At 34.5% G+C, this 72089-nt stretch overlaps 6 protein-coding genes across 10 annotated transcripts; 4 read left to right on the top strand and 2 right to left on the bottom strand.

Annotated features, from left to right (window-relative positions):
• Positions 1–38129: 38129 nt before the first annotated feature.
• On the top strand, positions 38130–39648 carry LOC139872234 (uncharacterized). 5 transcript variants are annotated; one of them, XR_011766960.1, is made up of 5 exons: positions 38130–38487; positions 38917–38967; positions 39072–39158; positions 39246–39372; positions 39463–39648. XR_011766960.1 is itself a non-coding variant. In XM_071860077.1 (4 exons), exons 1-4 carry the CDS (start codon positions 38902–38904, stop codon positions 39551–39553), a joined length of 324 nt encoding a protein of 107 aa, XP_071716178.1. In that variant the 5' UTR covers positions 38130–38901; the 3' UTR covers positions 39554–39648. The 5 variants fall into 5 exon arrangements, 1 of the variants encoding a protein (XP_071716178.1); XR_011766958.1 differs by having other exon boundaries at positions 38130–38967; XR_011766957.1 differs by having other exon boundaries at positions 38130–38967; positions 39064–39158.
• Positions 39649–39659: 11 nt separating this feature from the next.
• Positions 39660–41424, top strand: LOC139872235 (DUF21 domain-containing protein At1g55930, chloroplastic-like). Its single transcript, XM_071860078.1, has 5 exons — positions 39660–39670; positions 39764–39810; positions 39926–39991; positions 40081–40197; positions 40543–41424. The coding sequence occupies exons 2-5, from the start codon at positions 39769–39771 to the stop codon at positions 40588–40590; spliced, it is 273 nt and encodes a 90-aa protein (XP_071716179.1). The 5' UTR covers positions 39660–39670; positions 39764–39768; the 3' UTR covers positions 40591–41424.
• Positions 40985–45184, top strand: LOC139871311 (auxin efflux carrier component 5-like). The gene is made up of 6 exons (XM_071859038.1): positions 40985–41030; positions 41872–41888; positions 43393–43703; positions 44666–44748; positions 44895–45052; positions 45170–45184. Exons 1-6 carry the CDS (start codon positions 40985–40987, stop codon positions 45182–45184), a joined length of 630 nt encoding a protein of 209 aa, XP_071715139.1.
• Positions 45185–46971: 1787 nt separating this feature from the next.
• On the bottom strand, positions 46972–51839 carry LOC139873036 (alpha N-terminal protein methyltransferase 1). Its single transcript, XM_071860970.1, has 8 exons — positions 51568–51839; positions 51088–51232; positions 50393–50451; positions 50164–50283; positions 49460–49561; positions 48333–48387; positions 48093–48190; positions 46972–47202 (listed from the first exon to the last, which is right to left on the bottom strand). The coding sequence occupies exons 1-8, from the start codon at positions 51796–51798 to the stop codon at positions 47077–47079; spliced, it is 936 nt and encodes a 311-aa protein (XP_071717071.1). The 5' UTR covers positions 51799–51839; the 3' UTR covers positions 46972–47076.
• Positions 51840–53604: 1765 nt separating this feature from the next.
• On the bottom strand, positions 53605–56084 carry LOC139872496 (peroxisomal adenine nucleotide carrier 1-like). Its single transcript, XM_071860386.1, has 5 exons — positions 55780–56084; positions 55342–55573; positions 54656–54802; positions 54256–54395; positions 53605–53969 (listed from the first exon to the last, which is right to left on the bottom strand). Exons 1-5 carry the CDS (start codon positions 55923–55925, stop codon positions 53690–53692), a joined length of 945 nt encoding a protein of 314 aa, XP_071716487.1. The 5' UTR covers positions 55926–56084; the 3' UTR covers positions 53605–53689.
• Positions 56085–64327: 8243 nt separating this feature from the next.
• On the top strand, positions 64328–70177 carry LOC139872435 (mitogen-activated protein kinase kinase kinase NPK1). The gene is made up of 17 exons (XM_071860308.1): positions 64328–64681; positions 64814–64855; positions 65327–65392; positions 65508–65618; positions 65778–65858; positions 65957–66034; positions 66133–66215; positions 66741–66822; positions 67302–67402; positions 67581–67620; positions 67779–67838; positions 67950–67999; positions 68390–68585; positions 68663–68899; positions 69106–69392; positions 69475–69542; positions 69868–70177. Exons 1-17 carry the CDS (start codon positions 64328–64330, stop codon positions 69960–69962), a joined length of 2031 nt encoding a protein of 676 aa, XP_071716409.1. The 3' UTR covers positions 69963–70177.
• The last annotated feature ends 1912 nt before the right edge of the window (positions 70178–72089 follow it).

The following is a 72089-nucleotide window of genomic DNA, read 5'->3' as shown; positions in this document are numbered from 1 at the left end:
ATGCGTCTACGTGCTTTCCTGCAATATTGTATATCAATATTAAACAGTGAGTTTCATAAGATCCCTTTTACTCTCTACATTTTTGGGCTGAGAATACATGCAATTGCTTTATTAACCGATATACAATATTTATATGCGTGAGTTTCATTTGCTTCCTTTTTAAATGCTTTTGCAATATATATTTTTGGGCTGAGAATACATGCACTTTATTTTAAATAATGGACACAAGTACATACTAAATTCTATACTGAGTTTGAACCGAAAATCCCTTAGCTTTGGTAACTAGTAACTGCCGGTTATAAGAACTGGTGGGCGCGAGTAGTAGTATATGGATCCATAGGGCTTGATATCCCCGTCCGAGCTAGAGCGCTAGCCTTTTAACGGACGTATGCTATTTGAGAAGCGTACACGTTGGTTTGCGTGTATTATTAAGATGATTATACAAAGGGTACAAATAATATAAGCATTAAAGTTTAGTTACCAGGGTGCTCAATTTTGTAGAACCGATTGATAAACGTTTCGGATGAAACAACTGAAATCTTGTGATCCACCTTTTATGTAAAACCTATTGATAAACGTTTTGAATAAAACAACTGAACTTTTGTAAATCCACAGTGATATACGGATTATGTGTAATATTAAAACTATGAACTCACCAACCTTTGTGTTGACACTTGAAGCATGTTTATTCTCAGGTTTCTAGAAGTCTTCCGCTGTTTGCTTATATGTTAGACAAGCTATGTGCATGGAGTCATACATGGCATATTTTTCAAGGAAACGTTGCATTCACCAAATCATCACCATGTATCTTATTTTGACTGTACTGTCAACGGAAGTACTATTGTAAACTATTATTTACAGTGATTGTCTATATGTAGAAATCATCAGATGTTAAAAACCTTTGATTTAAATATTCATTTATGGTGTGCCTTTTCAAAAGAATGCAATGTTTACAAAACGTATCATATAGAGGTCAAATACCTCGCAATGAAATCAATGAATGACGTATTGTCCATATGGATTTGGAGCGATCGTCACAGTTGGTATCAGAGCGTTGGTCTTAGCGAACCAGAATTTGCATTAGTGTGTCTAACCGGTTATTGTTAGGATACATTAGTGAGTCTGGACTTCGACCATGTCTGCATGATAAAAGTTGTTGCTTATAATTTTTTTTGTTAGAAATTACCTGCTTATCATTCCTTGTGTGGAAAATTACCTGCTTATCATTTGTAGTCTAGACACACCTTATTGCATGGATTGCATGACTAGTGTATAGACAAAATGAATATCTTAGCGTATCTGTTACTGTTACCTTTACTTGACAGTTTCCGAAAGTTTCTCCATAATTTACGGATCCTTTGTACTATATAAAGGTATTCTATGTAATTAAAATATCATCCGATATCCAAAAATCATTTCACATCGAAAATTATTTATCTAACCGTGTAAGATGAATTCTGCAAGTAATTCGAGTTCTTCGGATTCCGATATGAATTTCCACCTAAGTTCCGAAAGCAGTGTAACCGGAATGAATCAACCAATCAGTCATCACCAATTCTGGATGAATTGGGGATGGGTTCGTAATCAACTTAATCAATGGAGACAAGAGGAAGGCGATCCTTTCCACCAACCGAATTCACCTCTTGGTGAGGAACCTGAGGCACTTACCGGCGAACCCGTTCGAAACACTATCTTTACCCTCATTTCCAGGATATTTCGCAACGATTATATGATAACTAGAATTTTAAACTTTATTCATCCTCTCGTACCAACCGCCAATCATCCCGGAATAATAGAAGAAGTTAACGAGCTTCGCGCTCGAGTTGTGGCTTTGGAGAATATGATGCACAATTTGCAGGCATCACAGGCAGCACCGGTAGCACCACCAGAACCAGCAGCACAACCAACAACAGTACCAGTACCACCAACAATAACATCCGCACCGTAAACCTTAACCTCACAATCTGTCCCACGAGTATCAACCTCATACGCACTGTAGGCACCGAAGAATACTAATAACCATAAACGATGAAGTATTAATTCATAACTTCATTGGATAAATATCCTGCGACGATTATGTAATCTTTAATATAGAAGAGATTATTCGTTTCTAGTTCCAACCGAAAATCAAATGAGTTTAATAACTCATTAAATCTATATTACATCTGAAGGAAATATACATACATATATTTTCATAAAGATTGTAATTGAAAATCCTTTTGTACAAACTGTTAATGATGAGAATATTTTAACGGGTAGGTAATACCCTAGAGATATATAAATTCACAATTAACATGTTACATTTTTCGATTCTGATTCAACCAATCATCAACTACTTTCATAACGAGAAACATTCTTTCATAGAAATCAAAACAACCATACTCATTCAAAATCAATTACATATTCTGATTTTAACATATCAGAATCCAAGTCGAGATATACCCGATATCATCACTTTTAGATCCCTACATCTTTCAAAGCTATACTTTGATTTCAAAACTGTGCTAGAACATCATATGTATATTAACGATTACAATATGTATTCAAACCGTCCGAAATTTCTGAAAAACACTTCAAACAATGAACCATCGAGATGATGATCCAACCACATGTTACTCACAGTTATGCACCTGAAAAACTCTCGAAACCAAAGTCACAGTTTAACACGTAATCGTGTCAGACCATTTGACATTTATTAGCAAAAATAACTTTTCAAACCCTTTTCAACATAGACAGTTTTGTCACAGCTCCAACAAATCAACTTCAATTATTCATTCGAATAAGCCTTATTATAACTTTGATATATAAGTTCGCAATTAATATGTTACACTATACATTCTTCAATTCTGATTCAGCAATCATTAACTATACTGCTCAAACCTATAGATATACGTATCTGTTCATCGCAGAATAACCATTTTCATTCAATTTCATATTCTGATTTCGATAGATCAGAATCCAAGTCAAGATTAAACGAAAAACATCACTCTTAGATTCCTACATATTTCAAAACCATGCTTCGAAAACCATGCTTTGAATTCAGAACAGTACTAGAACATCATATGATTACATTTTGCGTTCAAACCCATCGAAATTCTTGGAAACACTTCAACTAATGAACAAACGAGAAGACAAACCAACTACACGATATCTACGAGAAGAAAGATTTGTACTTATAATCATACATCTGGAAAGCTCTCGAAACCTAAGTAAAACTTTAACACGTATCTGTGATAAATCCTTCGGCATTATTATTACTGAAAATAATCTTACAATTCCTTTTCAAGTATCCAGTTTTGTCACAACTTCAGCAAGTCAACTTCATTTGGATAAGCCTTAATTAAACCTTGACATATAGGATTACCCTTTCTATTGTTGTTACCGGGGAACCTTTTATATCCCATCATATTAGCAGTAAATGTACCAGCGACTCCGTCACTCTGCTATTTAAATCTCTCCGGAAATTCACTATATATACATTGAAACCCTATCATGTACTCATCCACATCTTGTAACAATAGTTGCCATTCCAACTATCGGGAATTTGCAATCAGTATTTTGAAATCTTGCAGCACGTCTACGCCAACAGTTATATGTGTACATATAACGTCTACATCCTTGAATTACATACTTCGAATGTGAAGTTTTTGAAAAACACCCCAAACTATGAAACTAGTTCTCTGAAATTGGAACAATGCTGATGAAGCAGCAAAAACTGTAAACGACCTTAACAGTCAAAAGTTTGATGATAAAGAATAATATGGTGGTAAAGCTGAGAAAAAGAGAAGGTTTGAAACTGGAAAACGGATTGAGCAAAGTATGAAGGAGGGTTGTGGATAAATCACAAAGACTAAACCTGCCTTCAAAGAATATAAATGATTCAGTATCTGCTGAAGTCATTAACGAATACCTTGCTCCTGATACTAAACCCCTACGGACAATATTCTTCATCATCCTCTGATATTAGAAATTCTAAAATATCATCGTATCTTTCATTATAAATATCCTCCATATTTCTGGAGATAATTTCATAATCATTCGTATCGAAAATCAATTTTCTCCTTGCGATATCTGTGTTACATCATAAAAGAAACTATTTTAGTTTCTAAATTCTGAAACTTTCAAGTTTAAAATATGAATATTTTGGAAGTGGTGTTGGGAGCTGAAGCATGAGTTAGTATAATATAATGACACTTGATCAACGTGATTATATTACAGTAAGTCATGCTGAGTTTCTAATGGAACGTGATAAAGGTTCACAGATCCCACCCTCATAATGAACCATGTTACATAACTCTTTTATTCTATTTAACCTCTAAACATATCAAGAAAATATTTTCTTAATGATTCGGTCTTTTCCGGATATTCTGGTAATTTGACAAATCAAGATCGTGCCATTACGATTACCTTCTTAGAACATTAACTATGTTCATTCTGAAATGTATAGCTACGAATTCTGGACCATTATTCGCTTGACTTAAAGTCGGGAAGAGAACGAAAGCATGAAGCTCCAAAATATAATGGAAAATATGAAGCCCGAAAACAACCCCGAAATTACAAACCGTGTATATCAATGCGTATAGCAATATAAAGACACGGGAGAATGAAAAACAATATAACCCCAAGGTAATAGTAGAAGAAGATAACCTCCTCTGGTGGCAGATGAAAAAGAAGAATGAATGATATGATAGCCAAGAAAATATCAAGAATCAGAACTGGATGAAGCATTTTCACAAATCTTTTGTAAGTATGAAATAAGGAAGAAGATTATAGGAATGGTGAAAACAAATGAAACGGAAGTGGTCAATTTATAAGCGAAATATCAGACATAGCAATCGAGGCAGATTACGCATTTAATCAAAGAAAATCCTAATTTTCGCAAATTTTGAAGAATCAAATCTTATTTAGATTATGAAGATTTTCTATTCCTTAAAATCCGGAAATCAATTGTTACTACATCAAGAGATAAGACGCATCTCTATTCTTCATTTCACTTGATTACGATAACTTCTCTTATACGCTTCGAGTAATTGGATTGTTTTATCCATATTACTCAACGGTAATAAAATTCTATTTATCAACTCATATTCGTCATGAAAACATTTTTATTGTTAGCCATGACGACCTCACTCAAATTTCGGGACGAAATTTCTTTAACGGGTAGGACCTGTGATGACCCAGAAATTTCGACTAAATTTAAACTTAATCTTTGTATGATTAATATTTCCGACACGATAAGCAAAGTCTGTAAAACTGAATCTCAAAATTTTTGAATTACTTTTATATATTTAAATACCTTCGGTTGTTTTCGACGATTCGCGAACAATTATATGTAAAAAGATACATATATACTATAACATGAAAAGGTAACAATGTATTAATTGTTTGATACCGTACATTAAACTTATTGGTTTAAATATCTATTTTAATGTATATGATAAATTTAAATATTTATTATTAAAATTTATTTATAAATAACGTCCAATGTATATTTAAAAACTGATTTATGTATATTAAAAAGATATATACATATATATAATAAACGATAGTAACATTCGTTTATTGATTCAATTGATATTTAGATAAGTTAACTAAAGCGTTTAAGATGAACCAGTTAAACACTAATTTGCTACAGTGTTTTCAAATTGCCACATTACTCAAAATGCTACAGTGTTTTCGAAAATCACTATTTGCTACAGTGAATTGCTACAGTAAAATTTGACTTTGCTACAGTAACTTTGCTACAGTAAAACACTATTTTAAAATGTATTTTTAGCAAATAACGAGATGATGATTTATAGAAGTAAATGACCAAAATACTCGAAAGTTTAAGATATACTATGAGTGGTATAGTTTATGGATAACTTAAGGCTATATTTTGACAAAGGTACGTGTCACGAAACGTAAAATGCAAGTTTTCTCAGCGTACGAAAGGACATTCGAAAAACCAGAACCGGGACATAAGTCGAGTGATGACGTACGACTTATCGGAACAAAAATTACAAGTCAACTATGCACGTGAATTTAATATAATATATAATTAATTATTTAAATTATATATATTATATTAATAATTAATTATGTCGACGAGCTAAATTACAAAACAATGTGAGCTGTCCCTGGTCCTCATGCGAGTCGCATGGCCAGAAGGCCATTTCCATGCGAGTCGCATGACTCCAGATTTCAGGCCAAGTGCTATAAATTCTCGAGTTTTGGCCAGATAAATCACACACACATATATATTATTTTTACTCCGTATTTATTTATTTTATTATTATTATTATTATTATTATTATTATTATTAATAATAATAAGATTATTATTAATCTTATTATTTTTATTATTAGTGTTATTATTTTTGCGATACAAAAATAATAATGTACATAAAATATTACGACGGAGTGCTGTCCAAGTAATTTTCAAAATGAGTTTTCGAGCAAGCTAGAGCTAAGGAAATTATGGGTTATTGCCAAGGAGGTTATGGGTAATGTTCGGGGGTATTTTTTTGTGAATCAAACCTCGTGTTTATCATCTCCGATGCGTCTACGTGCTTTCCTGCAATATTGTATATCAATATTAAACAGTGAGTTTCATAAGATCCCTTTTACTCTCTACATTTTTGGGCTGAGAATACATGCAATTGCTTTATTAACCGATATACAATATTTATATGCGTGAGTTTCATTTGCTTCCTTTTTAAATGCTTTTGCAATATATATTTTTGGGCTGAGAATACATGCACTTTATTTTAAATAATGGACACAAGTACATACTAAATTCTATACTGAGTTTGAACCGAAAATCCCTTAGCTTTGGTAACTAGTAACTGCCGGTTATAAGAACTGGTGGGCGCGAGTAGTAGTATATGGATCCATAGGGCTTGATATCCCCGTCCGAGCTAGAGCGCTAGCCTTTTAACGGACGTATGCTATTTGAGAAGCGTACACGTTGGTTTGCGTGTATTATTAAGATGATTATACAAAGGGTACAAATAATATAAGCATTAAAGTTTAGTTACCAGGGTGCTCAATTTTGTAGAACCGATTGATAAACGTTTCGGATGAAACAACTGAAATCTTGTGATCCACCTTTTATGTAAAACCTATTGATAAACGTTTTGAATAAAACAACTGAACTTTTGTAAATCCACAGTGATATACGGATTATGTGTAATATTAAAACTATGAACTCACCAACCTTTGTGTTGACACTTGAAGCATGTTTATTCTCAGGTTTCTAGAAGTCTTCCGCTGTTTGCTTATATGTTAGACAAGCTATGTGCATGGAGTCATACATGGCATATTTTTCAAGGAAACGTTGCATTCACCAAATCATCACCATGTATCTTATTTTGACTGTACTGTCAACGGAAGTACTATTGTAAACTATTATTTACAGTGATTGTCTATATGTAGAAATCATCAGATGTTAAAAACCTTTGATTTAAATATTCATTTATGGTGTGCCTTTTCAAAAGAATGCAATGTTTACAAAACGTATCATATAGAGGTCAAATACCTCGCAATGAAATCAATGAATGACGTATTGTCCATATGGATTTGGAGCGATCGTCACACTACCCGCAATTTCCACAAGGCCAAACGATATAGCCTCACGAAACCTTTCATGTAACACTAAAGAGATGCTTGAAAACACCAAGTCTTACACTCTTTCGCACATCGACACATCCACCACTACAAGGGATATTCCGTTAGAAATGTTACCCTATAACCCACAACACACTAACACAAACAACATTATACGGGTCTCACTCCCATGAGTTTAACGACCTTAAGACTCCTCGATCTTGCCAATTCCAAGGCGACTCACAACAAGAATCCTAACACGATTTTCTAACCACACACTCTACCGAGTGTAACTCAAAACTACAATCATTAGACTTATTGCATTCCATTACGGAATTCAAGTCTTCGCCGCACATACGCAAACGTAAATCGGTCATCCTAGTTACGATGGGTAACTAAATCCAATAACAATCTCAACAGTGCACCCACTACTTAGGGTGACTAAGCACGCACCAAACTCGTGAGTTGGCTCGCTCACTTAACTAATCGAATCCACCGTAACACTTCCCAACTCGTAAAGAACTCGATGTGACAACAAGCACATCACTCGAGACCACTATATCCTAGGAACCAATAAAAGATTCCTAATTTGTCCCGTTCTACCCTAACCATGCCACGTTTCCTCCGTTCGATACTTGTCATGTCATGCTTGGTGTCAAGATACACTTTCGTAATAATGGTGATCAATCACTATTACAAATGCGTACCTTACCATTTTCACATGGTCATGCAAAGTACTTTACCCGGACTGACGCAACATTCACACAAAATAACACGCGATAACTCCTAGTACCCAAATGACCCAAGTCCTTACCGTGAACTTGATCACTCAAACTGCCAAACATGCGAATCTCTCCAATAGATTCGTCCCTAGGACACCGCACCAAAAGATACTTGTATATATACACCAATATACAATAATAATAAACGTACACAAGTACACCACAACAACAAGTCAACCTACTACCTAGGTGACTATCACTAAATCAACGTCCAAGTTCGCCAGCTTACATTAGACACTAGCTATCTAAGGCACTAATTTACACGTGAAATAAGGCCCCATATAATCACACTTTGGACAAACACAAGTCCTAGTTAGTCACCTACTCTAAGGCACTAACAAATCTCAATCCGACCCGTATTCCTACAAGTCCCGCAAATAATACATAAACGCCAATAAGTCTAAGACTAGGCACCTATTCCATGGTCACCTAATTCCCTTAGACTATGCTCTGATACTACTTGTAACGACTAAACCCGTTATCCAATCGAATACGCAGCAAAAGATTTTTTTTTTTTTATTTTTATTTCAGAAGGGTGCGCGGCGCGCAACCCTTTAGGTGCGCGGCGCGCACAAGGCCTGACAGCCTCTGTCCGGATTTTCCAAATTTTGATTAAAGATCTCCCACTTATCGACACTTTTAGACGAAACGATTTTCACAACACATTATAATAAACAAGACTAACGCGTTCCAATAATAAAACGAGTTTTACGACACCAGACCCACGTCGGTCATTTTACGACTTTCGTACAAAATACAAGTTTCAATCCCAATTTACACTTAGACGAGTTAGGACTCTAAAACCAACCCGATACCAAGAGCATAATCCCGGGGACTACCAAATCCCCAATCCGCGTCCGCATATCCAAAAGCTACTCCATCGAGCCCAAACGCTCCTACGCAACTAGTCTAACAACTAGCTAGCCTCATTACAAACTACCTGAAAAAGGTAAACAACGAGAGGGGTAAGTATAAAGCTTAGTGAATGCAATAATTATACATATACATATATAATCTACTTACTTGCAAACACTTACACAAATACCGCATACATGCTAGCAATCTAATTAGCATACCATCGCAAGTATAAGGCTAATAATCTCCCATACCGTAAGCTGGCATAACAAATAGCATATATTCATCACAATATTAAATGCTAAATAAACAACGCACACAATATGGTTAACCATTCTCGCGTCATGGTGCTACCGGCTCTTTGGTTCACACCATACGCATTTGTCATGATGCTATCAGCTCTTTGGTTCACATCACAACTCGAGTCATACTCACGCTAGAGTGCTACCGGCTCTTTGGTTCACACTCTAACAACGCTAAGGTGCTACCGGCTCTTTGGTTCACACCCTAACAAATCATGCTATAGTGCTACCGGCTCTTTGGTTCACACTACAACACACGTACTATGACGCTACCGGCTCTTTGGTTCACATCATAGCACGCCCGCACATACTATGGCACTACCGGCTCTTTGGTTCATACCATAGCATATAAATAAATACATTATATACATATGCATATAATTATTCCACTCACCTTGGATTGCCCGCACAAGTCATGTATGTAATTCACATCCAAACGCAAACGAGCAAGCTTTACCTATAATACGCATATAGATATACACACAATCAACATACATTCTCTACAAGAGAATTCGATGCCAACACCCTTAACCGAGTGTTTCTATCTAACACAACGACCCGCCCATTTAGTCACCTAAAATGGACTTCACCAATTACCACTACGGGTGGTAATTCTGACCCATTCAAACAAGTACAATTTAACCAAAATTATACTTGACACCATTTAAGCCAATATAGGTCTTAACAAAATTGCTTATCAACCAATTAATTCAAAATTAAAGTCATTACCAAATTTGACCCATCTCATTTCACCCGTTTTGACATAAGTCCCGAAAACGCCCAAAATCACTAACGACTAGTGATTATAATTTCAAAACACCAATTAACACCTAAATCAAACATTTATATACTTGGTTCATCAAATCTTGACCTCATATCTTAGTTTGACTCCAAATCAAGGTTAACACTCATTTTAACCAACTAACATGTTCTTATGAACATCTAAGTCACCAATTCATATACAATCTAGTGATTAACACCCAAACTAATGACAAATACTTCCAAATTTGTCATCTAACCCTAAACCCACAATAATCGGGTTCACTTACACTAGTAATACAACAAAACCCCCAATTTCATGAGAAATGGGGTTTAGAACCCCTACAAGCTCAAACCCTAAACATAAACAAGAATCTTACAATTAAATTCGGAGTTAGGGCTTACCAAAACTACCAAAACGTAGCCAAAAACGAGATGAACAACGTTAACACCCGCGAATTTGATCGAATCAAGCTTCTTCATCTCCAAAATCCCAAATCTCTCTCTAGAATTCTATCTCTCTCTCTAAGATATATGAGAGTGTTTGTGGATGTGAAAGTGATCCAAAAGTGAATCTAAAACTGCCAATATGTCCACAGATCCGTTCTCAAGTGAAAAGACCAAAAAGCCCCTCATTTAACTCAAAAATAGAAAAGACAGAAAAACTGTCCCAGGTGGGGTGCGCGGCGCGCACCCTTGAATGTGCGCGGCGCGTACAAGGGTTTAAACCGATTCTGAAGTTCAGGGACTGACTCTGACTAATCCTGATTCTGATGTAAATTCTGAAAATGCATAAGTGTTAGGTAGACCTTTTGTGGCGCTTTCTGGTGCACACATTTTCTGACACATTCAGGAACATTTTCTGATGCACAAAATTCAGGATCTTACAGAATTGAAAGTTCATGTTCTGGAAAAATGATATTTCTTATGAATATGTTAACACATAAAAATTTCATGGTTTAACTCAAAGTGTAAGTATTTTTAGAAAAATGATCATTAAATGTTGTTTTTATGATGGAAAATGATCACTTTCATAAGTTTCACCAAAGTTTGACCTATAACCTGTGATTTCAAATACAAACTAAGGTATTTTCAGTTTATATTCTTAAAATTTGACTCGATCCAAGGAAGTGGCAAGTTGAACCAACAAAAACGGAGTTGTAATGAAGAAACTACGACTAAAACAAGATTGGGTATCCGAAGCTAGTTTAGCTACGAAAATATTTGGAGATAAAGTAAATTAATCATATCTTTTCTAATTAATATGATATTTTATATATAATTACTTATGATTTGATTTTATATATTTCAGGACCACCCGTAAACAACACGAGAAGATTAATCATAAGACCTCATGATTGTACGCAACACGTCATTTGACAACACGGTACTTTATGTACGCAACACGTCATTTGACAACATGGTACCATGGGTCGAGCTTAATTCTGATCAATACGAATACGATGGGGTCTTTATTTATTTTATTGAGCAACTAATTGTGGACCATTAACATCGGACTGCTAACTACGGACTAAGAAAATATTAAAAGTATTATAAGTATATATATATATATATATATATATATATATATATATATATATATATATATATATATATATATATATATATATATATATATATATATGTAACGATTACTTGAAAAGAAAATATGTTGATATATTATATATATGGTTAGGTTCGTGATATCTATCGGAGACCAAGTCGAGTTAAATACCTTCAAGGCAAAAGTGAGTATATAGTCCCACTTTTAAACTTTAAATATTTCGGGATGAGAATACATGCATTTAATGATTTACGTTATGGACACAAGTGATTAAAAATATATATTCTACGTTGAGTTGTACCACTGGCATACTTCCCTGTAACTTGGTAACTACTATTTACATGAGGTATTGTAAACGCGAATCCTGTTGATAGATCTATCGGGCCAGACAACCCCAACCGGACTGGACGACCAGTATTCAACGGTTGCACAGTACTTCGTTTCGGTGACTACAATTGGTACGGTGTAGTAAGATTTCATAATAAAGGGAATATGCGACGTTGATTAAATGTTAAGTATGGTTATCAAGTGCTCAACAACTTAGAATATCTTTATTAAAACGTTTATATATGAAATCTTGTGGTCTATATTTATAACGCTGCCGGCATTAAACCTATATCTCACCAACTTTATGTTGACGTTTTAAGCATGTTTATTCTCAGGTGATGACTAAAAGCTTCCGCTGCAACATGTTGAATTTAAGCAAGATCTTGAGTATGCATATTTGTGTCAAAAATAAAACTGCATATCGGAGAATTTGTAATGTAAAATACGTTGGAAATCGTGTTGTTATCATCACATGTAAAGTTTGTAAGGCTAAGATTATCGCTAAACGATAATCATTATTATGTTGTTTAAACCTTATATTTGTAATAAAAGTTATGGTTTGTATTGTAAAAACGAATGCAGTTTTTGAAAAACGTCGCATATAGAGGTCAATACCTCGCGATAAAATCATATGTTGTTGTATTCGTCCTTATGGTTAAGGTCGTGTTTTGACATGTGGTATCAGAGCGTTGGTCTTAGAGAACCAGAAAATTTGCATTAGTGTGTCTTATCGAGTTTGTTAGGATGCATTAGTGAGTTTGGACTTTGACCGTGTTTAATTTTGAAAACTATTGCTTATCCTTGTTGGTTAAAAATTAATATGTAAATATTATGTGGTACTAAATTGCTAGTTGTTATGTGATAGATGTCTGGCTTAGAACTTGTTATCACATTCAGCGACTCCGAACCAGAATCTTCAGATGGTGTTCCAGTCATTAACCTGTCCGATGATGAAAACGACACCTTTGGGGAAGACTCACAATTTTCGGATGAATCAATTGAAGAGGAATCAGAAAGTGATCCTGAGGAGGAAGAAATACAGGAAATTACGAAAGACAAGTTCGAAAGAGGAAAGAAACGAAAGGCTACTGAATTGGAAAATCCAAATCCCGAGTTTGGTAAGAATGTTGTGGCACCAACTCCACCAGACACTTCCACCCCTATTCCCGCTATTCCTATTAGTTCTATCCCGGCATCCAATTCTTCAGCCCCTCAGCCAAAACGCAGGGAGACAGTCAAGATAACCTTTAAGCGATTTCTCTGAACACAAACATTTTGGGTTAAATGATGCGCTGTTGTTTTAAACCATGGGATCATATAACGTTTTGTATAATATTACTAGTGTGGTTTGTTTAATGTTTGATGTAAGATAAGCATATGTAAAATAGTGAAGTGTGAAATGCAATAATTTTCTATGGTTGAGTATTATTTGGATGGTAGTAATTAATTTCTGTACTAAGCTATTAAGTATGAACTTTAACGGGTAGGTACTACCCTAGATATAATTATAAAACGCTAATAAGAAGAAAAGACTTTTATAATAATAACTGGTTCATATTATTAATAAGCTAAGATGTACTGTAAATACATACTACATCTATAATATTCCATGTGAATAATTATTTTTTTCATTCTTATTGAAGATTATGGAGAGATTGAACCGAATGACGGAACAAGAAATCGAGGAACTCATCAATCAGTGAGTGGACGACAGAATGTTATGGGTCAAGGCTGCGAGAGGTGCTGCAGTTAACCCAAATCCTCGTGTGGGATGTACTTACAAAACTTTTCAAGGTTGCAAGCCCTCATCATTCAGTGGAACAGAAGGACTGGTCGGTTTAACCCGGTGGATCGAAAAGATTGAGTCTGTGTTTAAAATCAGTGGTTGTATTGAGAAGGACATGACCAAGTGTGCATCGTGCACCTTACAAGATAGTGCACTCACGTGGTGGAAAAACTATGTGAAGGCCGTAGGAGGAGATGTAGCTTATGATACTCCCTGTGAAGAATTCAAAACAATGCTAATCAGCGAGTATTGTCCAAGGAACGAGGTTAGGAAGTTGGAAGCTGAATTACGAAGACTGAAAGTTGTTGGTACTGAACTTACCAACTACAATCAGCGATTCATGGAATTAGCTTTGCTATGTCCCGAATTGGTACCAACCGAAGAACGGAAGATAGAACTGTACAAAGATGGTTTGCCTAAAAATGTCAAAGCAAATGTTACAACATCGAAACCCAAGACTATTCACGAAGCCATCACCATGGTAAACGAGCTGATGGATTAGATTATTCTGGATAAGAAAACCGATGTCAAGACATCAGAAAACAAAAGAAAGTGGGAAGGTAATCAACAATCCAACAAGAAACAAGAAACCACGCAAGGTGTGGGTAGTGGTTCCAGCTCAGGTTATAAAGGACGAAATCCTTTATGTAACAGATGCCACAAACATCACTCTGGTTATTGTAATGTGGTGTGCGATAATTGTAATCGAAGGGGTCATCTTGCTGAAGATTGTAGGATTCCTGTTACAAATACCAATGGCACCAAGACTCCTGCCACCAATGCAAATAGAACTGCCTTGACCACTGCTACTTGTTATGGGTGTGGGAAACAGGGTCATTATAAGAGCCAGTGCCCAAATCCAGAGAAGAATAATGGATCTGCATGTGGAAGAGCATTTATAATTAATGCTAGAGAGGCGTGTGAAGACCCGGAGCTTGTTACGGGTACGTTTATCATTAATAACTTATCAGCATCTATTATATTTGATACTGGTGCCGATAGAAGTTACGTGTGTAGAGACTTTTACTCTAAATTGAATTGTTCATCATTACCTCTAGATGCTAAGTACATGATTGAGTTAGCTAATGGTAAACTAATTAAAGCCGATAAAATTTACCGTGATTGTAAAATAAATTTAGCCGGAGAAACATTCAAGATTGATTTGATACCCATAGAATTAGGAAGTTTTGACGTAATTATCGGCATGGACTGGATGTCCAAAGTAGGAGTTGAAGTAGTATGTGCTGAAAAGGCAATTCACATTCCCCGAAAAGATAACTCAATGATAATGATTTACGGAGATAAAGGTAACCCAAACCTAAATCTCATTAGCTGTTTGAAAGCTCGAAAGTGCTTAGAAAAGGGATGTTATGCCATCCTAGCACATGTAAAGAAAGTTGAAGAAAAGGAGAAAAATATTAACGATGTAAATGTAGTAAGAGACTTTCCCGATGTATTTCCGGAAGAATTACCGGGACTACCTCCTTTCAGGTATGTAGAATTTCAAATAGATCTTGTACCAGGAGCTGCACCGGTTGCTCGTGCTCCATATAGACTTGCACCGTCCGAGTTAAAAGAACTTCAGAGTCAGTTAAAAGAATTACTGGACCGAGGATTCATACGACCAAATACTTCACCGTGTGGAGCTCCAATTTTATTTGTTAAAAAGAAAGATGGATCTTTTAGGATGTGTATAGATTATCGTGAATTAAATAAGTTAACTATCAAGAATCGGTATCCACTACCGAGAATTGATGACTTATTTGATCAACTGCAAGGATCATGTGTTTACTCGAAAATCAACCTAAGATCGGGCAATCATCAACTACGTGTCAAAGAAGAAGACATTCCGAAAACTGCTTTTCGGACACGTTATGGTCATTACGAATTTTTGGTCATGCCGTTTGGATTGACGAATGCGCCAGCTGTATTCATGGATCTCATGAATCGAGTTTGTAGTCCATATTTAGATAAGTTTGTTATCGTTTTCATTGACAATATTCTTATCTATTCCAAAAATGAGCAAGAGCATGAGCAGCATTTAAGGTTGGTATTAGAATTGTTAAGAAAAGAACAGTTATACGCCAAATTTTCTAAGTGTGCATTTTGGTTGAAAGAAGTGCAATTTCTTGGCCACGTTGTTAGTAGCAAAGGAATTCAGGTTGATCCAGCTAAAATTGAGGCCATTGAAAAATGGGAGACTCCTAAGACACCAACGCAGATACGCCAATTTTTGAGTTTAGCCGGTTATTATAGAAGGTTTATTCAAGATTTTTCCCGAATAGCTAAACCATTAACAGCGTTAACGCAAAAAGGGAAGAAGTATGAATGGACCTCTGAGCAGGAGAGTGCATTTCAATTACTGAAGAAGAAGTTGACTAAGGCGCCTATTTTATCGTTACCTGAAGGGAACGATGATTTTGAGATATATTGTGACGCTTCGCGACAAGGTTTTGGTTGCGTCCTTATGCAACGAAAGAAAGTTATTGCATACGCATCCCGACAATTGAAGATTCACGAGCAGAATTATACGACGCATGATTTAGAATTGGGAGCAGTAGTGTTTGCATTGAAGATATGGAGACACTATTTATATGGGGTTAAATGCACTGTGTTTACTGATCATAAAAGCCTTCAACATATTTTTGATCAGAAATAGCTGAACATGAGGCAACGTAGGTGGGTCGAGCTGATAAATGACTATGATTGTGAGATTCGCTATCATCCCGGGAAAGCGAACGTGGTGGCCGATGTTCTAAGCAGAAAGGAACGGGAACCAATTCGAGTACGAGCGATGAACATAAAAATTCGCATAAATCTCAACTCACAAATCAAAGAGGCTCAACGAGAAGCTCTTACTAAAGAAAACATAGGAAATGAAATAATGAAGAAGTATGAGAAGCAACTCGTTATACGGGAAGACAAAATTCGATATTTTGCAAACCGTATTTGGGTACCGAAGTTGGGTGGATTAAGGAAGTTGATATTGAATGAGGCGCACAAGACAAGATACTCGATACATCCTGGAGTTGGAAAGATGTACCAAGATCTTAAGACGCATTATTGGTGGCCTAATTTAAAGACAGATGTTGCAACATATGTTGGGGAATGTTTAACTTGTTCCAAAGTTAAAGCAGAACACCAGAAGCCGTCAGGGTTACTTCAATAACCAGAAATCCCAGAATGGAAATGGGATGGTATTACCATGGATTTCATCACAAAGTTACCTAAGACTGCCTGGGGTTATGACACCATTTGGGTAATAGTTGATCGTCTCACCAAATCTGCACATTTCTTGTCTATAAAGGAAACGGATAGGATGGAGAAACTATTACGACTGTACATAAAGGAAATTGTTTCTAGGCATGGAATACCTATTTCCATTATATCCGATCGTGATAGTAGATTTACATTAAAGTTCTGGCAATCACTACAGGAAGCCCTGGGAACTCGTTTGGATATGAGCACCGCATATCATTCGTAAACCGATGGGCAGAGTGAAAGAACGATTCAGACTCTTGAAGACATGCTCAGAGCATGTGTGATCGATTTTGGAAACGGATGGGATAAATATCTACCATTAGCAGAATTCTCGTATAATAATAGTTATCATGCGAGCATTAAAGCTGCACCATTCGAAGCACTGTATGGAAGGAAGTGTAGATCCCCTATCTGTTGGAACGAAGTAGGAGATCGACAATTAACTGGTCCTGAGATCATCCATGAAACTACTGAGAAGATAGTGCAAATCAAGGAGAGATTGAAAACAGCCCGTAGTCGCCAAAAGAGCTACGCCGATGTCCGAAGGAAACCATTAGTGTTTCAGATCGGTGACATGGTTATGTTAAAGGTGTCACCTTGGAAAGGTGTAATACGTTTTGGAAAAAGAGGTAAACTGAACCCAAGGTATGTAGGCCCGTTCAAGATCATCGAACGCATTGGACCGGTAGCTTATCGACTCGAGTTACCACAACAAATCGCCGGAGTACATAATTCATTTCATGTCTCAAACCTCAAGAAATGTCTTGCAAAGGAAGATCTCACCATTCCTCTTGAAGAAATCCAAGTCGACGAGAAACTACAATTCATAGAAGAACCAGTCGAAATCATGGACCGTGAAGTTAAACAACTCAAGCAGAGCAACATACCAATCGTTAAGGTTCGTTGGAATGCTCGAAGGGGTCCCGAGTTTACTTGGGAATGAGAGGATCAGATGAAACAAAAGTACCCACATTTGTTTCCCGACAGCGCAAAATAGGTACAACTTTAAAATTTCGGGACGAAATTTATTTAACGGGTAGGTACTGTAACGACCCAGATTTTTCCAATCGTTTTATACTTATGAGATTAATATTTACATAAATTAAACCTTACCAACATGATAAGCAATCCAAATTGTTGAGATTGTGTTTTTGAAAAGAGTTTTACACAACGTTTGACCGTCCAATTTGACCGATGATATCACGAACTATATAACATACGATAATTATACGTTTGTGTATATATATGTATTTATATATATTTAACATGATCTAAGGATGGTTTAACATCTCATTGTGTACTAATGACAATGAGTTGTAAGTATATTTTGAAACTACTAACTTAAGTTTTCAAAACGATAACTATACGTAACATTCTTTGATATATATACTTATAACCTATAATGCTTATACATGTATCGTATATATAATGTAATTAATCACTTTTTAAGGACTTAAATACATAAAACAATATAAGTATATTCACAAAAGATAGCTATATTTGAATTCTCATTTCGTTTCCTCAAGATTTCTATACGTATATCTAGGGTATATGTACCCGTATCATACCCAGCTTCTATACGTATTTACTATTGGTATATACACATCAAATCAACATCCTAATCAACATTATTACTTCCCTAGATATGAGGTAACTAGGATTTGTCAAGTAGCATGAATTATTAGTAAGAAAACAAAATTAGGAATCATTTTCTTTCTTTATAAACTAAAAACGTTTTTATGAATGAACACCATTTCTTCACTCCATTTTCTCATACCTACACCCTCATTTCTCTCTCAAAATACTCCTAACTTCATACTTGATCATCTCCAAGCATTTTCCCCATCATTTAGCTTCAATTACAAGCCTTAAACACCATAAGAAAACTATTTCAAGAACATATCAAAATAACCACCCATTTGAAGAAGTATACTTCCAACCTTTTGATCTAACTCCACCACTCTTTGATTCCAAGATTTTTTTTATATCTTACAGTAACTTTGTCCAAGTAACTTGAGGTAGTAACCTTGTTCATAATCTTGTTCGATTCATAATTATATAGCTATCTTATTTTATGTTGTAAAATTTTAATAACAAGAACATAGTTTGAATGATTTCAAACTTGTTTGCAAACTAAATAGATCCTTCTAACTTAACTTTTAAAACACTTCAAGACCTGTAATATATCATAATGATATGCTAACTTAACAAGATATAACTTGGTTTTACAAAGAACACCTTAAAAACTGAATCTACGTCGTCGGAGTGCAACCGGGGGCTGTTTTGGGTTGGATAATTAAAAACCATCTTGAACTTTGAATTGGAAGTTAATGTTCTGGAAAAATGATATTTCTTATGAATATGTTAACACATAAAAATTTCATGATTTAACTCAAAGTGTAAGTATTTTTAGAAAAATGATCATTAAATGTTGTTTTTATGATGGAAAATGATCACTTTCATAAGTTTCACCAAAGTTTGACCTATAACCTGTGATTTCAAATACAAACTAAGGTATTTTCAATTCATATTCTTAAAATTTGACTCGATCCAAGGAAGTGGCAAGTTGAACCAACAAAAACGGAGTTGTAATGAAGAAACTACGACTAAAACAAGATTGGGTATCCGAAGCTAGTTTAGCTACGAAAATATTTGGAGTTAAAGTAAATTAATCATATCTTTTCTAATTAATATGATATTCTATATATAATTACTTATGATTTGATTTTATATATTTCAGGACCACCCGTAAACAACACGAGAAGATTAATCATAAGACCTCATGATTGTACGCAACACGTCATTTGACAACACGGTACTTTATGTACGCAACACGTCATTTGACAACATGGTACCATGGGTCGAGCTTAATTCTGATCAATACGAATACGATGGGGTCTTTATTTATTTTATTGAGCAACTAATTGTGGACCATTAACATCGGACTGCTAACTACGGACTAAGAAAATATTAAAAGTATTATAAGTGTATATATATATATATATATATATATATATATATATATATATATATGTAACGATTACTTGAAAAGAAAATATGTTGATATATTATATATATGGTTAGGTTCGTGATATCTATCGGAGACCAAGTCGAGTTAAATACCTTCAAGGCAAAAGTGAGTATATAGTCTCACTTTTAAACTTTAAATATTTCGGGATGAGAATACATTCATTTAATGATTTACGTTATGGACACAAGTGATTAAAAATATATATTCTACGTTGAGTTGTACCACTGGCATACTTCCCTGTAACTTGGTAACTACTATTTACATGAGGTATTGTAAACGCGAATCCTGTTGATAGATCTATCGGGCCAGACAACCCCAACCGGACTGGACGACCAGTATTCAACGGTTGCACAGTACTTCGTTTCGGTGACTACAGTTGGTACGGTGTAGTAAGATTTCATAATAAAGGGAATATGCGACGTTGATTAAATGTTAAGTATGGTTATCAAGTGCTCAACAACTTAGAATATCTTTATTAAAACGTTTATATATGAAATCTTGTGGTCTATATTTATAACGCTGCCGGCATTAAACCTATATCTCACCAACTTTATGTTGACGTTTTAAGCATGTTTATTCTCAGGTGATGACTAAAAGCTTCCGCTGCAACATGTTGAATTTAAGCAAGATCTTGAGTATGCATATTTGTGTCAAAAATAAAACTGCATATCGGAGAATTTGTAATGTAAAATACGTTGGAAATCGTGTTGTTATCATCACATGTAAAGTTTGTAAGGCTAAGATTATCGCTAAACGATAATCATTATTATGTTGTTTAAACCTTATATTTGTAATAAAAGTTATGGTTTGTATTGTAAAAACGAATGCAGTTTTTGAAAAACGTCGCATATAAAGGTCAATACCTCGCGATGAAATCATATGTTGTTGTATTCGCCCTTATGGTTAAGGTCGGGTTTTGACATGAGAATACATGCAAATTATTTTAAACACAATGGACACAAGTACATACTAAATTCTACACTGAGTTTGAACCAAAAATTCCTTAGCTTTGGTAACTAGTAACTGCCGATTATAAGAACTGGTGGGCGCGAGTAGTTGTATATGGATCCATAGGGCTTGACATCTGTAACACCCCGTTTTTCGTAGCACAAATGTTCCGAGAGGTGTTTAAATGATGAAGTATATTATTTTATTAATAATGTAATGTTTCAGGTGTCGGGTGTTGGAAACGAGGAGAATGGAGCGTGTAAAGAGAGTTTATGCGCACTTTCACCATTTTGGTCATAACTTCCTCATACGGACTCGGATTAAGGCGAATCAAAAGCCCAGACAACCGTAATTCGAGCCTGGACATTTTTAAATTTCAAGTTGTGAGCTGGAAGGCTCTTAGAGCACTGCTCCTGTCTTAGGAGCGCCGCTTTTGGTCATGAGTGTGTGCTGTTGGAAATTTTAAAAGAGTTAAATGATGGGTATTTAGGTCTTTTCACTTGGGGTCTGTTTTGAGCCATTAAAACTGATCCATTGATCATTCTTATCCTCATTTCACCCACACAAACACTCTCTTCAAACCCTAGTGAGAGAAACCCATTTTAGAGAGAGAGAGCTCCATTTAAGGAAGAAGAAGGGTGAATCGGGTCAAGTCTCAAGTATTAAAGTTGTTCTACCCATTCACGGCTACGTTGTGGTAGTATTGGTAATTTCAAACTCTGAATATCATTTGTTAGATTTGATATGCAAGTTAGGGTTTGAGCTTGATTGGTTGTGAAACCCTTTTAGATGATGAAGTGAGTTTATGGTGACTAGTTATTCTTGTCACTTGGCGGGTTTTGTGTTAGTTGATGATTTAACCATGTTTAAGGCTTGTAAATGGTGTATAATCACTAGTGTTAGTTATTATAGAGGTGTTGGAAACCATTTTGGGTGTATTTGGTTAACTAATTTTGAATTGGGTCAAAATTAGGGTTTAGGTGTCAAATTGGGCAAGATGGGTGTTTAACCCTTATGATTGGGTTTAATTGAGTATTAGGACCATTCTCACTTGTGTTAGTGATTATTGGTTGGTTTGGACGCGGTTTGTGCTTGGAAGTGTATTTGGGTCAAAATTGCACTAGTTGCCAAATTAGGTTGGTTTGTAAATCCACCCTAATCGTGTTGTTGGTTATGTGATAAATAGAATATGTACGTTCCATTGGCGATTGCGGATTTGTTCGGTTGCATTCATCAAGATGACAAGGTGAGTGTTAATATCCTATGTGCATATGTATGTGTAGGATGGGTGCGGGTCGGGTGAAGTGGTTCTCGGTTATAAAGCTCACTTCACATATAGGTGGATTTAATGGACTTGTGTAATAGGTCCAATTGGCACGGTTGTGCATTTTGGTTGACCACCTTTGGCGAGGTGCACACTTTGTGTGTACGTTATCACATATGCTTGTGATGTGGATTATACAACCCCAATGGCGAAGGGTTGGTATTTGAGTTGTGATTTGAGAAGTGGATCACGTGTGGATGCGGATTCACGATGAATCGTGTAGTTCGGTTTTTTTATTGAGGTAGTGGTCTCGTGTGATTGCGGATTCACTAAGGCTCGTGTAGTTCGGCCAACCTCGATGTTGTTGTGATATTGAAGATAGTAGTCTCGTGTGGTTGCGGATTTACTAAGGCTCATGTAGTTCGGCCAATATTCATTTGGTATTGGGTTAAGGGGTTGACCTTGGGTGTTCTATGCGTTGTTATATATATATATATATATATATATATATATATATATATATATATATATATATATAGACATATATATATATAGACATATATATTGTTGTATCGTTGTGTTGTAGCTAACCCTCCGGGTGTAGCTTATTGGAGTTGTTCATATCGTCGTTGGTGAACTTACTTTGTTGACTTCTTAGCTTGTTGTATAGCGCTCGTACGGTTTGCTTAGTTAGTTGCCTTATACTTGGATGCTCCGGTATGTGTTATTTGAATATTTGTGTGGCGTTTCCATTTTATGCATATATATGTATGTAGTATATTCTCACTCACTAAGCGTTAGCTTACCCTCTCGTTGTTTACATTTTTATAGATTTGCATTGATACGGTGGCTCGGGTAAGCGTGAGAACTAGTGGACTCGCGTAGGTTGCTTTAGAAGAAGTGCTTTTGGATTGATTAGGATTGGGTAGCGTATCCCCAATCGCCATGCTCGGTCTTTATTTGTGTTTAAAAGAAACGGGTCATTTTGTTACAAACTAATGAATCATTATGGTTATGGAGTATTTAAATTGTGAAAGAGTGTATTTTGAGTCATATTAAACTTGTATTTGAGTCACTAAATTGTTAGATTTGGAATTGGGTTTAACGGGTTGGTTTAACTCTTATATATTTTGAAACTGCACATGTTCCGGTTCAAGAGCGCCGCTTTTGGAGGTAAAAGCGCCGCTTTTCATCAGTAAGTTGTGGTCTTTTTGGTCAGTCGACAGGAGCACCGCTTCTGAAATAGGAGCGCCGTTCTTGTGTCCCCAAAAGCGCCGCACCTGTGGTTGGTGCGCCGCTCCTGTACAAAAAAAAAAGTTGTTGTCGTTTTTTGATAAAATGGGTTGTGGTTGTTACAAGTGGAATCAGAGCATGGTCTAAGGGATTTAGGTGACTTGAGATAGGTTCATAGACTTAGACTTTTGTGTGTGCTTATTTGTTGTGGGACTTGTAGGATTACGGGTCAGAACGGGTTATAGTTAGTGCCTTGTTTGTATGTGAACTAACTGGGATTGTGGCTTGAATTGTGTCGTAATTCTTTCGTGTGTTTGAATCGCGTAGAATTTTTGTTGTGTTGGTTTATATCATCGAGCGAGGTGGTCGTTGTTCTAACGAGTCGATACGGCGTGTGTGCATAATAAGGACTTGCAAAACTTATTACGGGTGCAAATCGTGTCTAACAAGTGATGTACGACGAGTGTTTAGCAATATGGGGCGGTGTTGTGCATGCGGTTCTATACGTTTGCGGACTAATCGTTTTGAATTCTTTAGAATGACGACGCGAAACGAGATCGAGATGAACGACGTTGAGTTTAATGCTAGAGTTGCGGCCGCAGTTGCGGAGCAAATGAGTGCGTTTCGAGAAGAAATGGATATGAAGTATTCCGAATTTCGAAGTAGTAGTGAAATGGAGCATTGTCTTAAGAGCTTCATGAGGACTAAACCCCCGATGTATGACGGGAAACCGGATCCTTTGGTAAGCACAACATGGATCTCGGATGTCGAAGGGTGTTTTCGTACTATTGAATGCCCTCCCGAGAAGAAGACAAGACTCGCTACTAGCTTGTTGCGGGGCAGGGCGAAGGATTGGTTGGATGATAAGATTTATCTTATCAGTGGTGAGCCGTTTATGGAGTTATCGTGGGATGAGCTTAAGGAGGAATTCTTTGAGGAGTTCCGGACTTCAGCTGACTTATCGAAATTGTGTAATGAGTTGCGAAATTTGCAACAGGGTTCTATGGATTTGAATACTCTCAAGACGACCTTTATGGCGAAGGCTCGTTTTTGCCCGGAGTATTTGGGGAATGATCGTTTGTTATGGAGGATTTCTATCGAACTTTGAATGATGACTTGAAGAACAAAATTAGCAGAGGTCACGCGAAATCGTTTGTGGAATTATTCGCCGTGGCTAGAGGTTTCGAGTCGTATTCGCGATCGAAGATGGGTGAACCTTCAGGTGAGAGAAGGGTTGTTTCGTATGGTGCTCCAAGTAAGAGGACTAAGGGTCCGAGTGTGAGCACGGGTGGTACACGGACGGGTATATTGGACTCTAGTTCTTCTAGGTGTTACAATTGTGGCTTGAGGGGTCAAAAGTCTTGGGAATGTTCGGTGCCAAAGGGTGACGGCACGGTGTGCTTCAATTGCCAAGAGGAAGGACATCGTAAGTCGGAATGTCCCGAGTTAGCGGGGACGGGTGCAGTAAGGAGACGTTAAGGTACGTTTAGTTTTAATAAATATGTCCTTTGATTATTTATTTTGTGCCGATGAGTTCAGGTTTGTTGAATGCATTGTGTTGTGCATATTTTGCTATGGGTGACGTTCCTAATGGAATTACCCTACGGTGGTGTTTGGATTTACGGATGAAGGGTGTAAGACTTGGTGCAACCAAGCATTCCTTAGTGTTTGGAAATTTTCCTACCAAGCCATGGGAATGGGCTTTGGTGTTCGGTTGTTAAGCGAGTGTTTGCCTTTATGTTGAAGTTGATGAACCATGAGGTTCAACTGGTGGATGAAACCCTTGAGGTCGAGCGTTTTGAATCTCGATGAACATTGGTAATGGAGTCTACGGGATGCAACGATAGGTGCCTCTTTCATACCTACTAGCGTGGTGTTTGACTCCGATTGTGTTGTGGTTACATTGTACTTAGGGTGCCGGAGGGAAACCCTTAGGTACATGAATGACTAGGTGGGAAATTTGACAAACTATAGCAATTGGATGATTGCGAGAGTAGAGTTTGTGTAATTTGTGGTACACTTTTCGTTTGAACGGTTTAAGGATGGGTTAAAATCCTTCGTATGCTCAAGATTGGAGCAAGATGTGGTGATGGGTCGTGTGAACCCAATTGTTAGTAAAGTCTACCCTTGGTAGCATTGTACGGTTGTACAAGGTGCGGTTATAGAATGTAGTTCCAAGTGGGGGATTTAAACTCCCGCACGAGAAAGTTTTAGTGTGAGATTTCAGATGATACTCTTAGTAGATCCGGGATTTGTGCCGGGACCTAGATTTGGTCGATTTGTGGTAGTGTACAATTTGGAATAAATTGTACTTATGGTTTGGATTGAGTTATCACTGAGGTAGTAATGTGGTAAATCTCGTTGAGAGATAATGGACGTGTTTGACGAGCAAGGTGAGATCCCTCGGCTAAGGGATGTGTGTGTCAGATTCTCTTTTAGAGAATTGTTATTTTGTGCCTATGCGCGATATAGGTGGTTCTTGCTCGGTGGTGTTGGCGTTGTGTACGCGTACTTATGGTGATGGTTAGTGGTATCTGTTAGGATTCACTATAGTGTAGCAGTGCGCGATGTTGCACTACTCGTTGTTCGAGGCCAAAAGAGCGTGTGTGGATGGTTAGTGTATTCTGTTAGGATTCACTATAGTGTAGCAGTGCGTGATGTTTCACTACTCGTCGATCGAGGCCAAAAGAGCGTGTGTGATTGGTGGGTTATAGCAGTGACTCGGTCTGCTAACTTCATCATGGGAGTAGTGTTATATCGGTATGGTATAACATTATCGGGAAATGCGAGTACCGATGGGGAATGGGAGTACCATTCCTGTGTTGAGATTTGGGAAGTGAATCACGTGTGGATGCAGATTCACGATGACACGTGTAGTTTGGTCATCTTATTGTGGAAGTGAGCCTCGTGTGGATGCGGATTCACAATGACACGTGTGGATGTGGTCATTATATTGAGGAAGTGAGTCTCGTGTAGTTCGGATTCACAATGACACGTGTGGATGCGGTCATTCTTTTGGGATAGTGATTCTCGTGTAGTTCGGATTCACTAGGGCGCGTGTAGTTCGGCCAATCCCGATTGTTGTTGCGGTGGAGGTAGTGAGTCACGTGTGGTGCGGATTCACTAAGGCGCGTATAGTTTTTGGCCAGCCTTCATGTTGTTGGATGTGTGATCTATTGGTTGTTTTATACGCCGATGGTGGGGTTGTAAGGACCATGTTGTGTGAACTATTGGTTGTTTTATACGCCAATGGTGGGGTCGTGATAACCATGTTGTGTGATTAGTTATGCGATAGCCGTGTTTCGCTCACATGTTGTTACGGGTGTGACAATAGTCGATTTTGTACACCTTGGGATTTGCGTTGCCATAGTCGTTTTGGGCGCTACCGGTTTTAGCCGTTTGCTTGATGTTGCGATAGTTGCGTATTGGTCGTATTGCGCACTATAAGGGATGTTAAGTAGTAAGTGTTATCCGTAAGGATTCGTTTTTATTCGGTCTTCATCGTTTTGGTTGTTGACCTTAGGTTGGAACGTGGTAGCTATTAGCATTGTACTTGGTAAGGGTACGCAAAAGGGTGGATATCTCGGTACGAGATTGGTTGAACTTTTCCCGATGTGAGGGAGTGAGCAAGTTTTAGTGCTCGAATTTGTGGATTTGATAAATTGCGGATGACGATTTAGTGTTAAAGGTGATTCGTTGGGAAGAATCGCCTAGAGAAATTGGAAGAAATGCGTGATGTTTCCATGTATGCTAAACGTTTATAGTAGTTTTCGGATGATTTGTGCATTGCATGCCTCGAAACACGTGCAAGTGTGTATTTGGTAAATGGAATGGTCTTCGGGTTAATGAGAAATGTGGTGGAAGTCAGATTGGAACGATTGCCAAAGGATCGTAGAGTGTAGGTCCGGATTGGTTAAGTGACTAGGATCGCGAGGACGCGATCCAGTTTAAGTGGGGGAGGGTTGTTACACCCCGTTTTTCGTAGCACAAATGTTCTGAGAGGTGTTTAAATGATGAATTATATTATTTTATTAATAATGCAATGTTTCAGGTGTCGGGTGTTGGAAACGAGGAGAATGGAGCGTGTAAAGAGAGGTTATGCGCACTTTCACCATTTTGGTCATAACTTCCTCATACGGACTCAGATTGAGGCGAATCAAAAGCCCAGACGACCGTAATTCGAGCCTGGACATTTTTAAATTTCAAGTTGTTAGCTGTAAGGCTCTAGGAGCACCGCTCCTGGCTTAGGAGCACCACTTTTGGTCCTGAGTGTGTGCTGTTGGAAATTTTAAAAGAGTTAAATGAGGGGTATTTGGGTCTTTTCACTTAGGGTCAGTTTTGAGCCATTAAAATTGATCCATTGATCATTCTTATCCTCATTTCACCCACACAAACACTCTCTTCAAACCCTAGTGAGATAAACCCATTTTAGAGAGAGATAGCTCCATTTAAGGAAGAAGAAGGGTGAATCTGGTCAAGTCTCAAGTATTAAAGTTGTTCTACTCTTTCACGGCTAAGCTGTGGTAGTATTGGTAAGTTCAAACTCTGAATTTCATTTGTTAGATTTGATATGCAAGTTAGGGTTTGAGCTTGATTAGTTGTGAAACCCTTTTAGATGGTGAAGTGGGTTTATGGTGACTAGGTATTCTTGTCACTTGGCGGGTTTTGGGTTGATTGATGATTTAACCATGTTTAAGGCTTGTAAATGGTGTATAATCACTAGTGTTAGTGATTATAAAGGTGTTGGAAACCATTTTGGGTGTATTTGGTTAACAAATATTGAATTGGGTCAAAATTAGGGTTTAGGTGATCCCTAGTGATGGGATGTCTTTCACTAAGGCATGTATTTGCGCAAGTGAAAGTCTAAACACTTATGCCTTAGACAAATAGTGTTTCGTGAGGTTCATCATGAATGAAGTGATGTATGTGGATTTTGTTGGGTCACAACAAAGCTTGACTAAATCACTTGACAAAAGCATTAACCAGATGCGCGCACAAGTTGGCTAATGTTGTGGGATTGAAGTCCATTTAGATCTTCTATAGTGGGGTACCCAATTACCTCCTAGTACAATTCTAGGAGCTTGAATTAAATGTGGAAAGCCTACTATTTGAAGATTAGAACACATTTAATATATGATCCCAAAGTATGTGTTCAGACCCGTGAGATAAAGAAGGTTGAAGTTAAATATTTCTTAATAGTTGTCTTGAAAAGTTGCATCGCGGGAGCAAGTTAAAAGAAACTACCTATGTGAACATGAGGTTAAGCCGCCTCAAGAAAGCTTGGACTTAGCTTTTGATATGTTCATGAGAGGATTGGGATACATGACTTATAATAGTATCAGGTTAATTGTAGAAAGTAAGAAACTAGTGTGTATGTTATCGTCAGGTTTTCAAATGAATTGAAGGGTTCAAACTATTAGAGCACCCTGATTTTCGAATTCTTGGCATGTGTAAATTCAATCCATGTGACATTTATACTTATGCATTAGTTTTTTGTTTGTTGGTATTTTAGTAATCAAGGATCATACTAAAATGGGGGGAGGGGGGATTTGTTGGTGATTTTAGCATGATCCAACGTTGTTTTAGTTGATTGAATTGCTAAGTTGGAAATAATCAAACAGTTGAAACGCTACACGAATATGGAGAGTGTGGAGTACACGTTCGTAAACGGTAATATGGTTTGAGGTAATGTAAATAAGCTTGGAAACAATGTTTGGCACATTAGAAATGTGAAACGCGACTTGCAAGACCAAACACACCAAATAACATTGCACAAAACCGCAACAGCTGACTGCGGCTAGGGAGCCCGTGGCGCGGCCTAAGGCACAAAGTGCTGATCGATCATTTTGATTGTTTTAGCTGTTTGGTTCTTTGTTAAGCCATGGCACGGGTCTTTGGGCCTCGGCGTGGCTTAACACATGGACACTGAAAAGGTGCCAATTTGACTCGAAAAGGTATGTTTGATCCCCAAAAGGTATGGGGTTGTTCCAGATCATTTATGAACGGTCTTTCCATGTATTTGGACTTGTTTAAGCACAAATACATGAGTGTAATATTCCAAGCATTATGTGGGTTCATATGAAATGTGACTATTCAAAGATACCTTTTAACCCATTATAAATACATGATTCATGTAATGACAAAGGTTCCAGAATTTTATGATTCTAACCACACTATCAACACAAAACTTCCAAATTTTACAATCTACAATTGCAAGGAACACATAATCTTTTGGTCAAGAAATCATGTTCCTAACAATGATATGGTTCACCTTTTTATTAATAGCACTAGAATTTAGAAGAGCTAGACAACCTAGCTTGAACATCAATGATGAAAACGGTGCACCGCCTATGTTGCAAACTCCGAGAACTGTGGTTTCCAGAATCTGCATGAGCAGAGGCGGAACTAGAATTTGAAATTAAGAGATGCTCGACTTATTATAAAGAATAACAATAAACATTATATTCTACATTGAAATAACACAGTATTTCTTTCTAGTTGATTTATTTTTATTTTTAGATGTAGCGTATCAAATAAAAATATTGTTTATTTCCAATCATTAATCATTTCTTTTTATTTCATAATGTTTCCTTTCATTCCCCTAATGCTTCCTTTCATTTCCTTTTGTTTTCTATCATTTCCTTTCATTTTATTGTGTGCCCGTGAGTTTTCCTTTCATTTCCTTTATAAAGATGTAATACCTTTTTTATGTACATTTCCATTACATTTAAAAAATTTAGTTCATTATTCGAGTAATATGTATTAAATAATAAATATATATCTGAATTTTATCGTAAATTATTAAATACAATCAATTAAAAGAACCGTAGAGAAAATCGGGAATTGCACCAAAGTTTATTTTCGTCTATTGTGGAGTAAATTCTTATAATTCATTAGTCGAATTGCTAATGAAATTTTTTACTAAAATATAATGTGGGCTAATAAAATACAGTAGCTTAACTCATGATAAAAAAAAGTAAGATTACTTATTTACTATTGGATTGATTAGTTAAGATAATTTTCTCCAATTAAGATACAAAATATTTGTTTCGAATGAGCAAGTTAGGGGTGGTAGAGCACCCTGAAACCACCATACTGTCTCCGCCATTATGCATGAGCCCAAATTTTTTAGCATGCCTAATTGGCATTATTTGGACAATTATATCATATAGGTATACCTAACTATTTCAAAATTCCTTTATTATATACTATTTAATAGATTGACCAAATGTTTATTATTACATGTTTAATTTCTCCGAGCCCGCAATAATCCAACATTCTTTATCTATGATGTCTAGGACTGCAGGGTGCACCGCGTTTTTCAGCATAGGTAAATACTTTTAACCAAATATCCATTTTCTAAATATATAATTAGTCGTTACAAGAACTTAGCCGATCACTCACGGACTGAATTCGTGAGTAAAAGACTTAAATTTATGGGTTATAAGTGAATACACGTTGTTAGTAATCTTAATATGAATATTTGTATTTAGGCATGTTCATGGCATATCAAGACAACTTGATTGCCTGTGAAACACATTATCAAATCATGGGGATTATTCTCAAATTTTGTGTTTGGCCAACAATTATGGGTATCAGTTGTTTTCTAGTTGGTCTTCGCAGAGATCCGTTACGTGTTGCAATAATGCAGGTGACTAAACACTCAATCATCGTTTATTTTAATAATATCGTTTAAAATTATAAAATTCTATTTAGGGTATATATGAAATGTCCCGTTCTTATTGATTAAAAACGTTCCATATTAATTGATTTCGTTGCGAGGTTTTGACCTCTATATGAGACGTTTTTCAAAGACTGCATTCATTTTTAAACAAACCATAACCTTTATTTCATCAATAAAGGTTTAAAAAGCTTTACGTTTCTCTAAGACCAACGCTCGGATACCAACTGAAATGTCCCGTTCATATTGATTAAAAACGTTCCATATTAATTGATTTCGTTGCGAGGTTTTGACCTCTATATGAGACGTTTTTCAAAGACTGCATTCATTTTTAAACAATCCATAACCTTTATTTCATCAATAAAGGTTTAAAAAGCTTTACGTAGATTATCAAATAATGATAATCTAAAATATCCTGTTTACACACAACCATTACATAATGGTTTACAATACAAATATGTTACAACAAAATAAGTTTCTTGAATGCAGTTTTTACACAATATCATACAAGCATGGACTTCAAATCTCGTCCTTATTTAAGTATGCGACAGCGGAAGCTCTTAATAATCACCTGAGAATAAACATGCTTAAAACGTCAACAAAAATATTGGTGAGTTATAGGTTTAACCTATATATATCAAATCATAATAATAGACCACAAGATTTCATATTTCAATACACATCCCATACATAGAGATAAAAATCATTCATATGGTGAACACCTGGTAACCGACATTAACAAGATGCATATATAAGAATATCCCCATCATTCCGGGACACCCTTCGGATATGATATAAATTTCGAAGTACTAAAGCATCCGGTACTTTGGATGGGGTTTGTTAAGCCCAATAGATCTATCTTTAGGATTCGCGTCAATTAGGGTGTCTGTTCCCTAATTCTTAGATTACCAGACTTAATAAAAAGGGGCATATTCGATTTCGATAATTCAACCATAGAATGTAGTTTCACGTACTTGTGTCTATTTTGTAAATCATTTATAAAACCTGCATGTATTCTCATCCCAAAAATATTAGATTTTAAAAGTGGGACTATAACTCACTTTCACAGATTTTTACTTCGTCGGGAAGTAAGACTTGGCCACTGGTTGATTCACGAACCTATAACAATATATACATATATATCAAAGTATGTTCAAAATATATTTACAACACTTTTAATATATTTTGATGTTTTAAGTTTATTAAGTCAGCTATCCTCGTTAGTAACCTACAACTAGTTGTCCACAGTTAGATGTACAGAAATAAATCAATAAATATTATTTTGAATCAATCCACGACCCAGTGTATACGTATCTCAGTATTGATCACAACTCAAACTATATATATTTTGGAATCAACCTCAACCCTGTATAGCTAACTCCAACATTCACATATAGAGTGTCTATGGTTGTTCCGAAATATATATAGATGTGTCGACATGATAGGTCGAAACATTGTATGCGTGTCTATGGTATCTCAAGATTACATAATATACAATACAAGTTGATTAAGTTATGGTTGGAATAGATTTGTTACCAATTTTCACGTAGCTAAAATGAGAAAAATTATCCAATCTTGTTTTACCCATAACTTCTTCATTTTAAATCCGTTTTGAGTGAATCAAATTGCTATGGTTTCATATTGAACTCTATTTTATGAATCTAAACAGAAAAAGTATAGGTTTATAGTCGGAAAAATAAGTTACAAGTCGTTTTTGTAAAGGTAGTCATTTCAGTCGAAAGAACGACGTCTAGATGACCATTTTAGAAAACATACTTCCACTTTGAGTTTAACCATAATTTTTGGATATAGTTTCATGTTCATAATAAAAATCATTTTCTCAGAATAACAACTTTTAAATCAAAGTTTATCATAGTTTTTAATTAACTAACCCAAAACAGCCCGCGGTGTTACTACGACGGCGTAAATTCGGTTTTACGGTGTTTTTCGTGTTTCCAGGTTTTAAATCATTAAGTTAGCATATCATATAGATATAGAACATGTGTTTAGTTGATTTTAAAAGTCAAGTTAGAAGGATTAACTTTTGTTTGCGAACAAGTTTAGAATTAACTAAACTATGTTCTAGTGATTACAAGTTTAAACCTTCGAATAAGATAGCTTTATATGAATGAATCGAATGATGTTATGAACATCATTACTACCTTAAGTTCCTTGGATAAACCTACTGGAAAAGAGAAAAATGGATCTAGCTTCAATGGATCCTTGGATGGCTCGAAGTTCTTGAAGCAGAATCATGACACGAAAACAAGTTCAAGTAAGATCATCACTTGAAATAAGATTGTTATAGTTATAGAAATTGAACCAAAGTTTGAATATGATTATTACCTTGTATTAGAATGATAACCTACTGTAAGAAACAAATATTTCTTGAGGTTGGATGATCACCTTACAAGATTGGAAGTGAGCTAGCAAACTTGAAAGTATTCTTGATTTTATGTAACTAGAACTTGTAGAATATATGAAGAACACTTAGAACTTGAAGATTGAACTTGAGAGAGATCAATTAGATGAATAAAATTGAAGAATGAAAGTGTTTGTAGGTGTTTTTGGTCGTTGGTGTATGGATTAGATATAAAGGATATGTAATTTTGTTTTCATGTAAATAAGTCATGAATGATTACTCATATTTTTGTAATTTTATGAGATATTTCATGCTAGTTGCCAAATGATGGTTCCCACATGTGTTAGGTGACTCAAATGGGCTGCTAAGAGCTGATCATTGGAGTGTATATACCAATAGTACATACATCTAAAAGCTGTGTATTGTACGAGTACGAATACGGGTGCATACGAGTAGAATTGTTGATGAAACTGAACGAGGATGTACTTGTAAGCATTTTTGTTAAGTAGAAGTATTTTGATAAGTGTATTGAAGTCTTTCAAAAGTGTATAAATACATATTAAAACACTACATGTATATACATTTTAACTGAGTAGTTAAGTCATCGTTAGTCGTTACATGTAAGTGTTGTTTTGAAACCTTTAGGTTAACGATCTTGTTAAATGTTGCTAACCCAATGTTTATAATATCAAATGAGATTTTAAATTATTATATTATCATGATATTATCATTTATGAATATCTCTTAATATGGTATATATACATTAAATGTCTTTACAACGATAATCGTTACATATATGTCTCGTTTAAAAATCATTAAGTTAGTAGTCTTGTTTTTACATATGTAGTTCATTGATAATATACTTAATGATATGTTTACTTATCATAGTATCATGTTAACTATATATATATATATATATATATATATATATATATATATATATATATCCATATATATGTCATCATATAGTTTTTACAAGTTTTAACGTTCGTGAATCACCGGTCAACTTGGGTAGTCAATTGTCTATATGAAACCTATTTCAATTAATCAAGTCTTAACAAGTTTGATTGCTTAACATGTTGGAAACATTTAATCATGTAAATATCAATCTCAATTAATATATATAAACATGGAAAAGTTCGGGTCACTACAATATATGCATGGAAATAAATTTTTATTTTATTTGTTTACATATAGGCTGCATTACCCCAGTTTGTTACATGATTCATCTATGCAAGAGAATACAACCTCCACGAGGAGGTCATTGGTACCTCATAAGTACTTTAACATTTTTCTCAAATTAGTAATTACCAAGTGTACATATTTTCTAGTTAGTTTTATTTGTTGCTAATTACTCTGTAATAAATTAGTGCCACTGATAATATTGTTTGTTTCTTGTCTATTAGTTTCAGGATTATATTGGGAAACATTCTTGTACTCCCAATTATCATCCGATACAATTTGATGTTAAGCATTTTGCCGTAGAGTTGCACTTTGTAGTTTTTAATCTACATGTTTAATGTTAATCAGAGTGACAGATTTAACTTATTTGCCAATCGTTTCTGCGTCCCATTTCTTACTATAGAAGCCATACTTCGTGTTAACCCATTTGACTTTAACCTTCGTATAATTGCGGCATATTTTATTTCAAAAGTTTTCATCATTCTTCTGCTTGCCATTTGGGCAATATCTACAGGAAGATATGAGTGGTGCATCACAAACTTCTCTCTATCTAGTTTTATTATCGGTGTTGTTGTGGCAAGCCCGTTAATCAGAACTTTATATGGTGAAGAGTTTGATAAACTTGTTGTACAAGGAATCGTGTTCCAAACAATGATATGGTTCACCTTTTTATTAATAGCACTAGAATTTAGAAAAGTCTGACAACCTAGCTTGAACATCAATGATGAAAACGGCGCACCGCCTACGTTGCAAACTCTGAGGACTGTGGTTTCCAGAGTTTGCATGAGCAGAGGCGGAACTAGAATTTGAAATTAAGAGATGTTCGACTTATTTATAAAGAATAACAATAAACATTATATTCTACATTGAAATAACATAGTATTTATTCCTAGTTGATTTATTTTTATTTTTAGATGTAGCATATCAAATAAAAATATTGTTAATTTCCATTCATTTCTTTTTATTTTCATAATGTTTCCTTTCATTTCCCTAATGTTTCCTTTCATTTTCTTTTGTTTTCTTTCATTTCCTTTTATTTTATTGTGTGTCCGTGAGTATTCCTTTATTTTCCTTTATAAAAAGATTCGATGTAATACATTTTTATCTACGTTTCCATTACATTTAAAAAATTTAGTTCATTATTTGAGTAATATGTATTACCCACATACTAATAACAGCCACTTTTTGTGCCTTCCCATTGGTCCACTTGCAGCACCCTCTCACAAAGAGTTACTATTCACAATTTTACACACACCCCACACCACACTTTTCACATAGTTTGGCATTTAAAAAACAAAAAAAAAGGAAAACGGGCCAATTCTCACCCTCGAGATCTCCTGCACACTTCTCCTGTTCAACCATGCCTTCTCCCAAACCTTCAACCTTACCTCCTTTCTCCATTAACCACAAAAACACGCAAGCCTCATATTTCAGGTCTGATATGTACTCACTTCTTTCTCTCTCGATCTATTCTTTCTCTACAGGTAACATTCCTTCCTTTTCATTTAGGGTTTGTTTGCTTCTTTTTCTTCAATTGAATTTATTTACTGTTCTTGAGCCGTTCACTCCTCACACAGCTTCTCTTACGACATCACCACACCCGTCGTTGGTTCCATCACAATCATTGTTGCTGTCGCCACCGTCGCCGTTGCTACCGTCAACACCTCCGCTACTACCATATCCTTCTCCAGCATCGCCAGATGTGCCACCATCGCCGTAGTTAACCGTCTTTTTCCCATTCTAAGTCGATAAAGTAAGATTTTTTCCTTCACTTTGATTGATGAATTTGTTGCTGTATGGTTTTTGGGTTTTAATTTCAGACCCTAGAACATATAATTGCTAGGGTTTTTTGTTAACCAAAAAATACAAGTAGTTACGTTATTGAAATTAGTGTCTCTGTGTTTAAAGTCATTAATTAATTTACTGAATTTTTTGTTGTTGTTTACTGATGATTTTTTATGATCAAAAGTTTCAGCCGTTTTGGGAGTTGGAATTCCGGCAACATTTTCGGGAACAAACACGAAGGTATAAATAGAAGCTTGCAATATTGATCGTCATTAGTTTGTGACTCAAAATCGTTTAGGGTTTATGTTTGTTCTATTTTTTATGCATCATATATATTTGATTCATTTTTTGTAGGTTATGCTTTTGTAACCGATTTTTATACGCTTCGATTGGAAACCTTATTTCAGAAATATGGATCATCTTCGTGGCACAACTGGAAATAAACAACTTATTTATTCCAGGTTTACAACTTCTAAGGTCAGTTGTCAACATAACTCTTTTTAAAATGTTGAAGTTTTACGCATTGAGCATTTTACCATGGTATTTTAATGGTATATTAGTTAATTCTTTTGTCTGAATATTGAGGTATGTTTTTTTTTTATACCATTTTTAGGGTTGCTCAGCTGGGTATATTATTTTTAAATTATGTTTAACCCTACGAAAAATATAGCGTAGGAAGTTGGTATGTTAAGTAGAACAATGATATGTTGGAAGTTTACCTTATTTGAATATTACATATTCTGTTGTTTTATGTGGGCTACTGATTATATGTAAATGCAATGTTCTTCAATTAAATCTTAATAGTGAAACATAATGTATAATATTTAGATAAACCTCAAATTTAATGTAACGTTCTTATAATCCTTCGTCTAGGCGAAGATTGTACAATGAATTTTATAATGTTTGCATTGTAAATCAAGTATAAGTAATTGTACACTTTTCTAACTTTTTAGATGGAATAAATGAAGAGAATGCTAAACAAATTAAGTTGACATCTAAGTGAAGTGATATTTGAAAATCTAGCAAGTAGATTCAAGTAAGTTATGATTCTTCGCTTTCACAAGTTTCTGTGTTTTGTATATTAATATTGATGATTGATATTGATATTGATAATGATGTCAATTTGGTAATTAAAATTGACAAGGTTACCAGAGAAGGGAATTTCTGCAATAATAGTAAAAAAAATTAAGCTAATATGGTTTTTTTAACAGCCGTTCTGCAAGTCGTGCAGGAAAACGTGTTGTAAAGGGGACCGAATTGAGTACCCTTTTGTAATACTTTCTAGCAATTAAATAAAGTTTGTATGCATGTTAATTTTATGCTCTTTGGTGTTAGGTACAAAGTTGGATTCTTGACAGGCAGCAAGGTTTTGTAGCAAAGGATGGCAAAGAAATTTTTACAGTGAAGAGTGTGAATGAGACTTCTAAAGGTAATTTTTTTGAATTGATTTGAGGCTTCTTACACGTGAGACGTTAAGTATCCAAACCACAAACCCTTTATTTCAAAACGACAGAAACCAACAAAAAATTTTAAACGGTTCATATTTGTCTGTTTGGGGTTACAAGATATAGACAACCGTATTGCATTATGTTGTCCACGCCTCTTCTGATGGGTTAATTGTCGTGATCTCATGCATGCCTTGCATAATCCTATTTGGTTTGTGTTCAGCTACAATTGTAGGTGTATCCGCAACTGCCATTTCTACTCGACCAGTGTTCGATCAAGTGCCAAAATAAAAAATGGTGGTTCATCGTATATGTAATTCTCTGGAGGTGAAAGGTATGCATATGTTTCTTCATGTATCGTATAAGTTCTTTTTTATTGTATGGTCATTATGTTATTATGTTCACTTTTGATTGTTGTATAATATTACTCGCCTTTTGTTTTAAGTACGAAAGTTTCTCAGATATTTTGCAAGCGGGAACAATTGTTTGGCATATTTTGTTTGGTAAAGTTTGTCATATAATTTTGATTATATTTTTTACAGTTATTACATTGCTACGCATGTGAATTAAGTATGCTACCTATAATTTGATCGTCATACGACTTAATTATATGATTTATAGAGTATAAATTGTTTGATTGGTTATAAAATCTTTAGAAAAATATTGAAACTTATCTTATGTTCTACCCTTATTTTTTATCGGAGAGCTTTACTAAGTTATTGAAGATACTAAAAAATATAAACTTTTCATGTCTTTTTTCCAGAGGTTCAAGGCTTCAAGCTCTTTGGGCATAAAGTACAGATTCCACCTACAGGTATGTTTATCCTATTACATGTATCATATCTCATAGGAATTTAGGGTATATGTTCCATACGATCAAACAACAAACGAATATAACTCGGATATATAGTCTTCTAGCTCACGGTGCAGGGCAACATGGATATCAAGTATTATGTGACAAATAGATGCCGATATTTTTGTTTAATGGGACTAATGAATGAGGAGGTATCATCTTATTTATTACTCTGTGTTATTATATCTAAAATATATATGTGTGTTGCTTCCTGTTATATTTGGTTTTAATTTATGAAGGTCATGAACTCATGGTGAACGAGTAAAATATCTCAAACATTGTGTAGAAAACAAGCCAAGGACCAAGGCACAGAAGGTGTTCAGTGTGTTGCTATGTGTTGTTATGGGTAACTCATCAGTATTCAAGGTATGTTATATGTGTTGTTATTGAGCTGGAAATTAAAGACACATATATGTTCTTATTTAAGCTTGCTAAAAAGGGTAAAAATGATGACAGGGTACCGGTATTCGAGCAACGTGTTGATAATATTGTCGGTATCGCTTATGCGATGGATCTATTAGACTATGTTCAGAAGCTTAGGAATTGACACATCAGACTTTTTTTTTACTACTTATGAAATTGTATTTAATGTTCAAATTTGTTCTGTTTTGAATGGAGACCTACTGGAAACTACTACTGTGGGTGATAGCTTATTTTGTGCCTGGTATAATGATTTTTTCATGTTTTTTTTCTTCATTAGTTGAATCAGACGATATAGTTTGGGCATAATATGATGAATTTTTTGTTAAAAATGCAGATTCAATGTCGGTGTGGAATCTTCTAAGAGAATTTCGCATCAGGAAGGTACACATGGCAGTTGTGTTAAACTAATATGGTGGGACAGTTGGAGTAAGCATGAACTCTTTTTCTGGATACGTAACGCTTTATTTTTCTGATGCTAACATCATGAATGCAACAGATTGTAACATTGGAAGATGTGGTTGAAGAAATTGTTGGGGAAATCTTTGATGAAAATGATTCAAAAGTGAGCACTGCTTTTAGTTGTTGTTGATATTATTTAAATTATATTTGTGATTCAAAGCTATGACGTTGTGTTTTTTATGTTTATAAAAGGAGGAAATAGAGAAAAAGACTGGTTATATTGTAATGCGGGCTGAAGGAATTTACGATGTGGACGCAAATACATCTACCGATCAGCTTTCTGAAGACCTCAACATAAAGATGCCAGAGGTATCCTATTTTCAATAATTATTGTCTAATTATTCTGCTTTATCAGTCAACTTAGGTGCTTGAGCCTTTTATGTAAACTGGTAAAATGAAATATAAGGTCGAAAGTTTGAGTATAGTTCACAGTAAGGTTTGGTACTGAACCGGTTCGAATTATTACTTGAATGAAACCAAATTGATGCCATATGATACATTATCTGGTATGTAAATTCTCATACTCTTGAAATCAGTACATGATGATAGGACACCATTAGTCCAAGGTTTGTCTATAAACTCTAATTCTCAACTGATTGTTCGAATATGTTCTTAGGTATGAAGCTAGATACTTAATATACATTTTATTTGTAGGGCAAGTTTCTCGGAAAGGCAACGAAGATGGAAAGAAGAACTTGCTGAAGAGCTTGAAAGAAAACGAGGCAAGTTTTTATTTTTCTTACTTTCAGAAAAGTAAAATAAAAATAGAAAATGATAGTAAAAACATAGATTGTATGTTTTCTGCTTATGAACATTATAACCATTATCCTACTACTAAATACAAGTGGGTTTTTTGGTGCGATTATATTTTTTTATGTAGCATTTTTTCCCTTTCTTTCTTCTTACTTATTGTATGTCTTAACTTTCTGCTACCACTGCTATTTTAAATGACTTATGCTAATGTAGTAGTATTAATTTGAGTAGATATTTGCAGGTTGTATTTTCATTATTTGGATCTTTTTGTTACGATATTTGTTTTAAGGTACTTTTCTTATTTGTTTGGTTTCTTTTGTTTAGATTTTTGGTATCATTGATCATGGGCTTCGTTGTGGTATATGGATTTGTAGAGTATACTTACCAGGGTATTTTGTTATAAGAATCTGGAATTTCATTTGTTGTATCATAACGTTAGATAGGAATATGGTAGCTTAAAAATGATAAAGAAAAATGAATATGAAGATTTTGTAGGTGGCGGCTAGAACAGGTGTGTCATAATTGTATGCGTCGTGTTTCTTGCGGTTGGTTATGCGGGGTGTCGCCCCGTCTCCAGTCTGGTGTTTATGACAAATTGATGCAACGTCTACGACATTGTAATCGTCTTTACAGAGCCACGCCACACCAATCCTTTCTTGATCACTAACAAAGATAAGTTTTTATGCAGGTAGAAAAGTTTTAGTCTTTTTAACAAAGGAAGAGGTATTCTTCAATGATGAGCTAAACATGTATATTCTTTAATGAGTTACTTGACATATTATCAATTGCTACCGATATAATATACCATCCTGTTTTTTTATTTATGGATGAAAAAAGGTTGATTATACCATAATTGTTTTTTAATTTATGAATGAATAAAGTGTAATAGGTTTTTAAGATTCTTTAGACTTTGAATTTTCTTAATATTGTTGCCCACAACCGATTTTCAAGTGCGATCTAGGATGCTTGATTTCACTTCCCAACTTTGATTTTCACCCGTTTTTGTGTGTGACAAAGTAGGGTTTCACAGTTTCAATCCGTTAGGTATGATTCATACATCAATTTAGCCTAATTTATTTTGGTTTTTTTTGATAGAATCAACTGAATATTTGGATTAAGAACTGAAGATTTTATATAAATATTTTTTATACCCATTACTTATATATAGTCAACAACGAACACAGTAGTTCTGAATTAATAGCTATCACTTCTCATATTGTGTGTTTGCAGAAAATTCTTCAGGTAAGGTAACTGATATTATAGCTTATAGTATCAGCCTTTCACTTCTAATATTCGTTGTAGTTTGTATGCCCCAAAAAATAGCAAGTCAAACGTGTCGTGTGAATTGCTAGCTAGCGTTAAAATCACATAAACCTTAGAGCAGCAACGCGCGAACCCTCAATTCTTGTTAAATACTAAATATATATCTGAACTTTATCGTAAATTGTTAAAGAAAACCAATTAAAAGAACCTTTAGAGAAAATCGGGAATTGCGCAAAAGTATATTTTCGTATATTGTGGAGTAAATTCTTATAATTCATTAGTCGAATTGCTAAATGAATTTTTTTTATTAAAATATAATGTGGGCTAATAAAATATAGTGGCTTGACTCATGATAATAATAAAAGTAAGATTACTCATTTACTATTGGATTGATTAGTTAAGATAATTTTCTCCAATTAAGATACAAAATATTTGTTTCGAATGAACAAGTTAGGGGTGCTAGAGCATCCCGAAGCCACCCTACTGTGTCCGCCACTCTGTGTGAGCCCAAATTTTTTAGCATGCCTAATTGGCATTATTTGGACAATTCTATCATACAAGTATACCTAACTATTTCAAAATTCCTTTATTATATATTATTTAATAGATTGAGCAAATGTTTATTATTACAGTTTTAATTTCCCGGAGCCAGCAATAATCCAACATTCTTTATCTATGATGTTTAGGACTGCAGGGTGCACCGCGTTTTTCAGCATGGGTAAATACTTTTTAACTAAATATCTATTTTATAAATATATAATTAGCCGTTACAAGAATTTAGCCGATCACCCAAAGACTGAATTCATGAGTAAAAGACTTAAATTCGTGGGTTATAAGAGAATACACGTTGTTAGTAATCTTAATATGAATATTTGGTTTTAGGCATGTTCATGGCATATCAAGACAACTTGATTGCCTGCGAAACACGTTATGCAATCATGAGGATTATTCTCAAATTTTGTGTTGGGCCAACAATTACGGGATTAGTTGTTTTCTAGTTGGTCTTCGCGGAGATCCTTTATGTGTTGTAATAAAGTAGGAGACTAAACACTCAATCGTCGGTCATTTATTTTAAAAATATCGTTTAAAATTATAACATTCTATTTAGAGTATATATGCATGGAAACATATTTTCATTTTATTTGTTTACATATAGGCTGCATTACCATAGTGTGTTACATCATTCATATATGCAAGAGAATACAACCTCCACGAGGAGGTCATTGGTACCGCATAAGTAATTTAACATTTTATCAAATTAGTAATTACCAAGTGTACATATTTTCTAGTTAGTTATATCTGTTGCTAATTACTCCGTAATAAATTAGTGCCGATGATAATATTGTTTGTTTCTTGTCTATTAGTTTCAGGATTATATTGGGAAACATTCTTGTGCTCCCAATTATCATCGGATACAATTTGATGTTAAGCATTTTGCCCTAGAGTTGCACTTTGTAGTTTTTAATCTACATGTTTAACGTTAATCAGAGTGACGGATTTAATTTATTTGCCAATCGTTTTTGCGTCCCATTTCTTACTATAGACGCCATACTTCGTGTTAACCCATCTGACTTTAACCTTCGTATAATTTCGGAAGATTTTATTTCAAAAGTTTTCATCATTCTTCTGCTTGCCGTTTGGGCAATATCTACAGGAAGATATGAGTGGAGCATCACAAGCTTCTCTCTATCTAGTTTTATTATCGGTGTTGTTGTGGCATGCCCATTAGTCAGAACTTTATATGGTGAAGAGTTTGATAAACTTGTTGTACAAGGTATCGTGTTCCAAACAATGATATGGTTCACCTTTTTATTAATAGCACTAGAATTTTGAAAAGCCAGACAACCTAGCTTAAACATCAATGATGAAAACGGTGCACCGCCTATGTTGCAAACTCTGAGGACTGTGGTTTCCAAAGTCTGCATGAGCAGAGGCGGAACTAGAATTTGAAATTAAGAGATACTCGACTTATTTATTAAGAATAACATAAACATTATATTCTACATTGAAATAACATAGTATTTCTTCCTAGTTGGTTTATTTTTATTTTTAGATGTAGTGTATCAAATAAAAATATTGTTAATTTCCATTCATTTCTTTTTATTTTCATAATGTTTCCTTTCATTTCCTTTTGTTTTCTTTCATTTCCTTTCATTTTATTGTGTGTCCGTGAGTATTCCTTTAATTTCCTTTATAAAAAGATTCGATGTAATACATTTTTATATACGTTTCCATTACATTTAAAAAATTTAGTTCATTATTTGAGTAATATGTATTAAATACTAAATATATATCTGAACTTTATCGTAAATTGTTAAAGAAAACCAATTAAAAGAACCTTTAGAGAAAATCGGGAATTGCGCAAAAGTATATTTTCGTATATTGTGGAGTAAATTATTATAATTCATTAGTCGAATTGCTTAATGAAATTTTTTATTAAAATATAATGTGGGCTAATAAAATATAGTGGCTTAACTCATGATAATAATAAAAGTAAGATTACTCATTTACTATTGGATTGATTAGTTAAGATAATTTTCTCCAATTAAGATACAAACTATTTGTTTCGAATGAGCAAGTTAGGGGTACTAGAGCACCCCGAAGCCACCCTACTGTCTCTGCCACTGTGCATGAGCCCAAATATTTTAGCATGCCTAATTGGCATTATTTGGACAATTCTATCATACAAGTATACTTAATTATTTCAAAATTCCTTTATTATATACTATTCAATAGATTGACTAAATGTTTTTTATTACAGGTTTAATTTCTCGAAGCCAGCAATAATCCAACATTCTTTATCTATGATGAGGACTGCAGGGTGCACCGCGTTTTTTAGCATGGGTAAATACTTTGTAACTAAATATCTATTTTATAAATATATAATTAGCCGTTACAAGAATTTCGCCGATCACCCACGGACTGAATTCGTGAGTAAAAGACTTAAATTCGCGGGTTTTAGTAATCTTAATATGAATATTTTGTTTTAGGCATGTTCATGGCATATCAAGACAACTTGATTGCCTGTGAAACACGTTATGCAATAATGGGGACTATTCTCATATTTTGTGTTGGGCCAACAATTATGGGTATCAGTTGTTTTCTAGTTGGTCTTCGCAGAGATCCTTTACGTATTGCAATAATGGAGGTGACTAAACACTCAATCGTCGTTTACTTTAAAAATATCGTTTAAAATTATAACATTCTATTTAATTAGAATATATATGCATGGAAACATATTTTCATTTTATTTGTTTACGTATAGGCTACATTACCCTAGTCTGTTACATCATTCATATATGCAAGAGAATACTACCTCCACGAGGAGGTCATTGGTACCTCGTAAGTAATTTAACATTTTCTCAAATTAGTAATTACCAAGAGTATATATTTTCTAGTTAATAATGTTTGTTGCTAATTACTTCGTAAAAAGTTAGTGCCGTTGATAATATTGTTTGTTTCTTGTCTAATGGGTTCAGGATTATATTGGGAAACATTCTTGTGCTCCCAATTGTCACCGGATACAATTTGGTGCTAAGCATTTTGCCCTAGAGTTGCACTTTGTAGTTTTTAATCTAGATTTAATAATGGGTTCGGCCCACTTTTACTAGCCTGTTCTAAAAGAGCCCATTGGGCCATTGAAGAAATCCAACGTTGGTAGCAATTGAAATGCACGTGAATTATAAACTTAGTGAATGGTCAACAAAGGAGACATGACTGTGACTATTCAATTATGCACGTTCACATGTTTAGCTATTAATTTAGTTTTATCATATGAAGCGTAGTATAGAGAGTAGTACCGAATTGTAAGGAGCAATTGGTTAGCGACAGTACGTATTTATTAAAGAGATTGTACGCAGTTCTTTTAATGAGAAGCAAGTAGTAGCAATGTAGTGCATGTGTGTTTTTGTTCTACCATTTTATATTCACTAGCTTAAGACAATATTAAACTTCTGTGATGGAAGCTCTTCAAAATGAGATTAGTAACAAAGCACCATTATGGTAAAATCACTAACATGTCTTCCATATGGCATGGCAGTGGCGAAGCCACACCTTTTCTAATGGTGTCATATGACACCAATCAAAATTGGTATGTGCTAGTAAGTTTTATGACTTGTAGTGTGAGATTTATGGACTATTAAAATATGACACCATCCCATTTACAATAAATAACTCACTCATCAAAAGTAAACAAGACTTTAGCGGCTGGGAATTTATTGAACATCAAAATTACGGAGTAATTATTTAGTGCACACTTCCACAGCCCATATAAAAATGTAAAATGCACAGAGCCCATATAAAAATATTGAAATCATTTAAGATGAACGCATTAGACAAAACTATATGTTTGTTCATCCTTGAATAAATCATATGCATTTTTTTTTATGATTTCTTAATTCATCTCTAAATCTTTTATCTCATCAGAGGGTCATCATTAAATTTCTTATAGTTGATTTTTTTTTTTTTTTTTTTTTTTTTTTTTTTTTTTTTCATGAGAGTGATATTAATAGTTTTCACTAGACCACATCAAGAATGTGAAAGGTGGCTATTTTTACCGCTCATTCCCTCGGATTGGGCTGTGTTTCTTCTAGACAACAGTTGGGGACGAATTATATGAACCCATTCATACTTTTGTAATCTTTTTAATACACTAACCATTGCCTGTATAACCATGATATACAATCCTACAAGATGCACTCTCAACCTATTTTAATTGGGCTGAAATATTGATGTAAAGCCTAGTTGTCAATCGAATAATGTGATTGACCTATAACTGTGGCAGCCTAACCTATGCTTAAAACTCAGCCGCTGCCTATACAACATTATGTAGCAAAATCTAAACCTTCAAACCACATGTCAAAACTACTTCCCAACCCATTTCAAACTAATAGACTTCTTCCTTTCACTCATTATTGACCCCAATATGATTAATGTATTATGATTGAATGTAACATTTCCCTGCATTCACAAACTTGAAAGTTTTTAAAGATACATTAACTTTAGGCTAATAGCAACTTGGTCTATTGTGTTCCTTGTGGATGTGAACAAAAATGAAGATTGAAAAAAAAAAAAAAAAAAAAAAAAAAAATCTAAACCAGAGTAACAAATAACAAAATCGCCACTACTACAAACAGTTAAAAGCCCCGAAAACTAGAGCCAATGTAGCAAACTTTATTTGATGATGCCGGGTCTATTTGAGTGTCGTTTTGGTCTTGAGGAGCTAACTCTTTTCACTGTTTCAGTTGTCAGTGCATACATCCTCACTGGGAATAGTTCATTTGGAAATCCCTTTTGATCCTGAAGACATACATACATACATATTTATACTAAACTACTTATGAGCATGATAACTACTAGAATACCTTCCATCAAAATGAGAGAGCTAAAGTTTAGTTACATAAGTATACGCATGCATGTTGTAATATACAGGTTAGAATAAGTGTGATTAGTTAGAGGTGTGAGAATTAGTTAATGCATATGTAAACATATATGTAGTACAAAGATGAGTCGGGAGTCGCACGTATATTGTTAGAGTCCCAAAGAGCTGTTTATGTGTGCATTAACTATATCTGGCAAACGGGTTGGGTTGGGTCGAGACCTGAACGGGTTTGGGCCGTAACTGGTTATTGGTCAAACGGGTCATATTTTTTAGACAGGTCAAACGGATCAGGTCTAGATGGGTCAGGTCAGGTCAAGTTGAGACCCGTTGCCTTTGATCCGATGCCTTTGATCCCTGGGCCCACAGTGGGGGAAGCTTTGACCCGAAGAAAGGCGCAAGTTCGATTCTCAGTCTGGGCGCCCCGCATGGAATTATTTCTCCCTCCGGGGGGAAATTTGTGAAGTGTTTCGGGGGTCTAGCTAGCTGGGGTAAAAATCGCCTTGCCGTCACTGTGGTACCTGGGAGGAGGTACTTTGCCGGCACAGGTCTCTTTCGGGGTGGGATTGGTGGGTGCTACGGCACACAGGGTTAGCGTGTCCCTGCCAACTTACACGTTTTTGACCCGAAGTTGAGACCCGTTTCTCAAGGTTTTTTAAACTCGTAAAGCCTCTAAGATAATAACTTTTGTTGTACAAAAAATCATTTATGATTTTGAAAGCGCGATAAGCATATCAAAATGTGAAACTACATGGCTATTTGTAGCAATTTGGCCTGACATGAACTTTTAAATGATGACGACTGAAATTACCTTCATGTTGTGGATGATGAGATCACATTGACTAAACAGTTCCTTGAAGTACACATGTGACCTTGTAATGCTTTTATCGTCATTATCCAAAACAAATCCTGAAATCATATGCATTCAGGATTTAATTTTATAAGAGCAAGTACGCATTCGTATTCGGGACATGATATGTCACTATGCATATATCAAATAATGAAGATATAACTAAACAGAACTATGCATCTAGAACAGAGGAATTCGTACCAGATCTTGCAAGATTTTCTTTCAAAACGAACAATCCACCAGGTTTAAGGCCAGCCTAAACACAAGTGCATGTGTTAGTACCACTGCAATCTAACCAAATGTATTGCTAACTATGCACTCCATACATAATAAGTGATAATAAAATTAGCGAATTGATAGGCTCCCAAGATTTTGTCCTTTTAGGAGAAAGGATTCAAGATACAAGGAGTAGTTTTTTATATATTTTTTGGAACAGCAAGCACACACACACTTTTTTTAGTCTAGGACAGGACTCACAACCTCAAGGTTGATGAGCTCCCTTGATACAGCTAGGCCAAAGCCCTTTGGTAGATACAAGGAGTAATTGATTACATAAATATTGTGATATAAATGTTTTTAGTCAACGATTTCAAAAAGGTAACATTAGCTTGACACTTGGCCAAAATGGGTATGAATTATATCGGGTTATCTTTTATTGAGGATGAAAGTAATTTTATTCGGGTTTGGTTGTCCCTTTCATTCTTTGAACGCTGGTTTTATACTGTATCAGACTAAGTTCCAATGGTCCTCGTGGTTTACACAAATTTACAAAAAAAGGTTCCTCAACTTGGGTTTTTCGCAGTGCGATTCCTGAAACGAAACTCAATGGAATCCTGATTTTTTTTCAGTACTAATTATATTTGGATGTTATTTTAATGGTTGTTTACCTTAAAAAAAAGTACAAATACAAAGTATATATGGGGTGCGACTAGTTAAATTTAGTGGTATCCTATACAGTTTAAAGGAAATGCTATTAATTCGAAAATTATATGGGTCCTGTAGTTAAATTTAGGTGGGGTCCTAAACATTTTAAAGGGTATTTTCTACACAAAATTTTCAAACTAGTGGTGTCCCATGACCCCAAGTGTCAAAGCTTAGACTCGTTCCTGGTTTTTCACGCTACCAGTCCAAAATGTGCACTTTTATCTCGTAATGAACTTTAGGGGTATTTCCGCTTCAATTTGGTTTATGGGTATTTAGTCATTTCAAATAGTAGAGGAACCATTTACAAGAGAAAAATGAACTTTTTGTACTAATAGCGTGAAAGAAAGTTGAGCGAAAGTTATCGTAAATTCGTGTAAACCACAGATACCACTCATGGAGTTTACCTTTGCTCTTTTGAAGAATGACACGAAGTCATCATCAGCAAGATGTCCAATGCACCATTGGACCCAAATGACATCATACCTTCCTGCATCTGGGGTGAATTCCTAATTCATTTTCAAGGAATCATTTGTTAGAAGTTGTTACTATAAGCTCGTGAATTGCACAAAAACAGAACGAATTCCCATCATTAAATCAATTAAATACGAAGCATCAAGAGTATAACAAGAAACTTTTATATTCAATCACATGTGGTCTAACCATAAAGAACCCAAAAGCCTAAAAAACACATTTGAGTACCACCGACCCACAAATATCATAAAGAGGTGAAAAAACAGGAGGATTGGCCAACAGGTCAAAATGGGCAAATTGCGGTAGAGATCAAATGGGCCAAGTTCAGTTGAACCAGAACAATTTTCTTATAATGTGGATGCTAGCAACGTGTAACAGGGCAAAATGGGTAATATAAAATCATCTTCATCTTTTGAATAAATGAACTTGGGAGGTTTTCAGTATGCTAGAAAACGTAATTTATTACGTTCTAAACATATATTAACGGTGATTTTAAACCTGTTAGGCCATTTTATCTCTTACTAACATCTATGAAATTACACATATAAAACGTTAGACATATGATATAACCTGAACTCTGGTTAATGGGTTGAAACTGCCACCCTCTAATACATTATACAATAACATGTATCCTAACCTGCAGTGGTGTACAGTAAAAGTTGGCAGCTTTGTGCTCCTCGGAGACCGACAAATTTTCTGGAGACAAATTCTCACGAGCAGCCTCCAAAAAATGTGACACGGGCTCAAGAAGGTCAACCTATAAGCAAACATTTTCAAGTAACTGCTAACTATACTGTGTTCATAATTATAAAATAAAAACGACTCTAAGGTTAATTAACTCATGTAACAAAGTGAAAAGTCATTACCTCATTAAAGTATCTTATAAGAAGATTCTTAGTCACCCTTCCTATTCCAGAACCACAATCTGCATAAGTTTGAAAAAACTTCAATAAACAACAAATTTTAACCGAAAATTAACTGTTGAGATGAAAATTCTATTGCAGCTTTGTTGGTTTACAAGTAAATACATAAATTAGTTTAACGATTAACAAGGAACACATTAATACTAATTGACCAGCTCAATTGTGTTGAATTGATTTATTTCTTCAAAGTGTATGCTATAATTTATTTAGGCCATACTTCATTTTATTTAATTGAACCAAAAAGTACATTATGTCTACTAATTTAAGATGGTTAATGCTTTTTTGTTTATATAGGAACTCTACACTTAAGTTACACAAAAAGTACATTGTGTCTACTAATTAACATCCTCGTGTAAAAAACATGAAGTTTCAAAAGCAACCCAGAATCAATGTATGTTTACAAACACAATAACACGCGATACATACAAATATACCCGACTACTCCTTTTTAAGAGCAAACGTCAGTTAATGGGTCAAAATCGGATTTGTTGGTCAAAGTCAAATTGGTCAACATTTAACATGAATTCAAACTAAAATTTTAGAGTTATTGAACAAATGAATGAAAAGCCTCACTAGAATTAAGTTAAATCAGAAAACAAATAAATATACAAATCAATATAAGGAAATAGAGAACTAACCAAGAGCTACAAGATGCTGATTTCTACCAGCATTAGGAAAAAATTCATTCAAAAGGGTACTAAGAAAAGCTTCACTGGAATTAATATCAGGCTCATTCACATGTCCATATCCACCCAGCACTCCATCCATTGATGCCTCCACACCCTTTTCATCACAACACCAAAAATCAAGATTCTCCCTTTTCTCAATTTTAGGGTTTAGTTTTCAAAAAGATATGATTTTTCTACATGAGTATACAAAAAGATGTAAACTTACTTGCCAGTAGCTAACACCAAAAATGAAGATTATCCCTTTTTTCAATTTTAGGGTTTAATTTTCAAAAAGATATGATTTTTCTACGTGGGAATACAAAATGATTTAAACTTACTTGCCAGTAGCCAGTACCAAAAATAAAGATTCTCCCTTTTTTCAATTTTAGGGTTTAATTTTAAAAAAGATATGATTTTTTTACGTGGGTATACAAAAAGATGTAAACTTACTTGCCAGTAGCCAACACCATTGCGGTACCAATCAACTTTTTTTTGTGAGTCACCAATTTCCTGTTTCCACATTTCATCGGGGTTCTTAAATTGCCGGCCGGTGTTATCTAACCCACTAATTTCCATCTGATTTCTGGTGTTTGTTCTCACTGTGCACTTGCTGTGTTTATGATGAGTAGGAGCATACAAGTAATGATTCACATACACGTTGCGGCCGCAAATAACGAGCATGTATTTATGGGGTTTTCCTTGAGATGCTGCTGGTGTTATTAACTGATTGTTGAACATGGAGACACTTTTAAGTATTTACAATAGAAGGTTTAGACCACCCACTATGTTACTTACCCGTCGTTACCGCTCATTACCCGTAATGAACCATAGGCACGAGCTAGTTACCCGCTTTAGTTACCCGCTTCCACCATAGATTTAACGGAAGTATGAAGGTTGGTTATAGTAATTGTGGGTCCCAATAGCTTTTTATTGTTTGGACTTGATGCTTTATTGCTTGTACATTGTATATTAAGAGGAGTATTTTTTTAGCCATTATAGAGATTGTTTAGTTATGGTTTAGTTATAGAATATTGGTGTTGATGTGGCGCTGATGTGGAAGGTTAAGAGGATGAATAGTTTAGTTACGATAGGGAGTGGCCTTACTATTGTCATTTTTTCCGAAAAACATACACACTTTTAACCGTAAAACATAAAATTATATCTTTAATTCTATCTAGAGAGTTGAACTACAGTAAAGAAATATTAGTAAATTAGGTGTATATGGATTAAAAACTGATGTGTGAATATCAACTCCCTAACCGAATACATCAACATTTTAATTGACTTACAAGTTAAGTCATAAAATAGCACGTATGATTACCGACCAATAAAAATTCACCCTTATACAACATTAAATTAAAACAAAATAACGCAAACATACAATTGAGAACTACTAAACTCTCGTATCATTCGGCGCGATTTGAGACAAATCATAAATTAAACGCAGGTTTTCATCTTATGCCGTGAACATGTGACAATCCGTTAAAGACGAAGGCATCTCCTCTCAAAGTCATTGAGAAGCTCTAAAAACCATTAGACCAACTCACCAATAAGCGCCTCCACATATATCTCCGGGCACTAAAATGGTAAAAACACCAAAAAAGAAAATAAAAGTCTATAGGTTTATTTGCTACGAAGTAATTATAGCTTCTATTTTAAGTAAGGAACGTTGTATCAATTGCAAAGTTCTCCAATTCACCGGGATTGAACGAAAGTAATTCATTTTCTAAATATTCTTTTATTTTAAATATAATCTTCTAATTTTATATTTGTAGCTGAGCACGCATATGGTGTGGAATATGTCAGTGTGGTACACCAACCACCCCAGTGACCATACCACTCCTAATGTGATTGTCATGAATCATGATGGTCCGGTTACCTATGGTGGATAAACCGAGCATATTTGTTTTTGTATTAATGGCTTTTAAATATGAGTATGGTCTTATTTTAGAGTGCGATCATATTGAATACACGAGATTCAACACAGCAGCGTTGATGTGGTGCATTACACTTAGTTTTTAGTGTGACACTACCTCACGCTCCTAACCTATCAGGCTGTAGTTTGATTCGATATTAGGAAGAAGTAGGATTTTTTTGGGGGCATTGTTTTGGTAAAATTGTAATGTAAAGTCCATAGCTATAGGAATTGAAGCTGGACATATCTTGTAGAATGTGACATTCACTATTCGTCTTCTTAAATTTTCAATAATGATATAGTTTTGTTCGGTACAGTTGCACAACCATTTAAGGTGGTTGTTTTATAGCTAAAACTTTATCACGATTCATGATATACAGTCAGTTTTCGGAGTATGTATCAAGTCACTAGAATGACTACTGGAACTAGCATTGACATGAAGTTGGATCGTAAATTTGTACATAAGAAGTCGTTGTTAACACTTAGTATGGAGGCGTGTATCACAACCTTTTGTGTTTGTACTCACATTGACAAAAAAAGTCAAACATTATTATGGTTTAAATCAAACTTAATAATGCAATAAAAAGATAATCTTATTTTACTACAACACATTTGATCCTTATTAGTTACTATTACACATCAAGAATCCATCTTTGTTTAAGAGTTTTTCAACCTGCTTCTGCTTAAAATCAAGAATCTCCTTATTCCCATAAACATCACCCATGTGCTCTTTGTGATCTTTTCCTTAATCATCAAAAGAAACGCCGAACTTAGCACGGTTTTTAGGATTTGAGCTCTTAAGCCTTTGAAAAATCCTAGCAACCCTTCTTTATTCCATATAGCATACATTGCCCCAAATACCGTTTTTCTTGCTTTTACTTCTGATTCGTCGTCACTATCTTCACTTGATTCCGCAGCCTGAATCATTACCTTGCATCTGTCCACGGTACATATTCAATTTAACTTTTTATATATTTACAAATTGACTTCTTTTTTTTAAATGACTTTTGAGGTCAGAGAATACTCGACATCAAATTAACTTGCCTTCATAAAAAATTACATATTCTACGGAAAGTGGAATATTGCGTGAAGTTGGTAAGATAGTTGACATTAAGTATTTAGATAAGTATAGTTTGACTTCAAAAGTCAATTGTTGGTAAAAATATAAACTTTAAACTAATGAGTGAAGTTTGACCTCAAAAGTCAAACTAAGATGAATCTACCTGATAGCAGGGTACGTTAAGCAGGTTGCAGCACACTTCGAAGCTGCCCCTAGAAGAAAAGCTGTGAAAGCCGAAAGAGACTGTGGGTTGCCAACCTGTCCCTCCAACAGTCTTTGTTTCAGTTGATCAAACGCAGTATACTGCAAAAAAAAGAAAAAAAGAAAGAAAAAAAAATTCAATTTCAATACAATTACAATTAGTAATCATTCGTCAAGCAAATCATGTTCTTTATGAAATCATTATTCAAGAAGGGCAAAGTTGTACATTTTGTGAGGGAAGTGGAATATCTGATACCCTCTCAGTCCATGACATGAGCGTGTATTTTGACTTTAATGGTCAAACAAGCTATTCTCAATTCCAACATTGATTTTTAAAAATTTTAAAGAGAGAAATATAAAACCTGAATTGCTGGATTAATTGTAAGCAAAATTGATATCCCGAGTCCATCAAATGCCTCACCCCATGTTTCCTCCGAGAGGGTCTTCCATAATCCTTTTGACTTTCCAAAGTCACTTGTTTGCATCCGTGATGCAGCTGTATCCAACGGCTGAAAAAACAACTCACGTTTGATCATCATCTCAGGTAACAAACCATAATTCATGTTAGAGGCGGCAAGATGAGCAGGTTGGGTAGCAGGTCAAAACGAGTTTGGGATAAAATGGGTCAATTTAGTAGTCGGGTTCATCTGACTTGCTATAACTTTTTCTGTCCAACATTATACAAAGTATTTTATGAATAATTTAAGTGTGGACTGTGATTTGTGACTAAAAAACAACAAAATTATTAAGAAATTAATCTAAAGACTTTTGTACAACAATTTAGCAGGCTCTATGCTGTTCAAATATACACACTGTTTGACCCGTTTCTTTTATAGCTAGTATTACTTTACCCAATTTAGCAGGAGCTAATCCTTTTGTACACCAATGTAGCAGGCTCTATGCTGTTCAAAGATACAGACTTGGGCAACTTTTAACCAGTTTGACCCGTTTCTTTTATAGCTAGTATTACATTACTTTACCCATTAGACTCGTTGGAGTAAAAGATAACCTGGACATCATAAAATGTAGTAATATGATTGTGACTGACCTGGGTTATCGCAACGGTACAAGCACCAGCAACAGCAGCAATAAGCAAGTTAGCTTTGGTTCCAATAGACTTATATCCAGATCTCTCAATGTACATCCGCCTAAAGTAACTATATCCATAAAAGTATATGAACGATGAAACAAACGACTGCAAGTTCTTCGTCCCTAATCCTTGAAACAAAGAAAGAACCTGTCGTTTCGATATAGCTTCCCACAGAACATCAGAAAGGTTCCTGTTCAAATCATCATTCAAAAATTCACTATTACACAAAACAAACCCCTAAAATTGTAATTAAGCATATTCAAAAACAAGTCACAAGCCAACTCATATTGATCAAAACCTTATTACACATAAATTATAAATATAGAAGCCAAATTAATAATTCAGTCAATCTATTAAAAGTAAACACAGATTAAATTTAATAAGAAAATAGGACACCTGTATTTTCGAAGAGTTGGGGAACGCAATTCAGCTTGATATTTGGTTTTGCAGGTATCTAAAGGGTACAAGATAGTAGTACTAGCTAAAGATCCAATTGCACCTGCTGTTGCATCAACCAATGATTCCATATCAAACTCACCCATTTTTTTTTTTGTTTTTTTTATTTTAATATTTATATTTATCAATGAAATTCAAGCTCTCAACTTTTTTGTGCGAAAACTGAATGATTGAAAAATCTGGAAAACTGAAGTAAGTAGGTGGGTGACTTTATGGGATTTTATCTAGTCTAGCTTACCAAAAAGATGAGATCCCCGAATTTATTATTCTTATATTTACAAAATTGCTTACGTAGCCTTGCGGATACTTACAGAAGTAAGGAACTCTGTAATCAGTTACGGAGTATTAATTATATTCTCCAGTTTATTTTTAACCGGAAAGAATCTTAATTCTGTTATAATTCAGTAGGCTTATAAGTGCCTTTAGTGGTTTGATTCTTGATGTTATAATTCAGTAGGCTTATAACTACCTTTAGTGGTTTGATTCTTGATTAAGAATGCTAATAATGAAGTGTAAGAACAAAGATGATAATGGAGAGAAAGAAAGAAACACTTTGTAAGTGTGAGAAAATGGTGCAAGTTTAATGTTTGCATTCATGACTATTTATAGCAAAAATATCACAAGTTTAGGTAATACAATAATATTACTTTTGTGTATCAATAATTGACTATCCATTTATATATATATTTATATATTATAACACTCCCCCTTGATAGCAATTTTGTTTGTTTAAGATCAACTGTAAGTTACTGCCTCGTTAAAAACATTGCTAAAGAAAACCCAGTGGAAAAAAAACTTTAGCTAAGGGAAAAAGAGTGCAGCATGGAGTTGACTCCCCCTCAAGTAGACATCGCTTCAGTTGTTACATCTTTTGAACATGTCCCATGCCAATGTTATGAACGTGTGTTCTGAAAATAGCAGTTGGAAGTGCTTTTGTGAAAAGATCAGCAAAGTTTTTGCTGGATTGAACATATCTCATTTCAATCTCGTTGTCCTTAATGAGATTTTAAGTGTATGAGAAGAATCTAGGAGGTATGTGTTTGGTTCGGTCACTTTTGATATACCCTTCTTTCATCTGTGCTATGCAAGCTGCATTATCTTCATAGATAATTGTTGGACTTTTATCGCGTTCTAGTCCACAAGAATCAGTAATGATTTGTGTCATTGATCTCAACCAAAAACATTCCCGAGTAGCTTCATGTAATGCAATCACTTCGGCATGATTTGATGATGTAGCAACAAGTGTTTGTTTTTGAGAACGCCATGATATTGCAGTACCTCCATTTAGGAATACATATCCAGTTTGAGATTTAGCTTTATGTGGATCAGATAAATAACTTGCATCAGCATAACCAACCAAATCTTGTTTTGATTCGTTAGAATAAAATAATCCTAAATCAGTAGTTCCTCGAAGGTATCGAAATATGTGTTTGATCCCATTCCAGTGTCTTTTGGTAGGAGCAGAGATGAACCTTGCCAAGAAATTAACCGCAAAAGAAATGTCAGGTCTTGTACAATTTGTAAGATACATAAGAGCTCCAATTGCACTAAGATATAGTACTTCTGGTCCAAGAATATCTTCATGATCTTCACATGGACGAAATGGATCAGTTTCAACATTGAGTGATCTAACAACCATAGGAGTACTTAATGGTTTTGCCTTGTTCATATTGAAACGTTTCAGAATCTTTTCAGTATATGTTGTTTGATGTACAAGTAAACCATTAGGCATATTCTCAATTTGTAAACCAAGGCAATACTTGATTTTTCCGTTATCTTTCATTTCAAATTCTTTCTTTAGAAGTTGAATGGCTTCATGGATCTCTTTATTTGTACCTATGATATTAAGATCATCAACATAAACAGCTATGATCACATATCCGGATGTTGTTTTCTTAATGAAAACACAAGGACAAGTAAGGTTATTTGTATACCCTTTTCTTATCAAGTAATCACTTAATCGGTTATACCACATACGTCCCGATTGTTTTAACCCATATAAAGATCTTTGTAATTTAATCGAATACATTTCTTTGGGTTTTGCATTTGATGCTTCTGGTACCTTAAATCCTTCAGGTATCTTCATATATATATCACTATCAAGTGATCCATATAGATAAGCAGTCACAACATCCATGAGATGCATTTCTAAATTTTTAGAAACTGCCAGGCTGATTAAGTATCTAAAAGTAATTGCATCCATAACAGGGGAATAAGTTTCTTCATAATCAATTCCCGGTCTTTGAGAAAAACCTTGAGCTACAAGTCTAGCTTTATAACTTGTAACTTCATTTTTCTCATTTCTTTTTCGGACAAAAATCCACCTGTATCCTACAGGTTTCACATCTTTAGGAGTGAGAATGATGGATCCGAAAACTTTTCTTTTATTGAGTGATTCTAATTCAGCTCGTATTGCTTCTTTCCATTGAGCACAATCATGTCTATTTTGACATTCAACCATAGATGTTGGTTCTGGATCATCATCATTATTCATGATGTCATATGCAACATTAAATGAAAATTTCTCATCAAGATTTTTCATTTCATTTCGGTTCCATAATATTTTTGAATGTGCATATTTGATTGCAATTTCTGTATTGACATCATCAATCTCCTCTGCAGTAGGAGTATTGATTTGTGGTTCTTCTTGAACACTTTCTTTTACCTTATTATCAGCTGATTTTCTTTTTCGAGGATTTTTATCTTTAGAACCAACTGGTCTCCCACGTTTAAGACGTAGCATATATTCTTGAGTGACTACATTATCAGTTTTCTGATTTGGAATCTCAACTCGAGCTGGAGTATTAACTGCTGGTATATATGATTTAGTCACCCTTTTTGTATCTGTGAATGCATCAGGCAATTGATTTGCAAGTTCTTGCATATGCATTATCTTTTGAACTTCTATCTTGCATTCTTTTGTGCGAGGATCAAGATACTTTAATTGAGGTTCACACCATGAAACATCATTTTCTTTATTTTTTATTTCTCCCCCTAATCTAGGAAACAATGTTTCATTAAAATGACAATCAGCAAAACGTGCTGTAAAAACATCACCTGTCATAGGTTCAATATACCTTATGATTGAAGATGTTTCATATCCAACATATATTCCCAACCTCCTTTGAGGACCCATTTTTGTACGTTGTGGTGGCGCAATTGGAACATATACTGCACAACCAAATGTTCTAAGGTGGGAAATATTTGGCTCTTGACCAAAAGCAAGTTGTAGTGGAGAATATTTATGACTTGCACTTGGTCTGATGCGAATCAATGCAGCAGCATGTAAAATTGCATGACCCCATATAGATACAAGGAGTTTTGTTCTCATTATCAATGGTCTAGCGATTAACTGTAAACGTTTAATCAGTGACTCGGCTAAACCATTTTGTGTATGCACATGAGCAACAGAATGTTCAACAACAATTCCTATAGACATGCAATAGTCATTAAATGCTTGAGATGTAAACTCACCAGCATTATCAAGTCTCACATTTTTAATGATGTAATCAGGAAAATGTGCTCTCAATTTAATAATTTCGGCAAGAAATTTTGCAAATGCCACATTACGGCTTGATAACAGACAAACATGAGACCATCTACTAGATGCGTCTATTAGGACCATGAAATATCTAAATGGTCCACATGGTGGATGAATTGGTCCACAAATATCACCTTGAATTCTTTCAAGAAACATTAGTGATTCTTTCTCAACCTTAAGTGGTGAGGGTCTAGTTATCAATTTTCCAAGAGAGCAAGATATACATGGAACTATTGTATCATGAAGGATTTTTCTATCCTTCAGTGGATGTCCATGTGTACATTCAATAATTCTTTTCATCATTGTTGATCCTGGATGGCCCAATATGTTATGCCATAAATTAAATACACCAGAATCAATATACTTTTCTTTAATCACCATATGTGCTTCTGGTACATTTATGTGTGTATAATGTAATCCAGAATTAAGTCTTGGCAGTTTTTCAATCACGTGATTCTTGTTAGTGATACTTAAATATTTCTCATTTTCTGCCGTTACTGACTGATAATCATATCCATTAAGGTATATGTCAGAAAAACTCAATAAATTTCTGCTTGACTTAGGAGAGAATAAGGCATTATTAATTAAAAATGTTGTACCGTTTGGTAATATGAATTTTGCCTTTCCTATCCCTTCTATCAAGTTAGCAGCACCTGATATTGTATGTATAGTTTCTTCCGTTGGTTTCAAATCAATGAAATATTTTTCAGATTTAAGTATAGTGTGTGTAGTACCACTATCTGCTATACAGAGATCTCCACTACTTGATTGATGTTGTGTTCCAACAGAATTAATATTAAACTTCATATATAAGAAACAAACAGTAAGTATATAAATGTTACACAAAATGTTTATTACACACAAATAGATAAAACTGAAACATTTGACATACATAGAATTGAAACATCAAACATAGAACTGGAACATTTGATAAAACATATAGAACTGAAATATTTGAGAAAACATGATGACAAAGGTTAAATCGTTTTATTTATAAAAGAAACATATTAATTTAATTCAAGAAATCTTCATATAAATCAGATGGTTGCTCAGTGACTGTTGGATCAATATTATCCACAAAATTTACTTCATTTTCTTTACCTTTCAGCGAATCCTGATACATCTTAACAAGATGTTTAGATGTTCGGCAAGTATTAGCCCAGTGGCCCATTCTACCACATCTGTAACAAGATTCTTCAGAATTTGTAGAAGAATTTTCTTCAACATCTTGTTTAGTGGGCTTGTTTTGTGGTTGATATTTATATTTTCGTGGATTATTATTTCTTTGACCACCACGGCCACGACCACGGCCACGTCCACGCCCATTCCCATTACCATAAGGATGGTTTCTACCATAGTTATGGCTTTTGGCATGATGATGGCGATGGTTATTATAACCACGACCTTGCCCACGTCCTTGTCCCTGTTTATAATTATTTGCAGTATTTGCTTCAGGGATTGCAAGTGTACCAGTAGGACGGGATTGCTAATTTTTCATTAATAGCTCATCATTTTGCTCTGCAACCAAGAGATATGAATTAAGTTCAGGATATGTGTTGAACTTTAGCATTCTCAAATTTCTTTGCACTGTGATGTTGGCAGCATTCATTGTGGAGAAAGTTTTCTCCAACATGTCTGCATCACTTATTTCATGTCCACAGAATTTAAGTTGTGAGACTGTATTATACAGAGCTGAGCTGTATTCATTTACTTTCTTAAAGTCTTGGAACCTTAATGTTCTCCATTGATCCATAACAGCTGGAAGTAAAATTTTTCTTTGATTATTGAATCTGCTTTTGAGACCTTCCCATAAAACATGGGGATCTTCTACAGTCACATAATTATTTTGTAAGCATTCATCAATATGTTGATGAATAAAGCAACATGCCGTTGCTTGTTCTTTTTCAGAACAAGTGTTATTTTCATTTATGGTTTCAAGAATGACCATTGATTTAAGATGCATTTTTACTTTTATAACCCATGGCATGTAGTTGTTTTCCGTTGATTCTAAAGGAGTAAATTTAAGCTTTTCCAGATTCGACATTTTCTATTATCAAAAATTAAAACAAACAACATGATAAATTAGAGTCAATTTATATTCATAAGTATATAAACATTAAACATAAATTTAATATAACATAAATGATAAGTAAGCGACAGTGTCGACCATATGTAAGCAATCATAAATAAATGTTATATAACATAAATGATAATTAGGTGACAGTGTCGACCATATAAATGTTAGATAATAGAAATATAAATGTTAGTAACATAAATGATAATTAGGCGACATTGTCTACCATATAAATGTTAGATAATAGAAATATAAATGTTAGTAACATAAATGATAATTAGGCGACAGTGTCGACCATATATTATTCAGGTGGTATAACCGACCATATATCATTTAGGTGGCAGAGCCAACCATAATTAGTATTAAGATTATCGTGCTGATAACGTGTTATAATTCAGTAGGCTTATAACTGCCTTTAGTGGTTTGATTCTTGATGTTATAATTCAGTAGGCTTATAACTACCTTTAGTGGTTTGATTCTTGATTAAGAATGCTAATAATGAAGTGTAAGAACAAAGATGATAATGGAGAGAAAGAAAGAAACACTTTGTAAGTGTGAGAAAATGGTGTAAGTTTAATGCTTGCATTCATGGCTATTTATAGCAAAAATATCACAAGTTTAGGTAATACAATAATATTACTTTTGTGTATCAATAATTGACTATCCATTTATATATATATTTATATATATATATATATATTTATATATTATAACAAATTCTTAATTATCTGATGAAATGAAAAGAAGAAAAAAATTGGAAAAAATGCATTTTTAATAGTTTATGAGTGTTACGGAATGAAATAAAAGTTAAAAATATGAAATAAATAACCTTTTAATTCAAAAACAATTATCGGAGGGTATGCTCATAAAAATTTAATCATAGTACAAACTACAAACAATTGATCTCTCACTCATACATGTTACACTAATAATCTATGCAATTACATGATCACCCAAGTGACTTAATCACCCACATGTTCATCTCCCGCAGTTGTATAACCCGATCCTAACTGCTGACCCAGGAAGAAATCCGGCTCAATCTAAGGTCATGGGCGGTAAAAATCATCTCCTCACTGACCCCGCAACGCGATGTGCGAAATACACCCTTGGGTGAAATATAAGGGTAAAGTGGCAACATTGTGTGAAATGTTGCACTCCACGGGAGTCAAACTTCTGACCTCTCGCTAAGAGAGTCAAGCCACTATCACATGAGTTAGACACAAATTTAATACGGAGTAAAATAAAATAACAGTTAACAATACATAAAAATAAAATAAAATTATATATCAAATTTAAAGATTTTTGAAGTCATTTTACCAAAAAACTATATATACTCGTGCTAGTAATCTATGCAATTTACTTTTACTACAAATATATACAAGAATAAGAATATATATCTAATAAAAGTTTTTTCTACCAAAATCTAATAAAAATATTTTCAGTAGTGGTGAAGTCTCTTTTTGAATAGTTAAAGTAATGAGTATGAGTAAACAAAATAATTGTAGTTTATTTTAAGTGTGGTGGCTTATACACTTTCAAAGTTAATCATACCTTATATAAATATCGGTTTGTTGTTTGATGTTTTCAAGCTATATGTCGTTAGTTAGTTGATTTGGTTTTTAAATTGGGTCTTGTAGTTGGTTATGTTTCGTGATTGTTTTTGTAATCCGATTTGTTCAAGGCTCAGTTTTAATTAGTTTTTGATCATTGTTTAGTGGTTAGGGTTCGTTTAATACTTTCGAGCCTTGTATTTTGTATCTATACTCGTCTTTTTCATTTATTGATGAAAAGACTTAGTTTTAATGTTATCATTATTTTACTCAGAAAAATTATATATTATATTTTGTATTGTATAACACTTTAAAACATAATTAATAATGTATGAATAACTTTTGATAATTTGCACATCACCATTTTTTTTTAATGTAAATACCAAATATCATACTATGTTTATTATCTGATATTTTAATTTAAGAAAGTAAGATAAAGTTCATATAGTAATGAATAAAACACATTAGACCGTGCACAAAACGGTAATTTTCTATCTTAATCTTAACAATCATAATTTTAACTTTAATTATTATTATTATAGTTTTAATTATAAATTATAATTATATAGAAAATGCTAAGCGTATCATTTAGGGCTACGTTTAAGCATACCAAAAATAATTTAATTATATAAGTCAACCATGTCATGAATAACATAATATCAAAGTTATGTAGGAAATGTCAATATTAATAAAAAGCATATTTATATTTTGTAATTAATTAATCGAAGTTTTCAAACTTAAATTTAGTATGCTTACATTTAACATTGTCCTAATTATAATATTATACATATTAAGTTGGTTGGGTAAAGCTCGAAGCTTAGGTAACTAACCCAGTACGTCTAAATTCTTATTCTAATTCTAATTCTAATTCTAAACCTAATAAATAATTATTAGCCAGTAACAATAGCTACAAAGGACTGTTTTAGGGTTGTTAATGTGCATCTAATCTAATAATGAATAAGAAATAAAATAAGTTACTTATTATTTATTAAATTTTATAATATTTTTATTTATTTTTTTATAATTGTAAAATCACCGTTACTGCCTATCATCATTATCACCTAAATAAGTTACAATTGACTTTAGGGTTAACCAAGGAATATGCTTCATCATTACCTAAATAAAAAGGCACTAACGTAAACTTCCTTTTTTTGCATTTCTTTATTTTTGCATTTTTGAATACACTTTTTCTCCAACGGTTCACTCTCATCTTCCCCCTTTCTCTCTCACTGCTCAATTCCATTCCATAAACAACAAATTCATGCTCAAATTCATCATTTAATCAACCACAAACTTCATCACACTTCAAATTCACATCCTACGATGCAAGATTTCCTCGGTTCTGTTCGTCGATCGTTGGTATTCAAACCCTCAGCCGTTGCCGACGGCGTAAATGACGACGGAGTCGATGGCTCGTTCGGTGGATTTGTCGAAAAGATCGGCTCCAGTATCCGTAAATCGAAAATCGGACTATTTAATATGTCTTCGATTCAAGCATTACCTCCTCCACCGTCACCGATTGATAAAAGTAGACTGGCAGGGAAGAAGAAGAAGAATAATGAAGATGGTGGATCGCGGATCCGGTGGCGGAAAGGTGAATTAATCGGTTGCGGAGCGTTTGGTAGGGTTTATATGGGGATGAATTTGGATTCAGGCGAGCTACTTGCTGTTAAGCAGGTCTTTATTACTGTGTAATTGACTTATGACTTATTATATATATATATATATATATATATATATATATATATATATATATATATGTTACTTGCAATTCGCAATAGTTATTGATTTAGGCGTTTTCATGTGCAGGTTTCTGTTGTGGTGAATGTTGCTTCCAAGGATAAAACACAGGTGTGTGTATATATAAATATAAATTTGTGTATATATTCTATTACTATTACAAGTTCAAAGTGTGCTACATTATATAATTTAAGTGGTTAGTAGATCAGTTTAGGGCTGGTAATCGGATAATAGCTCAGTTGTGGATTAGTAGCCCTGGATGTAACTAATGCCATTAGCATTTGACAAGGACAAATAAAAGTTTCTGACCGAATTTCGTAGGGACAAGCTACATTCTGTGTATGTATGGTGCAAATTATTAACACTTAAGGCATGATAAAATTCTTTGTAAGAAAAAGAAAGCACTTGATTTGGTATGTACAAGCTCCTAAAAAGCAGAACATTAACCTACAAATAAATAAATAATAAGTAATTAACAATACGAGTTTAGTGAGTAAATACATTGATCAAGATAAACTGGTATTTCTACCCCGCCTACCAAGGAATTTTAAAGGAGTTCTATTAACATTTGACTCATGCTAGGCTCACATCCGAGAGCTTGAGGAAGAGGTGAATCTACTAAAGAATCTTTCGCATCCGAACATTGTGGTAAGCATCATCTAATTTTCATCATTTTTATTTTGGTGAATGGCAATATAATATTATAGCCTCATAAGCTGATCCATTTTTTGTTTATTTGTTATTGGTGAATTTGGATACAAAGAGGTACGTAGGAACTGCTAGAGAGGAAGACTCATTGAATATCTTCCTGGAATTTGTTAGTGGCGGGTCTATATCATCACTCCTTGGGAAATTTGGTTCCTTCCCTGAATCTGTAAGTAGCGTACCTTTGAATATAAATTGATGGTCGTTATTTTATAAGAAAGTTTGCATAAGATTGTTTAGCAAACAGGTAATCTTAACATATTGGAAGATTCCTTTATAAATTTTGGAAGATTTCTTTTAAAATTCTCATATTTGGAACATGGAACAGGTGTTAAGAATGTATACGAAGCAAATATTATTGGGGTTGGAGTATCTCCACAAAAATGGTATTATGCACAGAGATATAAAGGTATAATCTTGTATATATACACATGTGAATATAGTGCAAAATGTGACTGCCTGTTTGTTAGTTCATGTACATACTCTTATGTTACAAATATCTTGCAGGGTGCAAATATCCTTGTTGATAATAAAGGACAAATTAGACTTGCAGATTTTGGCGCCTCCAAGAAAGTCGTGGAGCTGGTATGCATGTTCTTTTCTTTATTATACACACACACACACACACACACACTTAGTCGTTATCTTGATTACCGTGTTCTTGTATGAATAAATTTGTTTAGGCTACGATGACTGGTGCCAAATCAATGAAGGGTACCCCGTATTGGATGGCTCCCGAAGTTATTTTACAAACGGGCCATAGCTTGTAAGTGAAATAATATAACTCATGCTAGTAGTTTATCACTTTTTTATACTTTGATCCTTTTGCATTCTCATACTATTTTTATACTATTTCGATGTTTCTTACGTATTAGAGTAGCTTTCTCAATTGGTCACTTTCATGTAAATGTCATTTCTATATTGCTCATGTTAATCCAATATATTTTACTCAGAGAATTTTTAACACTATGTCATGTTAATGTATTTTTTGTTCATATAAGAACCATGAATAAGTTGTTTCGTATTTGTTTCTATAGCTAATTTGTTTCTGTTTTAGCTCATGTTCTCAACACTAAGCCATTTAATGCAATTTATGTTCTTAAAAAAACCATAAATGAGTTGCTTAGTACTCGTATTTTTTACTTTAGCTCTGCTGATATATTTGTTTATATTATAACTCATGTTCCTCTGACAACTTTTTCCTCAAGCATTTTCAACACTGTCAATTTTAATGCTTTTTTATGCTCATAAAAGAAATATAAACGAGTTGTTTAATTATTTGTTTCTGTAGTTCTGCTGATATTTGGAGTGTTGGATGTACTGTTATCGAGATGGCAACTGGAAAGCCTCCATGGAGCCAACAATATCAGGAGGTATGTATCAATCAATGGGTCATGATTAGAGATGGCTAAATTAACCCATTTACCTCTGAATAAGTCAATTGATGGTATCATCTTCTAGCGGGTAAAAGAGATTAGTGTATAGGAACCATGTAGAACAAATCAAACAGCTTAAAGGATGCTCATGGTATGTATTTAAGACATAAAACTTCAAACTAATTTTATTTGAGAATTGACTTTTACCAAAAAGTTACTCCACTTATCTTTGCAATCAGATTTGACAAGTTAATAGTTTATAGAATAGCCAAAACGTTTGGACAATAAGCGTATTGGGATACTTAACCAATTTGAACTTTATTAGAAGTTATTCATTTTGACCTGAGCATTCGACGTGTTACCAACATCACCCATGTTACCACCTCTAACTCTGACTGCAACCCATTTCAGATTCAGCTGTGATATATTTGACTGGTTACTGTTTTTTGTACTTAATCATCCCCTGTTTTTTTCAGGTTGCTGCTCTTTTTCATATCGGGACAACAAAAGCTCATCCGCCTATACCAGATCATCTATCTACTGAGGCAAAGGATTTCCTGTTAAAATGCCTTCAAAAGTAAGAATTTTTTTGGCTCTATTATTTTTGTCTGCACAAGACACACATGTCTTCTTATGCAACTCTTCATTCTAATTTTTTGTCTAACAAATATATCCTGTTTGCAACAAGTTTATAATATCTTATGTTTATCTTAACTTCATTTTATTTCTAACCCTTAAATGAAAATTTGGTGCAGGGAACCGGATTTCAGGCCTGATGCATCCGAGTTGCTGCAGGTAATTCCATCGCAGGATTTGATTATATAGTATTTGCCTGACTTATTTTAGTTTAAATGAACAACTTGTTAATATAAAAACTGTTAGCATTTATCATTCCCTTTTGACTTTTTAGTCAACTGTAAGTTTGTTTTCTTAAGTTTGCTGATCTTCTGCAGCATCCATTTGTAATCGGGGAGTATAAGGAGACTCATTCCATCTTTCGTGCATCTGTTGTGGTCAGTATTTGAATGAAACTTTTTACTTTTAAATTCTATTTATTATAATAATTAAACACATTATATTATTTATTCAGTCTTCTACAAATATTTATACTTTTGTGATACCAGAACACTCCTGTCAATCAAATACCAACGTCTAGAAAGGAACCTAGTAATCTGTAAGATTTCTCGTTTCATCATATTGTTGCTTACTATGTTATATCAGGTTTTGTTATAGGTGGCAGTTTGGACCAACAATCTTTGATGGGTAAAATGAATTAATATAAGAAAATTGCTAGAAATGAACATAATTTGCTTTATAATTTTAAAAACATCATTACATAATTATCTAATTAAAAAGGTTTGAGCTATTATAAAATTGATATAACTCTGTAGTTCATCTTCAACACACTAGTTATTTGTAAAAATCAAAATCGAAGCACTTGGTGTTTCGGATCAACCGGATCCAATCCAAAAAGACTGCAACCCATTACTGAAACCAGTTGATCCGCCCATTTAACCACCTTTAGTTTGTGCAATACTGAATGTAATTGTGATCTGTAATGCAGCATTAACCGGGAGATGATAACACATGGTACAAACAGTGTGAGGTGTTCGACTATATACCCTGAGAAATATTCTGGTGGGCCCATGTGGGGATCAAGCCGATACGATGACGACATGTGTCAAATGGATGACAATGATCTCATGGCTGACTCATCTATGAATGTTGATTCATCTTTACTTTCTGATGCACCTAATAAGGTAATAAATGTACACATATCATTATTTTGGATATGGTTTACTATTTGAATGCTAACCGAGTTTATATTCGGGAACAGAGTTTTAATCCTATGATGGAACCTGATGATGACTGGACCTGCCAGTTTGATGCAAGCCCAGAAGTAGTGAAGAGTGAGACTAAATTATTTCCCGATCAAGTTTCTGAGATGGCTTCCGAGTGTGCGGGAGCGTTTGGCAATGCAGATAATGGCTTCACCTTTCCAAACGGGGTTTCGGGAGTTGAGGAGGATGAAGAATTAACTGAAATAAAGATAAGAGCTTTTCTTGATGAAAAGGTGCAGTTTTTTCCTTTTTTGGTTTTTTTTTCCCTCTAAATTTTGACCCATATGAATGGATTCAAAGGGTTGAAACTGATTCATAGTCTATTTATGAAAGTAAAACCTTTTGCATCATTTTGTTATAATATATAATAATTCAAAGTTATATGCTTTTTTGTAAGGCAAAATCCAAATATAACCTTGCCCGTGTTGTTGTTATACAGGCTTTAGAACTAAAAAAGATGCAAACTCCTCTTTATGAGGAATTTTACAACTCCTTGAATGCAGCAATTTCGCCCGTTTGGAACGAAAACAAAGAAAATTCATCGAACAACCTCAACTTACCTCCTAAAAGCAAGTCACCTAATAGATTTTTAAAAAAGAGGCTATCTTCAGCTGTTGATGTTTCCGATATCGGCAGCCCTGTTAATAATTCGAGACGTGGATCGCATATTACTTGTCTGTCGCCTCAGAAAGAAAACGTTGTTGATAGAGACACCATTAGTCCAAGGTTTGTGTATAAACTCTAATTCAACTTATTATTCCAATTTGTTCTTGAGTATGAAATTAGATAATATATGTTTTATTTGTAGTGCAAGTTTCTCCGAAAGGCAACGGAGATGGAAAGAAGAACTTGCTGAAGAACTTGAAAGAAAACGAGGCAAGTTTTTATTTTCTTACTTTTAGAAAATGTAAAATAAAAATAGAAAATGATAATAAAAGCATATATGGTTTTTCTGATAACATTATGACCATTAATAATTAATAAGATATCCTATATTTGTGTGCATTATAAACAGAACATTTTAATTTTATGTGCATTGTAATAAATACAACATTTTTGCTTCCTAATCTTCCATATAACACAAGTACAACTTTTTAGTTGGCTAAAATGAGATCAAGTGTTATAAAAATGTTGTTATGTCCCCATTTTTCTGCTGATTGGTTGCATCTTTTGAGTCTCATACCTATAAATCTGATGACAGAGCTTTTGAGGCAAGCGGGCGTTGTAAAGACATCATCTCCAAAGGATCGGATGACGAATAATCGCCAAAAAAGATTTATGTTTCCGGATAATTGACAAAATCTTTCATCTTTGTGTGGCTCGTACATGATGTAACCTTTGCTTAATTGGCTGAGATGAAACGAGAAAGAGAATCAGCATAGCTGGATATATGGTGTTATAATTCATAATGTTGAGTGATTAAGCTGATTTTGTTTGGTTGTTGTTTAACGTTGAAAGTGTATCTAAGTTCTGTTTTATTATGAACGCATACAAGCAAGCATACCAGTATACCACCTTCCTTTTGTAATATCTCATGTGGTCGGCTTGATATATAATACGCAATTTTCATTTCCATTTTTCATATTGTTCACTCTTGATTTAAACTCATAATCTCATGATTGGAGGACACATTTGTTAAGCTGATGACCCGTTGATAAGTTCATTTGTTTTAAATCTATACCCGTTTATAACCCGCCACTTGGCGGGGATTATACATAGATGATTGTTTAACAAAATACTATACCTGGCAAACCAAACCCAAAGTGTTGAATTTGGGTCTAATGGGTCTTGTATATGGGTCAAACAGGTCGAGTTGTAAAGTTTTTAGTTTTTGAGATTCACATCCCTAAAAATTGATCCAATGAGTTTTTTTAAAACATATTGGGTCTTAGACAAAAAAATAAGAAATGGGTCGATCGGGTTCAAATCCACCAAATCTAACAAATAGAGACGGGTCCAACGGGTCTTGTATATGGGTCCAACGGGTCGAGCTGTAAAATTTTGAATTTTAGTCGCACGGTGTAATTTTTCAAAATATAATAAAAAATAATAACATAATAAAAATAAAAAAATGATAAAAATAAAAATGTAAAACTAAACTTTTATTGAATAAAATGGTTCTCGACCCGACCCGACCCGTTGGGTCTCGACCCACTCAGACCCAACCCAACCCGGGTCCCGACCCAACCCGTTTGACCCATTTAAATTCTGAGCCGTTTCGACCCAAACCCATTTGGGTCTCGACCCAACCCGACCCGTTTGCCAGGCTTACAAAATACTCTTCTTAATACATTAATGTGAATCAACATACAAACATAAATGAAACATATGTGTTTATTAGAGTGATACAAAACAAACACGTGAATATAAATATACCTCAAGTATGTAAAATATGAATAATTTGCCATTGTTTTGTTGTTAGGTTGTTAATTATTTCATCCAAAAGTTGTAATTGTTTGATAATAGGTCATAAGGTAATGTATGTATGTAAGAAAAGCCATTGCTAAACAACAAAGAGACAACCATAAGCGATTGAAATCCTAAAACACCATAAAAATGTTGATCCACGATCGATACTTCTCATATGTCCTCCATCTTTTGTATATTCCAAGACGCTAGACATTTGAACGCCTTTGAAGACGAGGCTGAACGTTCCAAGTCAATGGCTTCAGGTGGACTTTCGCTCTACGATTGGAGTTGTGATTCTTGGGTGAAATCTCTCTGTCCTCAGTTGCTGGCGAAAGGTCAACCTGAACAGTTGGTACCTACTCAATGAAAATGCATCTAATGGTGTGAAATTTTGCCATGTAGATTTTTTTCATACATGATGACACCATAAAAGTTTTGTTATTATATTAAAGAGATGATGTGAAATGATGCATCTGAAAATCAAACATGAAAGGTCTAACAATCAAATATTTGTGGTTTTAAATTTGAGTAGAGGTGGCGAGATGGGCGGGTTGGGTACTAATTACCTATACTTCATCATCATTCTTTTCAATCTTCTTTTCGGTTTTAGTTTTACCCGAACAGTACTTTTGCTTTTAGTAAAATCATTGGGAACATAAAAGAAGTCATGGTCTTGGTTCACGGCCAACCTAGTTCGAAACATTCAGGAGACCTAAAACGATACCATACAAGCTATTATTACCTTGAATATGTTAACATTGCCTTTATAACTTATAAATAGAGACACGCTAGAATTAATTACCAGAACAAAATCCGCAAAATTAGTAGGCTCTAGAGGTAAATTCTGCAAAAGAATTTAATAAATAAATGGCACTTGTTTAGAGATGGATGCTGAAGTTACACACATACAACATGTGGTCTAGGATGGTGATTTCAACCCGTTGTCAGCTAAGCAGGTCAATTTTGGTTATAGTCTACCACTAATAGGTCAAATGGCCAAACTTCCAAACATTT

Source organism: Rutidosis leptorrhynchoides, chromosome 10, assembly GCF_046630445.1.
Source record: "Rutidosis leptorrhynchoides isolate AG116_Rl617_1_P2 chromosome 10, CSIRO_AGI_Rlap_v1, whole genome shotgun sequence".
NCBI classification, from domain to species: domain Eukaryota; kingdom Viridiplantae; phylum Streptophyta; class Magnoliopsida; order Asterales; family Asteraceae; genus Rutidosis; species Rutidosis leptorrhynchoides.
This window is presented reverse-complemented; position numbering and strand designations above follow the sequence as displayed.

Excerpts from the sequence above, each read along its gene's own strand:
- LOC139872234 (XM_071860077.1), top strand. The coding sequence starts at position 38,902 with ATGTCTTTTTTCCAGAGGTTCAAGGCTTCAAGCTCTTTGGGCATAAAG. Across the intron at positions 38,968-39,071 it reads AGTACAGATTCCACCTACAG|CTCACGGTGCAGGGCAACAT; the intron begins GTATGTTTATCC and ends ATAGTCTTCTAG. Across the intron at positions 39,373-39,462 it reads GTAACTCATCAGTATTCAAG|GGTACCGGTATTCGAGCAAC; the intron begins GTATGTTATATG and ends AAATGATGACAG.
- LOC139872235 (XM_071860078.1), top strand. The coding sequence starts at position 39,769 with ATGTCGGTGTGGAATCTTCTAAGAGAATTTCGCATCAGGAAG. Across the intron at positions 39,811-39,925 it reads GAGAATTTCGCATCAGGAAG|ATTGTAACATTGGAAGATGT; the intron begins GTACACATGGCA and ends TGAATGCAACAG. Across the intron at positions 40,198-40,542 it reads TCAACATAAAGATGCCAGAG|GGCAAGTTTCTCGGAAAGGC; the intron begins GTATCCTATTTT and ends TTTTATTTGTAG.
- LOC139871311 (XM_071859038.1), top strand. The coding sequence starts at position 40,985 with ATGGGCTTCGTTGTGGTATATGGATTTGTAGAGTATACTTACCAGG. Across the intron at positions 43,704-44,665 it reads GTGTTCCAAACAATGATATG|GTTTAATTTCTCGAAGCCAG; the intron begins GTTCACCTTTTT and ends TTTTTATTACAG. Across the intron at positions 44,749-44,894 it reads CACCGCGTTTTTTAGCATGG|GCATGTTCATGGCATATCAA; the intron begins GTAAATACTTTG and ends ATTTTGTTTTAG.
- LOC139873036 (XM_071860970.1), bottom strand. The coding sequence starts at position 51,798 with ATGCTCGTTATTTGCGGCCGCAACGTGTATGTGAATCATTACTTGTAT. Across the intron at positions 50,284-50,392 it reads TTATAAGATACTTTAATGAG|GTTGACCTTCTTGAGCCCGT; the intron begins GTAATGACTTTT and ends GTTTGCTTATAG. Across the intron at positions 48,191-48,332 it reads AGAAAATCTTGCAAGATCTG|GATTTGTTTTGGATAATGAC; the intron begins GTACGAATTCCT and ends ATATGATTTCAG.
- LOC139872496 (XM_071860386.1), bottom strand. The coding sequence starts at position 55,925 with ATGGGTGAGTTTGATATGGAATCATTGGTTGATGCAACAGCAGGTGCA. Across the intron at positions 54,803-55,341 it reads GTACCGTTGCGATAACCCAG|CCGTTGGATACAGCTGCATC; the intron begins GTCAGTCACAAT and ends TTGTTTTTTCAG. Across the intron at positions 54,396-54,655 it reads CAATTAATCCAGCAATTCAG|TATACTGCGTTTGATCAACT; the intron begins GTTTTATATTTC and ends TTTTTTTTGCAG.
- LOC139872435 (XM_071860308.1), top strand. The coding sequence starts at position 64,328 with ATGCAAGATTTCCTCGGTTCTGTTCGTCGATCGTTGGTATTCAAACCC. Across the intron at positions 67,839-67,949 it reads TCTTTCGTGCATCTGTTGTG|AACACTCCTGTCAATCAAAT; the intron begins GTCAGTATTTGA and ends TTGTGATACCAG. Across the intron at positions 68,000-68,389 it reads AGAAAGGAACCTAGTAATCT|CATTAACCGGGAGATGATAA; the intron begins GTAAGATTTCTC and ends TCTGTAATGCAG.